The following is a 57,356-nucleotide window of genomic DNA, read 5'->3' as shown; positions in this document are numbered from 1 at the left end:
GAACTGATGAACTCGGGGTGTCTGGAGGAGAAGTCACACAATGGAGAGGGCGAGCAGAGCGTATGATGCTTCAAATGGAATGTGCAGAGGACTGCGTATCGGTAATGATGAGGCCTAGGAGATGACTAAGAAAGCCGCCAGTGGAAGTCGGATGAGGGACAAGTTCACTGGGGAAGTCAAAGACTAAGACACTGGGATTTGAAAAGCTCATCTCCATGGAAACTAAAATCACTAAAACCCATAGCAGAAGCAGGACTGGGGAGTGTGAGGGTGAGCCCAGCGTCATGATCATCAAGGAATGAGCGGGAGTGAGCTGGTGGGGCTGATGACAGCAACGAGGCACAGCAGAGGTGACACAACAGGTCCACGAACACTCACACCTGGATGCTTCAGGAGGGAGGAAAGGAAACGGAAGGGAAGCAGCACAGGTGCCTGGGGCATCAACTCACATTCAGTCCTGGGTCCACAGGGAAGATGGTGGGGCAGCAGCCGGCAGTGGGAGGACCACAGACATGACGGCGACACACACAGGAGGGTGTGCCCATGCTACCTTCCAGAGGACAAAGCGGAAAGGTCTTGAGAGATGCAGTGGGTAAGGAAAATGGTCAGAACGGCAATGTTCAGAGCTGTGTGGGGACCCTATGCAGACAAGAGGATGACCTAGGAATCTACTGTGTGGGAACGGGCTGGGGACAGGAGACATTAATGGCCATAAATGGTACACTGAGCTTGGGCCTAATGGTCTCAAGGCGAATGGTGGTGAAGCCACCACCAGTTGAGTGTGAGAGAGAACAGGGAAATCAGGGGCTGTAGCAACACTCTTGCCAAGCAGGGGTGGGGAGCTGAGGGATCCCCTCCCACAGAGCATTCAAAGATCCTTGGGGAATGTGACTCAAGAAGAGGTAGTCTTACCTAGAACTCACCTAGTGTTGGGATATTCTAGGTGCATTTAAATCTTTTAATCCTCACAACAACCTCAGAAGGTTTTAGACAAGTAATTTTTTCAAGATGTTGCATCCAGGAAGTAGTGGAGACCAGATTTGAATGCAAGCAGTGTGCCTCAATGACCAAATTCTTGACACTGAACTTACTAATATTTGACATTCATTGAACCTGGACTGGATACCATCTATGTACCTACTCCTTTGTAAACTCCCTAAGAATGAGGACTGCTATTCTTGTTTGTTTGTTTACAGTATCCCAGAGCCAGAACCATTTCACTGAGCTGCATCCCTAGCCCTTATTGAGATATGATTTTGCTAAGTTGCTACATTGACCAAACTGGGCTTGAATTTGTGATTTTCCTGCCTCTGGAGTCACAGATGTGTGCTACCACACCCAGCTAATGCTGGGTATCTAGAAACAGTTTAATAAATATTTGAATGAATTGAATGAATCAATAGACTTATGAGACATAAATATTACCTAGGGAAAAAAGAAGTTGGGTTAAAAATTGAATAAACCTGTTCTTTTGCAATACAGGATAATAAAGACTTATAAAGCAATAATTCTTTACAAAAACTCATGAATTGAACAGAAAAGCCAGGAATTACACCTGAATCTACAAAGGAATTTATTGTATAAAAGCAGTATTTTAGCAGTTAGTGTGGGAGTTATCTTATTTCATGAAACGTGGAAAAACTGGTTAACCATTCAGAAAAAAAATACAGTGTGAATCCTTCTCTCACACTGCCACCAGAATGCAGCTCAAAAATTAAAACATAAAACAATTTTAAAAGTCCACGAAACAAACATGGAGTATGTAAAAGATCCTACATCTCAAATTGAAGAAGGCCTTTTTAAACCTAACAAAATACCCATAGAAGTTTTATAACTATAATCAACATAAAAAAGTCAGCCTAGCAGATCCAGTTTACAAAATACATAATATTTAATAAGCTGGGATAAAATATATATAGCACATATAACGGGCTTCTATGAATCAAGATTTTTAAAAAATTCCACTTCTGTAGCATGCTGGAAGGGATAGGAAAAAGTTAAAAAGAAATGTAAATTACTCCTAAGCATATGAAATATTCTTGACCCCACTGATAATGAGATCATAATTAATAGCATACTGCAGTACCATTCTTACTTAACACATCAGGAAAATCTCAAGTTTGATAACACGCCATATGCTAAGTGTGGAGAAATTACACAGGTACTCGAACACGTTCAAAATTACATACATAAAAGGACAAACTGAGTTTAACCATCCTAAGTGGCTTTATTTGCAATTCTAGAATCAGGCAATACTTCAGTCCCTAAGATAGAGGAAGTGTTGGTTTTATGGACAGAGAAAGGCTTCACAAACAGAAAACAAAAAGTGGATTGCTGGCTTCAAAGTTACTTTTCTTGTAAATGGATACAGGAGACAGAAAATAACTGTTAATACCAGATTTTCCCGCTTTTCTTTTTGTGTAAGGATTAGTGCAGGGAGGGAAATTCACTGTCATCCTGATTAAAAGGGAACTACCTGATGAAATCTGGCCCTCTACTCCCAGTTTCACCAAAGGTCAGATAAAGAGCTTTGTTTCAGCTTCGTGAAACATAACTCGGTTTGAATTTTACTTGTTCTGTTGGTACTCAAGGTAAGAGGCTTAGCCCAAAACAATGACCTCCTGTTTATCATGTATGCATAAGGATATTCACTGTAGCTTTCGTAACAGAAAAAAGCAATTTAATTGTATATGAACAAGGATGTGTACCACTCGTACAATGTTATGTTGTACATGTAGGTGCCTGTTAAAAAGAACAGTACGTGAATGATAGGGGACAATCTTCCAGATACATCAAGTGAACAGAAATCAAGGTTCAGAACAACGTGTATCCACTGTGCTGCTGCGGGGATTCAAGATGCACTCAATCAACACACGGCACCTGAGCATACTGATTTTAAGACGAAGGAAACAGAAAATAGCAGAAATAGGAACACTTTTCTGAACCTGCCCTCTTCTTCTTTCTTAAAGGTCAAAAAAACTTATGAAGGATTTTCTGGTCTTCCCTTGAAGCAGGTCCTAAGACCACCAGCATCTGAACAACATCTTTTAGGTACATGGAAAAGATAGACGTCCTTACTGCCAAAAAGCAGGAAAAATCAAGGAGACTATAAATAAATAGACCTAAATTTCCTATTTATTACCACTAGATCGAGCCCCTTTTTTGCCTCCATGATTACGCATTCATTGAGTCCACAATTAAAAAAAAACTTGTTTATTGAATATTTTCTTATGAAGGTTCCCAAAGTTGAATGGAACTTACAATTTGTGAATTTTCTTATTAATTTCATTGTTATTTTCATTGGACCCTAACCATAAGCCTAAAATGGGTAGAAGAAAAGCTATTTTCCTCCTCTGCATTATCGTTTCTGTTTTTTGAAAGACAGAATAAATAGATGGCTGAATGCATGATTGGTGTGGTTCATACCCAGAAAGAGGCTACACTGGTTGGAGAGGAAAGGAACTGAATCCATGAATGTCATGCCTAACTGTGTACTGTGAATTTCATCTACATAAATACAGTGTCTCTCCCAAATAACAGTATGATACAAATTTTTAAAGAGAAAAAAACCCCAAATAAAAAAAAAAAACAAACAACAGAACAAAACAACAAAACAATAGTGATACAAGATTGCAAAACAAGATAGGAACTTAACAAGAGTTGTTATACTGCATATTGTTATGTTACTAATTTTTAAGAGTGTTATTTTTGTTCTCTCAAGTTGAAGAGAAAATATACACATGCTGCACTGTAACATGATGGAAAGTGCTAAGTGCCCAAGGGAGGCAGAGATGGATTGTGTCCTGATCGTGCTAGGAAAGACAGGGCTGGCAGAAAGGCAGAAGGGCGGGATTGTGTTTTAAATATACTTCAGTGGAAATGGAGTAATGTTCTAATCTTCAAGCTCAGGTCATATTCAGCAGCTCTGTGACCTCTGGTGTTCTGGTTAAAAGCAGGTCCTGGAGAATTCCACAAAGGCATCAGTGGCATATCATAAAAGTCAAGGGTCTAATGTGACAAGGTAAAGGCCTGTCAAGCGCTCACCACCCTCCTTTGTGACCTGTTCCAATATTAAATTAGCTGTGTTTAACACCACATGTGACAGCAGCAGACAGATAATGCATGTTGTTTTTAGTGAGCGCTAGTACAAATGGTAGATGCACCTTGGACCTTGGACCTGCACCTTGGCAGATCTGCCTCTCAGCTCCTGGAAGACCAAATTCAAGCTCTCATTCTTACTTGTCATTTTAAATGGTGAAATGGACTTTCCAAGATTCCTCGAACTGTGATGTGGTGAATGAATAAAACCCCAAGCAGCAATCAACTGGGGCTACATGGCAAGTTTTAGTTCAGGTTTGTTTTTTCCTTCCAAAAAGCCAAGTAAGGACATAAAATTTTAGTTCCACAACTGCTGAAGTCATCTGATTCACTGATAAAGCACACAAAACCCTAACACCTTTATTTTCCAAAATGGAAGAAAAATTTCAGGAACCATTAATATTAGCCCTTTCCACATATCAGAAGACAGTCCTGAAGATACTGTAACTTGAGAGAAAAAATATTTTACGAGGTTAGTGCCCGAATCGCCAAAAAAGTCCTCTGCTTCATTGCTCTTACTTTCCGGGAGCAATAACTACTGAATTTTGTGTATTGTAATTCCCAGTTGGTGGCTTGTTAACACTGTTCGTGTGTCTGTCTTTAATGAACAGAATTTCTTTTAAAGTAAACTCTTTTGGTACTATTTTGTGTCTAAAAAATCCACATGACCCAAAAATTACAAGATATTATTCTATGTTTTCCTTAAAAGCTTCCTTTCCACATTTAAACAGAAGGGAATCGATCTTTGCGAATGGGGTGGATAAGGGAACCAGCATCAACCTTCCCCCTTTCACCTCTTTTCCTGGACAATTTCTGAACAGGCCCGCTGTTCTAACCGTCACGTTACACACCATCATTCCGAGCGCAATGTGTAGGTCTTCTGACGGTTAGTCCACCTTTATCATTGTAGGCATCATAGTAACTTGAAGATCAGGTGAAGCAAGTCTCTTCTCCTTTTATTTTTCTTCTGTTGAACCAATCTGGCTGTTTTTCATCTTTACTTATCCTAGAATTAGTACGTGAAGTCTCATAAAAGGCTGACATACTGACAGGAATTGCATCAATATAGGAAGAACTGAAATCTCTCTAAGAGTGGAGCTATAAAATCCAGGAATCTCTAGATCTTTTTCATTTTTCACTAAAATTTTATAATAATTTGCAGGTGGGTTTTATTTTTCTGATACTTGTCTCTTATTCTTCATCCTTTCTATTACAAATGCCATGTTTTCTAAATATTTATTTGCTGGTGTATAGAAATCTATTTGCTATTTTTTCCCCCTTTTTGAGGCAGGGTCTCACTCTGCAGTTCAGGCTGTCCTTGTGTAGCCCAGGCTGGTCTCAAACTTGCAACAATCCTCCTGCCTCAGCCTTCAGAGTTCTGGGATTACAGGCATGCATCACACCTGCCTCTTTTAGCTATATATTATTTTAAAGATAAAATTATAGGTTTATTTGAACTTTTATGGAGATAACTGTGAATAATGTAATGTTATTTTTACTTTCCTAATATGCTTTTATTTTGTTGTGTTCTATTTGCTAGAAACTCTAGTACAATGTGGAGCAGAATCAGCAACAGAAGGCATTTTCTGGTTTCATTCCTGATTTGAAAGGAAACACTTTTAAAGTTCTCCCATGAAAAACAACACTTGCTTTTTGTAGACATCTTTCATCAGGTGAAGGAAGCTCCAAGTCTGTTTCTAGTTCTGCTTATTTTTTTAAATTAGAATGAGTTGAATCCTGTTAAATGCTTCTTTATTCTAATGACATACTTTTTTTCTCTTCAATTACTATGATGAATAACAGTTTTAGACTTTCTAATGCTAAATCAACTGTTGCTTTTCTCAATAAATCCAACTTGGACATGGAATTAATGATTTTTATGCATTGGAATGATTTAGTCCTTGCAAAGTCAATAAAGTCCCCTGCTAATTTGTGTGGTCCTCCCATTTTATTTGCACTTTATTGCTTCAACTTCTCTCTCACAGGAAATATAAGCTTTCTAATTCTTCTTGAGGCACCATTAGTGAACTATATTTTTCCAGGGATTTGCTTCTGGTTCATCTAAATTTTGAAATGTATTGGTATGCAATGTTTATAGTTTTATTTTACCTCTGACCTTTGAGGGTATAAACACATACCTTTTATATTTTAATTTTTTTGTGTCTTTTTGTTTTCATATCACATCTATTTCAACAATCTTTCCATACAGCCAACTTGGGTTCTGCTGAATCTATTATTTTTTTGTTTCAATAATGTTTACTTTATCATCATCCTATTTCTCACAGGTTAATTCTTTGTTCTTTTCTTAACTTAGTTTTTAACTTATTTTTTAAAAATTGGTATCAATATAATTATGATGCATTTATTGAAAAATCATTTCCAAGTCAATCTGCCTCACGTTTAAATATTACAATAACATATAACTGAACTGCAAATAGCCTCATCTGCAAATGTTTATCGTCAGTACTGATACACCGCCTTTCCATTCACACTACTTCCCATGCCTCCAACCACATGCCTTTGTCTCACCACTAACATGCAAGGAACGTGCTTTTTGTTGTTGATTACACATTACTTTAATCTAGTTGCCTTCTATTCGGTGAAATTCACTCTATTTCTCTTCGATTAATGGTTACCCTTGAAAATTTCCCATACCTATTTAATAAGCACTAAATAACATTAAACTCAAATTTTATGAAATATACTAATTTCTATTAACTCCTTTGTTTCACTTTTAAATCCCCCACAAATTAAACAATATACCTCTTCACAATAGAAACATTAGTCTAGATTTACATACGCTTGCCATTTTATATCTCACATCTCAGACTGTCCTAGAATAACTTTCAGAAGACCTTTATTGTAGGTCAACTGGTAACAAATTCTTATCTAATGTGTAAATGCATGTATCTTTTTTTTTTTTGCATGTATCTTTCTTTCAGAAAGAGTTTAGTAGGTGCAAAATTTTAGTTTGATAACACTGTAGCCTGTGTAACAAGCAGAGACCACCAGGCTTGGGGGAAGGCAACATGGCATGGAGTTGATTGTGCCCGGGTTCAGGCAGAAGGCACAAATAACAACAAACAGAAAGTGTGTCCCTTTCATAGGGACAGAGAGAAGTTGGGGGGACCTTAGGTGGGAAGATCCCAATGAACATCTATGGTTAAAGTTCTCTGGCAATCTTGCATCTCAGTGGGCTGGGCCCTTTCAAGTGTCTGGTGTAAATTTTTGGGTGTCTCCAGGACCTGTAAAATTCCTTGTCTTATCTCCTTGCCTGCACTTGTTGATGGTAGTAACAATTTCAGTACTGAGTTGAGTTCCCTGCAGACAGTGGTGCTTCTGCTGGTGAGCAGGCTGGGGCTGGGACAGTCAGATCTAGTTGGAGACTTACAAATGGCTTTCAAAACTTTAGAAGTACTCTTCCACGTGTCTTGGCTTCCTGAGGCTAGAACTTTGCTGTCTGGCCCCTTTATTGGGCGGTTTTATCTAGTTACTTTCCAGGTCTATTCTGGTGTTCAATGTTTTCTCTTTAATATTTCTAAGATAGGTTTACTTATCTTGGAAGATCTGGTTTTATACCTTAAAATTCTCAGCCATTGCTCTTTAAATACTTATCCATTCTATTTGTTCCTCTTCAGGGACTCCATTCAGATATTAGGCCTCATTTTTTTCTCTCTCATCACCTATCTTCCAGTCCGTTCTCTGTCTCTGCTACATTCTAAAGAATTTCTTCTGAACTGTCTTCCAATTCAGTAATGTTTTCTGATACAATTTTTTATTTTTTACTTCAAAAACAATTGTTTACTTCTACGAGTTGTTTCTTGTTCTTCAAATTATGCCTGTTCACTTTAGCTGTTGTCTGCTCCTCTTTACCGATGAGGGTTTTATTTAAACATCACAGCAACAGCTGCTCTGCACACGTCTGAGGGCTCCATTACTGCAGCCCCTGGGTGGGTAAGTCTGGTATTTGCCGGTGTTGATCTCAGGATGGTCCACTTTCCTTCAGGCTTCATATACTTAATGAGCACACTGCTTGATATTAATCTGCAGCAATTTTGGGTAAGCATTCCTTAAGATAAGATAGTTGTCACCAACCCAGAACTATTTTAGCCTGAGAGGTTGAAGTTGCAGACTCAGGTTCTTCTTCGTCACACCTCTCCTTCACAGAGGCAAGGATGTTAGGTTCAGAACATTATTTTTAAAAGCACTTACTTGGAGGTGCACGTTTTCTACAAAGGGCCAGATAGTAAGATTGTACAGACATATGATTGTAATTACACAATTTGGGTTCTATCCCAGTGAGACTTCTGACAACAGAAGAGGCTGGGCCAGCCCTTGTCGGAGGGTCAGACCTGCCAATCTCATGGTTTCACCATTTGCTACACAACACTTCTGTCTGTTTTACTCAACTTCAATTTTCTTACTGAAAAACACTTCCTGGTACTTACACTGTAATAAGAACCTGTAAATGATGAACCTGGATCTATTAAAAATGTTAAACTCATACCACATGGCATTTCAATCAACAGTGGCCTAAGACGTATCACCTAGGGACACCACAGCTGTCTTTGCTTCCGTAAGAATATGACACTCACCGAAAAACAAACATGCCCAAGGACACACTTTTCAGGATGTCCCTGTTGTTAAGCAATGAAAGACTATATTTCACTCCCATGTCTGGATATATTCTATTGTGTCCCACCTTATTGCATTGTTTATACAAAGTAAAAGTTTTGGAGGAGCAGCAAAGATGGCGGATAGATAACAACTTGCTACAGAGGCTCCCTGAGATAGTCAACTTAGAATTCAACACAATACAGAGTGAGGAGCCCCAAACAGAGGGAGATAAATTCTCTCCTCCCAAGAAGAAATTAAGGCAACCTGCTGACCATCCAAGGTCCCACCGCGACTTGCCGAGCAGTCCAAGGTCCCGTCGCTTTGACTCACTGGAAGCGCAGTTACACTGAGTTTGGGGGTTGGCAAGCCGAAAGGAGAGCTGAGTTGGTGGGGAACCTACATCGACCTGTGGTGAGTGATGGGAGTGGAGCCATTCCATAAATAGGGGGGCTCTGGCAGACGACATTCTGGGCCTGGGCAGGACTGGCAAGTACAAGGGGCATCAGTGACTTCAGTCAATTGTGCCCTTCCCAACAGGATTGGTGGAGTGAGCTAGGCCTGGGTCATGTGACCTGGCTGAGACCCAATAGGTTATCTGAGGTCAAGTCCCTGCAGTGGTGGCACACACTAACTACACTAACCCAGTGAAGCCTCAGAAGTTTGACTGATCTGGAGGGGAGGCAGCACAAAGTAATACAGTGCAGACCACAGCAGCTTGACTGATCTGCAATGCTGTCCCTGTCTGCAACTCACTAGCACATGGCACTGAGAAGGGTCATCTAGCCAGTGCGCTTCAGAAGAATTGTAACCAACAAAGAAACTGGGGACTCCTGGAAGAAGCAAAAAAGATGGGAAGAGGAAACAACAACAGAAAGTCCCCAGGTCCCAACCCTGAGAACATTGACTCAGGACTGGTAAATACAAAGGAGAATGAGAACAGCAAACATACAATATCAGACACAGCACCAGTGGACATAAAGAGATATATTCGGGATCTCATAGACAAGTTCAAAAGTAAAATATTTAGCCAAATAAAGCAAAATATAAGAAGACTAATAGATACTAAGCACTCCTCAAGCAGACACAGATGGAAGAAGGGAGGAACTCAAACAAAGGAGAGAACCATTTGATGAATTAAAAAAATATAGGATACATGAAGCAGATTCAAAGAGATCACCAGGAAATTAAAAACTCTATGGAAAGATGGCAAATCAGCTTGAAAGAAACTAAGGATAGATTATCCAAACTGGAGGACAGTTTTGCAATGTGGGATTATGAAAGGAAAAACTTTTAAAAAATAACAAGGAAACAAGCAGTAATAATACAAAGACTAGAAGACGATAAGAGGTTCTATAACTTGAGAATAAAGAATGTGAATGAAGAAGCAAGGGTACAAACAAAGGAACTTACAAAGGTTATTCACGGAAATAATTAAGGAAAACTTCCCAAACATAGGAAAAGGAAATGATATTCTGATATATGAGGCATACAGAACTCCAGCCATCTACAACCAAAACAGAGCTACACCCAGGAATATAATAATCAAGATCCCAAAAATTCAATATAAGAACAGAATATTAAAAGCCGTTGGAGACAAGAAACAGATAACCTATAAAGGAAGGCCCATCAGAGTAATGGCAGACTTCTCGACACAAACCATCAAGTCAAGAAGAGCCTGGAGCAAAACATTCCAAGCCCTGAAAGAAAATAACCTTCAGCCCAGATTGATATACCTTGCAAAACTGTCTCTAGAAATTAATGGAGAAACAAGATGCTTCTAAGACAAAGAGGAACTTGGGAAATTCACAACCCACCAATCCAACTCTACAGAGAATACTGCAGGGCATTCTAGAGAGAGAAAACTAGTGGATTCCAGGAACAGTGGCAGAGAGGCCTCAATGAATGGAGCAGAAAACAGAATAGAGAAGATAAGCAAATAACTGATGGTAAACAAGACCATAACAGAAATGAGGCAGAGATGATTTTATTCAAAACTGATATGATTGATAGTATCAAGTCTGAGAGTATAGGCAACTACACTGAAGATGACAAGACTCTACGATACACATTCTGGTTTGATAACTGCCAGTTTTTGAAGTTCTATACTATATACAAAGTTGTGTTTTTATTAATACTGTTATGTACTGATATATTCAATTATACTATGTCTGATGATATAGCCAATTCTATTGGAGATAACAAGAGGCAGCATAGAAACCATGGTAGAATTCTTTGTACAATGGTCTTATATGTTTATTTTGTTTCATGTGTTTATAGGAATGTTTTGTTTTGTCTTAGTTTTGTTTCTCCAATATAGAAAGGATAGAAATACATGTTAAAATTCATGCATGTGTAGAACCAATAAACAGTTTGAAAACTGATCTTATGACACATGATGAAATGAACAGACACTTCGAAGAAAAAGACACACTAAAATACCCAGTGCTGATCCTGGAGTGTCTTAATTTTTGAAACCCAGAAATAGTATTATTCTTTGTTCACTTGCTTGGGTGTATTCAATCTCAACATAATTGAAGATATGGAAAACTGCATGTATGTTTAAGTGTGTAGGATAACCATATTTCTTAAGTTTTTGTTGGATAGTTGAACAAAACTGGTTGCAATCTCACTGAATCCTCACTTTATATGCTCCACCTTAGTATCTTGAGTAACTATAAGACAATCTGTAATCATCAACTAGTGATTTGGTTTTTTTTCTTTGAAATTATGTATTATTTCTACCCATTTTCCGTTTTATTCTTTCTTTAAATTAAAAAAGACAGTACAGTATCCAGTGCTTATCACGGAGTGTCATGATGTGAAATCCAGCAATAGTATTATTCTATGTTCAGAATGATTTTAACCTGCTTTAGTTTAATCTAAACCTAAATGAAGATATGGATAACTGCATGTATATTTAAGTGTATAGGATTGACAACCATGTTACTAAGTTTTTGTTGGACAGTTGAACAGAACTGTTTGCAGTCTTGCTGTTTGAATTACCACTTTACATGTTCCATTTTTGTACCTTGAACAAGTATTTGTAAAACAACAATATGTAAACATCAACTAGTGATTTTTTACTATTTTTTTCTCTGAACATATTATTTCTACCTATTTTGTTTTGTTTAGTCTTTCTTTAAATAAAATTTAAAAAACAAATTAAAGGTTTTCAGGCTTATGACTTATTGTTTACTAAGCAAACTTACTGGCACAATTTTTCCAAAGGCAAAAATCTCAATGTCTGTGTCACATTCATCCTTGCAATGTTTCAAATATTTTTTCATTACTAATCTGTTATGGTGACATTTAGCCATCTTTGATATTACTGAATTATTTTGCAGTATCATCAATCTTATATAGATGGCAAACTTAATGTTGTGTGTTCTGCTCTATCAATAGTTACCCTCTCTCTCCTCAAGCTTCCGTATTCCCAGATTCAATATTGAAAATAGGCTAATAAATAACCCTACATGGCTTTTTTTTTTTTTTTTTTTGGTACAGGGAATTGAGCACAGGGCCTTTGCTGATGTGTGTTATGGTAAGCATATATATTTTTAAAATTTGTGTTATAGTGAAAGACCTATCACCATTAATCCCCTTCAAAATATTCCCACTGTACACACACACACACACACACACACACACGTACACACTTACCCCACTGTCCTTCCCATTTTCTGAAGCAGTTCAGAAAATCTTTATGTCTTGAGTTGCATTATCATAGTTGCTTTGATGTCGAATCAATTCAAAACGTTTACCTTTTATGGTAGTTTTGACTTCAGAGTAGTCAGAAGTTGAACAGAGCTAGTCAGTGAATAAGGTGCACGAGGGTAACATTTTGGTAAGCTGCCCTTCTGCTGGATGGCACTCAGCAGCAGAGTTCACTGGGTGCTTCACAAAGACCCTCCTGGAAAAGGACTTCCAGAATTGCTGTAGATAGTGGCAAGCATGGTCAAGTGTTCAAAGCACAGGGAAATATTCCGAAGGGGAATAATGGCAGTGTGTCTTTTACTATATTTTCAAAACTTAAACGTTTGCCATGTATTTTGACATCCTTGGTTCATTTCCTTTTCAAAATGTTTGAGAAGGGGTCTTGCTAAATTGCCCAGGCTGGGCTTGAATTTGCCGTCTCCCGTCTTCAGTGTCCCACAGTGCTGTTTTTACAAGCATGCGCTATCATGCCCAGTTTCTCAATTTAAGTCAAATTAAAAGAGAAACACACAACAAAAGCCAAGACAGGCCTGTTGTACCAAACAGTTAAGCTTATAGATGCAAAGTTCTGAAATAAATTAAAAGAACCACTCTAAGGATCATACAAAGGATTAAAAAGCAAAAGAATCTTACTGCTGATGTGGACAACATTTTAGGGTCTGGATTGAGCAAACCAGCCACAACATTCCCTTAAACCAAAGCCTAATCCATATAAGGGCCTCATTCTCTTCAATTTTATGAAGGGTGAGAGAGATTAGGAAGTTTCCAAAGAAAAGCTAGCAGAGGTTAGTTCATGAAGTTTCAGGTAAGCAGCAGTCTGCATAACAAAAATGTAGGATGAAGTAGCTGGTACAAAGCTGCACCAACTTATCCAGGAGACTAGCTATGCTAAACGAATTTTTAAGTAGATGATAGTCATAGACAAGATGCCACCTCAGAATTCCATAGCTAGGGAGGAGAAATCAATGCCTGGCTTTATAGCTCCCAAGACAGACTGAGAGTCCTGTGTTAAGACGTAATGTAGCTGGTGACAAAGTGGAAGCCAACGCTCATTTACCAAGAGCCCTGGCAGAGATGCCTAACAGAATTCATGTTATGTTCATGACTGCTAACACAACATCTATTCTTTAGGACCCGGGAATAATTTTGACATTCATATCTTAAGACACGCCACTGGTAATTATTCCGTTGATGGACATATGGGCAAAGTAAATTGAAAGCCTTCTGTAAAGGATTGTTCTGTCTTTCAGAACATTTTTGATTCACGGGAGGTGGTCAGAATATCAACATTAATGGGGATCTAGAGAAAGGCTATTCCAGCTCTGTTGGATGGCTGGGAGGAAGCAATTTATAATGTGGTGAAAATGGCAAATGGTAAAAGTGGAGCCTAAGGGCTACAATTTCATGATAAAAATTTTTAACATGATAAAAATTTAACAGATGCTTCTTATGAACAAGAAAGAGATTTCTTGAGATGGAATCAATTGATCAAGCTGTTACAAACTGATCAAATGACAAAAAGGAGTGGTAGGACTTGACAGGACCAGCTCCAGTTCTCAAAGGAGCTCTACTGTGTGTGTGCAGTTTTTGATCTTACCTGTCTCCCACCTGTGCTGAAGGCCTGGTGCTACACACAGCAGAGTGTGAAGGGCGTCTGCTTGGGGTGTGTGTGTGTGTGTGTGTGTGTGACTGGATCACAAGAGCTCTTGCATTAATCCACTCATGGATTCACATCTTAATGGGCTACTGGGAAGTGGTAGACACTTTAGCAAGAGAGACCCAGCTGAAGGCCACTGAAGCCACGCCCTTAAAGGGTGCATTTTGTTGCCAGCCCCTTCATTTCTCTTTCTGCTTCCTGCCTGCTATGAGGTGTATGGTTTTGCTCTACAGCGCATGCTTACCACCATCATGTCCTGCTTTATTTACCACAGGCTCAGAAATGACAGAGCCAGGTCTGTGCACTGACACCTCTGAAACCATGAGCTGAGAGAAACCTTTCCTCCTCTGCTTTTCTCAGGTGTTTGTCATCACAGTGCTAGAAAAGTAACACAGGAAAACATGGTTGTCAAATAATATCTCATGCTATAAAGAAATCTTTCATGAATGCAGGAGTCAATTGCTATGGCAAATTTGTTATCTTAAAACATTTCCCCAGCAACCTCATCCTTCAATGGACAGCAATCAGCAACAGGGCATGCCCTTCCACCAGAAAAAACCACAACACCCTGAAGGATCAGATGACCACAGGCCGTTTTTAACAATGACATTTTCTTAAAGATTACACACATTTTAGACAGTATGTAATTGCACATTTAATAGGCTACTGCATAATGGAAGCACAACTTTTACATGGACTGGGAAGTCAGTTCATTATTTTATTGTAATGCTGACTTTACTGTGGTGGCCTGGAACATGAAGTGTCTCCAAGGTTTGTCTGTAAGATTTCTAAATTTCATAAACACTTTAAAGCTGTTACGCATCATCAGCTCACCATCAGTAGTACTGACAAGTCTCAAGTCAATCTGAGCAGCAGTTGTATTTTGTTCAGTTTTTCTGGTCACTAATAATTTCAAGAATCTTAAGATCTTTAGTACAATAAAGCTCCAAATATCTGGTCTTCGGTACAGTTTTTCTCTTATTTATGTCATTTGCCCCCTCCCTCCCGTAGGTCTTCTCTAGCAATACCTCAATTTCCAATTTACTTTGTTTCCTAGTGTGGCCTGCATTGTATTCATAGTGTACTGATTTTCAGTTATTCCTGGGAGCTGAAGTAGGCAAGAGCTTGTAAGACTGTCTTCAAACCTGTCTTTTGCCTTTAAAAGAAATCAACAGAAAAGCAAACTCCTTGGCAAGCATATCTTTTTCACCCCTCCTTCACAGGTTTATCAGGTTTCAATCACAAAAAACTTAAAATGCCTCAAATTATTTCAAATACCTAAGCTTTCCAAAACTGCTGTTCTTTAAAGTCCCTTTCCCGCTTTGTCTATTTTGAAAATTTCTCTTTGTAGCTCAAACATCTCTTCCTATAAAAACATTTCAGATTTCCCCTCTTATCTTGTTCTCTCCACGAAAATGTATTCCCTTTGTCCTGCTATTCTACCCTATGCATACTTAATAGCACCATTTGTGAGAAATAATTCATTTAACACTATTTAGCACTTTGTACCATTAAGTACATAATTTAATGGTTTTCAGAAGTCGGAGTTTTAAAACCATCACCACTAATTCCCAAATATTTTTGCCATATCTAAAATAAACTATACCCAGTCATCCCGTCATGCCTTCCCTCCAGCTGCTGGCAACCACCCATCTCCTGTCTTTTCTGGAAATTCTATTTATACATGGACTCATACAGTATGTGGTCTTTTGTGCCTAGCTTGCTTCATCCAGCATAACGCTTTCAAGCTGCATCTAAGTATCAGCCTCCCCTTCATGGCTGATAAATATTCCACTCAATTAACCACACCACATTTTGTTTACCTGCAAAGAAAATTTTAAAACTTATAAATTTGCTCCTATATTTAAAGACAGGAGAGGCAGGTGCAGCCTGTCCCATAATTAGAGAGTAGCCCTGGCATTCTAACACCTACTGCAGCTTGTAAGGTAACTGTAACTCAGACAAAAGTGCATCTTGTTATGTTAACCCATTGCAAGGTTTGGAGTTACCACTCAAGAAACAGCTTGGCTTAGTTAAAACAGTGATTGGTTCTTTCTGCTCACCCTGTCCCCGACCTTCTGTGATAGAAAACTCCAACTAACTTTGCTTGAAATAAATCTGCCTAACGATGTATGGCAATACATAACCAACCATAGAAAGTCCTGTTTCAGATTTTTTCATACTTCCTGCATGTCTTTGTATTTCCTTGTTAACAACTCATGTGTTTTATTAGACCCAAGATGGGGCTGATGACACAGAACTGAGATTCCCATCAGCCCACCAGAGTAATGAAGCTGTTTGCTTTCCAAGCTCCTCATCGTGGAATATTTTCCATCACTCAGTACTGCGGTTTTCTGCAACATATTACCAGCTGATGGTCACTTGTGTCGTTTCCATTTTGAAGCAAGTGCAAAGAATCATTTATCAGATAAATGGTATTTTCTTCCATTCTGTGAGTTTTTACTTTGATCAAGTCTTTTATTGCAATAAAAGAACACTTTTTTAAGTTGGATAAATTCCAGTGTGGTGGTTAGCTGACTATAAACTTAAGCAGGGAACACCCAAGTGAACTGAATCAGCATTGTTCTGGGTGGGGAAGACCCACTAAAGGAGGCCTGTTGTTGGAATGGTATATAAAGAGAAGGGAAGGACTTCAGCTGATTTTCCTTGAACTTTCCTTCTGGCTGCCTCTCTTTGGAGGCTTAATCAGCTGAGCTCTGACATTTGCCAAGGACAGCAGCTAACCTCTTTAGAGGAGCTCTAGTCTTTGCCTTTACCTAGAGGATCATCTTTTGGCTTTCGGTGCGGATTCTTTAGCTTCCAGCACTGGCCTTTCTGACTGCCAGCACAGACTCCCTAGCCTCCAGCACTGGCCTTTAGTGTACACTCTTCCATCACAGACTCCTCAGCATCCTGATATGGACATGCTTGGGACACTGCCGTGGGCGCCAGGTCTTTGGCTGGATTCTTTGGGCCTCTAACTTGAGGACAGATATCTTGCATACTTCTATATTTATATCTGACTCTATAGGAGTATCAGCTAATCTTGTAAATTTCTGTGTCCTGCATTAAATTTGCTTCTCTTGCAACCATTAAATACAACATCCAGTATTATTTTGTTTTTATTGCTTATGCTTTTGGTGTATTAAGAGACTGTCTCTAAGTTGCCTTCTCACCGCTGAGACACAATATCCAATACTGACAACATAACACATAGGGAGAGAGGTTTATTTTGGCTCATACAGCATAGCTCCATGACGAAACAGAATGGTTTCGTCATTCTGTTTACCATATCCTCTTTACCTCTGGCACAGCAGAGGAAAGCTGCTTGCATCATGGTAGCAAAGCAGTGAGCAAAAGGAAGAGCTGGGAAGACAGATAAACTCTTCCAGCTCATGCCTCCAGTGATACCCTCTTTGAACAGAACCACCTTCTAACAGCACATTACCTCTGAGCACACACTACTTTGGGAAACATTTGCAGTCTAAATTGTAACAGACTTCAGCCTCATCTAAGGACATGAGGATTTACACATTTTTTTCCTAAGAGTATTACAGTGTTGGATCTTACGTTTAGGTCTTTGATCCACCTGACAATTTTTACATGTGGTGTGAGATAAGGGCCTGTCTCAATTCACTTGTGCTGTTAATAACATAGTACCTGAAAGCAGGGTGTGTGTCTCACACCTGTAATCCCAGCACTCGGGAGGCTGAGGCAGGAGGATTGTTACAAGTTTGAGACTAGCCTGGGCTACAAAGTGAGCTCAAGGCCAGCCTGAACTGCACAGTGAGACCCTGTCTCAAAGAGAAAAAAAAAATAACATAGTACCTGAGACTGAATAATTTATGCAAAACAGAAATTTCTTTCTTATAATTCTGGTGACTGTGATGTCCAAGATCAAGGTGCTGGCAGGACTACTCTGCTTCCGAAGGGGAAGGGGAACAATGCTGTGTTTTCATGTGGTAAAACAGAAGGGCAAGAGAACACTCTCTTCCCCCTTGAGCTTTTTTAGAAAAGGTGCTAAACTCATTAAAGATGGCTGTGTCCTAATGACCTCCCTTGGTCATACCTGTTAGTACAACTACTGCACTTGGGGTTCATTTGGGATTGGAGGGAGCACCATCCTTTAAACCATTCCAAGTCCAACATCCCTGTATGGGGTTACCCAATTGTTGCAGCACCATACAGGGAAAGGACCAGTCTTTCCCCCACCGAATGGTATTGGCACATCCTTATAGAAAATTGGTATGAGTTTACTTCTGGATTCTTGATTCTTTTCCACTGATCTCTATATGTCTCTCTTCATGTTTAACAGCTTTTCAAATAATTGCTTATTAATTTTCTTTAAAACTTTATAATTATTTATTATCTCTGTTAAACTGCAAGTTCCTTAAGGTCAGAAGCCCTATCTTGAACTTCCGGGAGAACATGGCAGACAGATAATAGCAGCTATGGAGGCTCTTTGAGTTAGCCAGCTTAGAATTCAGGAATGGTGTGGTGTGAGGAGTCCTAAGCAAGGGGACATATACCCTGCTGACCCAGGAACAAACTAAGCTGAGAGAAACCAACTGGAAATGCAATCCCAGGACTATAACCCTTCAGGAACCCGTGCTTCTGGAAGCGGCGATTTGAATTTGCTGCTGCGTCTGAATCGGCACAGCAGGGACAAAGAGGCGAAACCTCTGAGAGCAGGAATAGGTGAACAGAGTTGAGAGCGGGACTGGCGGGGAGCCCTGCACCGACCTGCGGTGAGTGAGAGGAATGGGGACCCTTCCATAGAGAAGGAGGCTCCAACAGAGGACATTCTGGGACTAGGCAGACTAGCCGGAACAGGACACTGCAGTGACTTTAGTCGCACATTCCCCTCTCAAGAGGGATTGTTGGGGAGCACTTGGCCTGGGTGACGCCAGAGACTAAGACCCAGTAGGCTAGCCCAAACCAGGTCCCAGCACCTGGCGGTGCACCCTAGCAGTGAAGCCTTCAGCAGGTTGACTGACCTGGAGGGGCGGGCCCAGCAGAGGCTGCCCAGGTCTGTGTCTCCCTAGTACAGTGCAGTGGGCGGGAACACCTAGCCGGCACAATTCAAATAAACTGTAACTGACAAAGAAACTGGGTCTCCTATGTACGCTTGTATGGAAGGAACCAAAAGTATTGCAAGAGGGAGCAATAATAAAGGGTCCTTGACCCCCAATCCTGAGAACACTGATCTAGGAAAGGTAAATGCAAAGGAGAATGAGGACAGAAAACACGCAATATCAGACACTGTACCAATAGACATAGAGCGATATCTCCAGAACCTCATAGATGAGATCAAGAGTGAAGTATTTAATGACCTAAAGCAAGATATACGCAGAATAGTTAGAGAAATGCTAAATACCACCCAAGAAAAAACAGATGGTAGAATGGAAGAACAGACAAAAAGGGGAGAATTGTTTGATGGAGAAAAGAGAGAAAACATGGAATATGTGAAGCAGGTTCAGAGATTACCAGGAAACTTAAAAACTCTATTGAAAGCTGGCATAACAGCTTGAAAGAAACTAAGGATAGATTATCTGAACTGGAGGACAGATTTGTAACGTGGGAGCATGAAATGAAAAATTTCTTAAAAATAACAAGAAAACAAATAGCACTAATACAAAGACTTGAAGATGATAAGAGGATCTATAACTTAAGAATTAAGAACATAAAAGAAGAAGTAGGGACACAAACAAATGAACTACAAAGGCTATTCACAGAAATAATCCAGGGGAATTTCTCTAATTTAGCAAAAGGTAAAGATACTCAGGTGTATGAGGCATACAGGACCCCAGCCACCTACAACCCAAACAGAAAAACACCCAGGCATATAATAATGAAAATTCCAGAAATCCAATACAAGAACAGAATATTAAAAGCCATCAGAGACAAGAAACAGATCATTTATAAGGGAACACCCATCAGAATTACAGCAGACTTCTCGGAACAAACCATCAAATCATGAAGAGCGTGGGGGGAAATAATTCAAGCTTTGAAAGATAATAACCTCCAGCAAAGATTGATATATCCTGCACGACTGTCCCTAGAAATTGATGGAAAAACAAGGTGCTTCCAGGATAAAGAGGAACTAGGGGAATTTGCAACCACCAATTCAACTCTACAGAGAATACTGCAGGACATTCTAAAAAGAAAAATACCAAGATTCCAGAAACAGTGGCAGAGAGGCCACAATAAATGGAGCAGAAAGCAAAATGATGAAAACAAACTGACAACTAATGACAGAAAAAGAGCTCAACAGAAATGAGGCAGAGAAGGTTGGATGGTAGGAACAGCTATTTTGGAGAAAACAAGACATCATAATAGCATACGCTAATTTAATATCTTGTTTTGAAGTCCCATCAAGCTTTTGTTCTTCTGTCTCCATCGGTCTTAACATATTGCATCTTATTGGATTTTACTATATGTGATAATATAAAAAAAAACTTTTATAGATGAGATTATACAGAAACCGTTGTTCATTTTCTGTTAGTTGGCTCTAAACACCCTGTAATAATGTCATTCTCTTGAATGGTTTTACATTGTCTTGATGTTTGATGCTACAGTATAGTAAGTTATACTCAAAGATTTCAAGGAAAGAGACACAATGGTAACTACTTTTATGTCGGGATAGCTGATGATGAAACACTATTTTGCTTAAATGGTTATATTTTGACCTGTGCTCTTTTGTTATGTCCTCTTTTATCTCAATCTCCTTTATTACTTTTTTACCTTTTTAATTAAGGGAAAAATAAATAAAGCAGGATATATTATAGTAACCCACTTTGATTTCCTATTAACTTGAATACCTGTATTGCTCTCACCATCTTTTTTTGACTGATTTTACTCTATTCTGTTTTGCTTGATATTACCAAGTTCGAGAGTATAGGCAACAACTGTGAAGACAGTAAGATTCATTATGACGGCCATTCTGGTTTGACTATTATCTTCTTTTGAAGTCTTGTAGTGTCTCCGATGTTTTGGTTTTATTGGTTTTGTTCTTTACTGTTTTGTTCAATTTTATTATAGCTGATGATATAGGCAATTCTTTTTAAGATAGCAAGAGGCTATATGATAACCAATGTTGATCACCTTGTATTCTGTTTTTACAGTATGTATTATGTCCATCCTTTTGATTTGACTATTTTGTTATGTCACATTTGGTTTTATTCTCTTCAAAAAAAGTAGTAAGAACTGTGGGAGTAATAAAACCCAAAATGTGTAACTGTCATTGTACAAAAGAGAGGAAAAGAAAGTGCTCTAAAGAATGTAACTGCATGTATATTTAAGTGCATAAGATAGATAACCATATTACTGAGTTTTGTTGGATCATTGAACAGAACTGTTCAATGATCACTGAACAGAACTGTTTGCAATCTCACTGTTGAAATGTCCACTTTATATAATTAATTTTGTAATTTGAATAACTATTTCTAAGATGACAATACGTAATCTATTAACTAGTGATTTCCTACTGTTTATTTTTTCTGAAATTCTGTATAACTTGTACACTTTTTCTGTTTTTTTTTCTTTCTCCTTAAATAAAATATAAAAAAAGAAGCTCTATCTTTATTCACGTTAGGGTTTTCAACACAGCATTTAACATTTTCAAAAAATATTCACTGAACAAATTAAAATTAACCACTAGCCTTACCTTTTTGAAGAAGAGTGGGAATGGAGTCCATAGGAAAGGCAGTCTCGTTTCCTTTTACAAAATAAAGCTGTTTTGAAATTCTAGTATCCTTTCCCTATTAGTCAAAACAGTGACCATTTATTCTAATAATATGTGCACTTTTAATTTGAGGTGGTAAGTCATAAATCCAAATGTCTATAATTAAGAGCAATAATATAATATTATCTTAGTACACTCCCTGGTTTTGATTATAGCTACTGATGGAGCTAGAGGGACCAGAGATCACTATCACCCAGGTTACCTATGAGTGTCTAATCACACATTTAATCTTCTTGAAGGGCAATTTCAGTTTGCCATGGTAGAAATGTGCAAAGATAGTACCGTCAACAGCGAAGTGGAAAACTAGGCAGGGAAAGTGTCTTCAGTAAAGGCCCCATGATCAGATAGAACCTGATGTCAAAAACACAAAGAAATCCAGGTACAGTGGCACACACTTGTAATCTAAGCTACTCAGGAGGTTGAGGGAGCAAGACTACAAGTTCAAAAGTCCAGCCTGGACAACTTAGTAAGATCCTGCCTCAAGATAAAAAATATATTTAAAAAAACCTAGGGACTAGGGATATAGCTCAGTGTGAAGATCATGGGCTCAATCACCAGGACTACAAAGAGAAAAAAATTGATTTCAATGCCGAAAGAATTTAAACAGGAAACAGGGTTTTAATGTATTAATGTAATCATGGCTTGGGAATTTTTAGTATCTCTGAAGTGGAAGACCAACTATTCTCCTAAAATAAATTCCCATGGCCTGTTTTTCTTAATGTATATTTCTGAAATATAACCAATTATTATTCAGATTTTTAAAATATTAACTTGAACAATTAACACAACTGAATTTAGGTAACACAGAATATGTCATAGGTAACTGAAGGCATGGGTCTGAATTGTAATTTTAGACCTTTGCTCCTCTTCCTAAGCCAACCCAATTATGATGATGCTGATTTTTAAGAAAGATCAAGTGGTTTCAATGTCTGGAAATGAAGTTTTAAAAAAAATCCTATTTGGACTTCCGGGAGAACATGGCGGACAGATAACAGCAACTACTGGCGGCTCTCTGAAAGACTCGGCTCAGAAGCCAGGAATGGTGCGGACTAAGGAGACATAAGTCGGTGGAGATATGCTCTGCTGACTCAGGAACGAACTGGGCTGAGAGAAGCCAACTTGGAATGCAGTCCTGGTGCTAAAACAGGAACAGAAAAGACTCGGTGTGGAGGCTGGAACCGCGCCATTGTAAGCCGCGATTTGGGTTTCCGGCTGCGCGGCGGCTGGCTGCCTCTACAGCGGCTCGGCAAGGAGAGAGACGCGCGGAAGCTCTGAGAATGGCAATCTGCGAACGGCAGGGAGGTGTGCACTGACTTGTGGTGAGGTGAGTGAGAGAAACTGACACTCTACCACAGTTTGACTCCAGCAGAGGACTTTCTGGGCCCGAGCAGTCCTGCGGGAGCAGGGCGCGGTGGCGACTCCAGTCACACATCCCCCTCTCGGGCGAGATTGGTGAAAAGTGCCTGGCCTGCGTGACGCTGCCGGCGGACCTGGTAGACTGTCCCAACCCAGATCCCAGAGCCTGACGGTGGCCGGGAGGGGAGACGCGTAGGCTGCCTGGTCCGTAACTCCCTGGTGCGCAGCGGTGAGCGGGAACAACTAACTGGCGCAATTCGATCAGGCTGTGGCTGACTGGGAGAGAAGCTGGGCCTCTTATATAAGCTTGCATATATGAGGAACAGAGAAGAAGAGGCAGCATGGGAAGAGGCACCAACAAGAAAGGCTCCTTGGGCCCCAATTCTGAGAAACAGGCAATAGCAGACACCACACCAATACACATAAGGCACCATATAGAGAGCCTCATAGACCAATTCAGGAATGAAGTTATCAATGACCTGAAGCTAGAAGTATGCAGAATAGTTAGAGAAATGTTAAGTACCACCCAAGAAAAAACAGGTGGTGGAATGGAAGAACAGAAATAAAGGGGAGAATTGTTTGATGGAGAAAACAGAGAAAGCATAGAATACGTGAAGCAGGTTCAAAGGGACTACCAAGATACTAAGAAGTCTATAGAAGACTGGCATAACAGCTTGAAAGAAACTAAGGACAGACTATCTGAACTGGAGGGCAGACTTGTAATATGGGAGAATGAAATGAAAAACTTCTTAAAAATAACAAAGAAACAAACAGCAATAATACAAAGACAAGAAGATGATAAGAGGAGCCATAACTTAAGGATTCAGAACATAAAAGAAGAAGTAGGGACACAAACAAATGAACTACAAAAGCTACTCACAGAAATAATCCAGGAGAATTTTCCTAATTTAGCAAAAGGTAAAGACATTCAGATGTATGAGGCATACAGGACCCCAGCTACCTACAACCCAAACAGAGCAACACCCAGGCATATAATAATAAAAATTCCAGAAATTCAATACAAGAACAGAATATTAAAAGCTGTAAGAGACAAGAAACAGACCACTTACAAGGGAACACCCATCAGAATTACAGCAGATTTCTCTGCACAAACCATCAAATCACGAAGAGCGTGGGGGGAAATAATTCAAGCATTGAAAGATAATAATCTCCAGCCAAGATTGAGATGTCCTGCACAACTGTCCCTGGAAATTGATGGAAAAACAAGGTGCTTCCAGGATAAAGAGGAACTGGGGGAATTTGCAACCACCAATTCAACTCTACAGAGAGTATTGCAGGATATTCTAAAAAAAGAAAAATACAAAGAATCCAGAAATAATGGCAGAGAGGCCACAACAAATGGAGCAGAGAACAAAATGAAGAAGACAAACTGACCTCTACGGACAGAAAAAGAGCTTAACAGAAATGAGGCAGAGAAGATTGGATGATAGGAACAGCTATTTTGGAGAAAATGACATCTTAATAGGTAATACAGATTTAGTATCATCTTGTTTTGAAGTCTCATCTAGCTTTTGTCCTTCTGTCTCCAATGGTCTAAATAGGCTGTATCTTATTGGATTTTATTATGTACGATAGTATAAGCAAAAACCTTTTAAAGACAAGGAGATTATACAGAAACCATTGTTCATTTTGTTAGTCAATTCTAAATACTCTGTAACGCTGTCATTCTCTTGAATGGTCTCACATTGTTTTGATATACTTAATGCTACAGTATACGAAGTTGTACTCAAGGATTTCAAAGAAAGAAACAATATGGTAACTACTTTTAGGTTAGGATTATCTGGTGGTGAAACACTATTCTGCTTAAATGGTTATGTTTTGATCTGCGCTGTTTCGTTGTTATGCCCTCTTTTATCTCAATCTCCACTCCATTATTTACTTTTTTATCTTTATCCTTTTAATTAAAGGAAAAAAATAGCAGGATATATTATAGTAACCCACTTTGACTTTTCATTACCTTGATTTAAAGCCCTGTATTACTCTCACCATCTGGTTTTTAACTGATGTTCCCCTATTCTGTTTTGCTGGATAGTATCAGGTTCGAAAGTTTAGGCATCAGCTGTGAAGATAATGAGATTCATTATGACGCCCATTCTTGTTGACTTTTATCTACTTTTGAAGACCTACAATGTCTCCAATGTTTTGGTTTTGTCGGTTTTATTCTTTACTATTTTGTTCAATTGTATTATAACTAATGATATAGGCAATTCTATTAGAGATAGTGGGAGGCATTATGGTAACCATTGTTGATCACCTTGTATTATGTTTTTACATTATCTATTATGTCCACCCTTTTGACTTGACCGATTCTGTTCTGTTATGTCACATTTGGTTTTACTCTCTTCCAAAAAAGTAATAAGAACCGTGGGAGCAATGAAACCCAAAATGTGTAATAGTCATGGTACAAAAGAGAGGAAAAGAAAGTGCTCCAAACTATATAACTGCATGTATATTTAAGTGTATAAGATAGAAAATGATATCACAGAGTTTTATTGGATCAATGAACAGAACTGTTTGCAGTATAATTGATGGAATGTCCACTTTACAAGCTTTAATTTTGTGACTTGAACAATTATTTCTAAGATGACAATATGTAATCCATTAACTAGTGATTTCCTACTGTTCATTTTTTTTCTGTAAATCTGTATAACTTGTACCCTTTCCCTGCTTTTTTTCTTTTCTCCTTAAATAAAATTTAAAAAAAAAAAATCCTATTTGCAAAGGTAGTATACAAGTTTATACTCTATCAATTGTTTGTTTGAAGATCTGGTATTGGAAATAGATGAAAGGGAGCTACAGGATGGTGTAATGTGCTACAAACATGGTCTTTGGATTTAGAAAGATATGGCTGAAAATAATTCCTTCACTTAGCAGCTAAGTGACCTAAATTCTTTTTTCCTTGGTCTATAAAATGGAGGTGGTCTCCTCCTTAAGTGTGATAAAGATTTTATAAGGAAGGAAGCAAGGAACAAAGGGAAGGAGCAAGGGGAAAGGGAGAGAGAAAGGGGAGGTAGGTAGGAGGAGAGATTTATTTTGGTTCACATTTTTAGTCCATAGCTCACCAGTTCTAAGGCTGGAAGGTATGGTTGAAAGAACTTGCACAGAAAAGCTGCTCATGTCATGGCAACCAGGGAACAGGGGAGGAACTGTGGGTGATAACACCGTCTAGGGAAGTCTCCCAGTAACCACCTTTAAGCAGACCTCACCCTCCTAAAAAGCACCTTAGCTGAAGTGCTCCTATAATCCTACCACCTTCCAAAAGTTCCATCTATGAGCACATGAGGCTTTTGGGGGACATCTAGATGTAAACTATAACAAGAAAAACACGTACATTAAGACAAAGTTTTCCCTTTGAAGTCACATGACTGACAAAAATTATTCTGATAACCAGAGGGACTAAGGTTTCATGTCAGACAGATCTGAATTAGTATGTTGTCACTGCCATGTGTTGTCTTGGCCGTTGGCTCCAAATAAAAATCTATTTTCTCTCTCTTGGGTTATATATTATTCCAGTACGCTGGCGAAGACTAGTGAGCCAGTTTAGATCAGTCACAGAGTAGACACCTGATTCAGTATGACATCTGCTTGGTATAGGTAAAGAGTCTGTGAGTTGGGATAAATTACGTAATCTTTCTCCTTTTGGCATCTCATCCTTCAAATGACTGCTTTGACAAATAGGCTCAGTTTTAAAAACCTCTTTAAGTATCAAAAACTTTATTTTTGGTAAAGGCTAATTTCCTTAACTATATGCAAACAGCCTGTAGGTTTTTAGTATAAGCTTCCTGTTTTATGATGGAAATAAATAGGCTAACATTATTTTAGAGTCATTTGCAGCAGATATCAATACCTTTATTGCAGGGTAAAGAATTTTCAATTATTTGGAGAATTTGTGGATACTGCTGGAGGAACTGGAGATGCTCTCTAGTAAGCGGGTAATCCCTCTTCCTCGAACACGGCTGTTTGGGCCTGGAATCTTCACCCCAGGTGGGTAATCACCTTGGTATTGAAAATATAATGAAAGTAATATGTAATTTTACAATACTATTATAAAAGATGTCTAAATTAACTGACTTTTATCCTACCATAAGGCTCCTATAAATAGGAGAGATATTCTTAAGTAAAGACAAAAGCTGAGCAGAAATATTTTCTTTGTTTTTAGGGTAGGAAATCCTAGTTGAAGATCTTCAGATACCGCTTGAAATCTGGTATCACTAGCCTTTCTGATTTCCCAAAAGGTATCATCACATCAAAGCTATAAAACTACAGCTACAAGAAAAGAGATTTTTCTTCTAAATGTCTGCAACACAAGTCTAAGGAATAAATTATATTCAGTGACATGAAAACATATATATCCAAGTAAAATCCTCAATTTAATAAGTTTCTGAAGCTAATCTAGAAATATCTGTTTAAGCACCCCATTGTGGGATTTCACCAAGTTTTAAGGGCCTAACTTCTGTAAAGTGTATTCTATAAAATAAGCTGCTTACCACAGGATGTGTTTAACCTTTGTTCCTGATTAGAACAGCTGAAATGAGGGAATCTCGGACTCTCAACCCTTTGATTCTGTAAAGCAACAGAAGACTATCAGGGGAAAAATATTTCTTATCAATTATTAGATGGCCTAAATTAATTTCAGATTACTGTTTTCAAAATACAAACATATACCCAAGTATTTTTCAAACCTCTGATCTTCTTTTGCTGCAAAAGGGATGAGAAAAACAGTAGAGAACCAGGAGAGGGCCTGATTGTTTGTTTTGTTACACAATCTCACGCTTGCGAGGCAGACACTATGTTGCTCAGCTATATCACTGGCCCCCATGAGATGATAGCATGTTTACTAATAAGAATGATTCAGAACAGAATGATTCAAGAAAGTTGAGTCGTAAGTCGGAAAATGGATGTACCTTGAGACCAAAATGTTAAGTGAGATCAACCAGATACACAGCTTACATATTACAATTTCTTATATGTAAAACTCAAAGTTTAAATAAAAGAACAAATAAAGATCATATTAACAGGGAGACTTATTTATTTTGGTACTGGAAATTGAACTCAGGACCTTGTGCTTGGCAAGCTGTATCCCTGGCCCCAGGAAACAGATCTTTTGCAAGTGGGAAGGGAACTGAAAGATGGATGAAGAGAAAGGAGAGGAAGAGAAGTAAAAAGAATTAAGATGTGTTAAGTACATGTACCAACTTCCCACAATGAGTGTGACCATTATGTATTGCAAAGATATCCTAATAAAAATTTAAAAATAGAAAGTAGGGTAATTACTGTAGTCAAGCCCTCAGTAAAACAATGAGGTCTCATATACAGACAGAGTGGTTTTAAATGAAAGTACAGATAATTCAGTCAGAGTAAAAAGAGAGGATACAAGAGATGAAGGTAAGTAAGGCAGGAATGTGTAAACAATCTTTCCTGCCTGCTTCTACTTCCTCAAGAGAAGTAGAAGGCATTTAGTATTAGTGGGAGCAAAAAAGAAAAAAGGTGATAAAAACTAAAGGGGAAAATAGGAGAAATAACTATGAAAGATTAAGATGCTCAAGACAGGGCCTAATCTGTACATTTTGCAGCTAGGTAGCTTGAATCCCTGGTGGTGCATGCATGACTGTCCATTCCATTGGAATTTGGTGGTTCAAGCCAGTGGGAACAAGTTAATCAGACGAGAAACATGGATCACTACCAGGTAACATCGATGGTCCACTTAAATTGGGGTAATGAAAATTCAGTAAGACTAGTTAGCTTCACAAGTGTAGGAGCTGAATAGGTGAGAAGTTAGATTTAATCAGAGGTAGTCTGTCACATCAAGTGTGAGAAGATTAAAAGGACAAGGGTGCAGACAGTGAGTGCAGCACAAAGGGGAATGACAGACTAAGCAATCTAAGCTGGGAAGGAAAGAAGTGACCGAGCAGATGGGAAGAAGGTGGTGAAGAAGACACGAGGCTGCATCTTTGGACTCTAGCAACAATGGAAAACAGGGGCATGAAGTGCGGGTTCCAGGGAGGTCAAAACATTGCTGGCACTGGAGTACGAAGGAACAAAGGGGATGTTTGAGACTATGGACAGTACCACCGGGGTCTAGGATGTAGCCATGGGAGTGGGGACTTTTCTGTGGTGGAAGACAATCAAAGACAGAAGTCAAGGAACTGAGAGTCATCTGAAAGAATCACCCTTGAGGAAAATTAAAGAATTTTGAGGGAAAAACTGTTCTCCTAGATCAGTGAAGTTAAAGAGGAGGATGAGCTTGTGGGTCTACTGACTCCAAACAATGATTGTAAGGTAGAGCAGCCTGGATAGCATGAAATTCAAAGCCTGAGAATTTTAGGAAAGTCATGAAAAAGTTTGGAAACCAAAATCAAGGACAATACTTCCAATATAGGTCTACAGCAAATAAGGAAGAAAAGTGTCATCATTTGAAAGGGAAAACACAGGAGCAATGTACAGCCAAGGTTTAATTAGAAACAAGAAGGTAAAGAGATTTCCCAAAGCAGAAGTTGAAGGTAGACAGTATTTTGCTGATAATCAAGGCTTCTTACCTGGTAACGCCCTGCATCCAACACAACCATTTTGGGGGTCACACTATTGCTCGCCTCATAGTCCTGAAGTGGTACATGAGCTCCTGTGAGCTGGATTCCAAAGAGAGTGGCCAGGGAATTGCTGATGCAGTACCTTTCAAAGGAAATGAGAGAAATTTCACCATTAAGTAACTCATCAGCCCACTCAAAAAGCATTCGTATTTTAAAATTTCTAACAAAGCATCTGCAAAACACTGTTCTAAATTAAGAAAAGAAACACAGAGATTCAGAGAAGAGAGAGACAGCAATTTACAGCATGAGACAAATTATTATTGGTAAGCAATCCTCTGATTCACAGTAAGAATAAAGCTTCCAGGTTACAAAGAAATGGGAATGAAGGTAAGCAGAGGGCAGAGGCACAACTAAAATTACAATTACCATCAATTAATCTTTAGAACCAATAATCACTCGCAGTGCAGAGGCCAACAGAGCACCTACAGATATGGGACTCCAAATACTTTTTATTACAAAATGAGAAGAGAAAGGTGTATGTGTTTTGGGGTCACTTTCACAAGAAAGTGTTGTCCTTAATACAGTCCTGTCGGCTTGAGCCACTGGTGCTGTGTACATGGGACTGTCCTATGCTGCTCTATGGTTCAGAGGCGCCTGGCAGTGAGACATGAATTAGAGCCCTATTGTGAACATGTCAGTGACGGTAGGGAATTTCATTTTCCTACAGGAATCTGAGAAGGAAAAATTTCAGTAAGTGCTTCTGAAGATTCACCCCAACTGTTCGGTAAACAGTAATGTTAAGGGAAGAATAACCTTTGTTTTATAATAGAACGCATAGTAAAGAAGGTGAACAGACATTCACTCCATCTGCCAAAACAGCAAGCAAAACACAGGCAGAGAAGAATTTAACAGAGCACAATAGTAGGAAGAAACCATTTTCCCCAACTTACGCGATCTTCTTGCAAACAGCTAAAGCACAGAAGAGAATATCGTTTTCTTCATGCCACTTGCACCTGCATTTAAAAATAGGTTTTACTATCCTTACTGAAGTGGCACAGCTTAAGGGTTTTTATGTGATATTTCTAACTGGCCTCGCTAAAATCATTTAAGAAAAACTTTAGCCAAGGTTTCTAATTTAACACCCAAAGACTAACAAAAAAAATATTGTTGCTCCCTCCATACAAATTCATGATACCTTACAAACTACACATAGTCACAATAAATTTTACTTTGAAATAAAAAGGGCATTGTAGGGGCACAGCAGTGATTAAGGGTAACAGGCACTCATTCAAGAAAACAAGTCCACACTATTTGCTGGCATTGTTCTAATCCCCCTGGAAAGTATTTCTCTAGTAAAGTACATTCTTCATGTAGAAAATCAGATCTGCTTTGTGTATTTTGTTAAGCTATTAATATTTGCTTTTGCAGCCTCAACCCTAGCTCCAATTGTAACACAACTATAAACTCTGAGATGTGCTTTTATAAGAAAATCCTCTCCAACTTTCTAACCTGAGGCCACAGGTGAAATCTGTAACTTACTCCCAAAGCTTCCAAGACTACATCTCACTCAAATGTGGGCAGAAAGACCTTCACACTCTTCATTTCCACCTCCAGAAGTTGTAAGAGTCTCCTGTCCTACTTCAAGGTTAAAATTTTTTCTTCTTTTCAAGAATAACCCTGCTTTTAGAACCACCATAATTTTATATTGTTCAAACAATTTTATTGGAAAGAGTCCTCTCAACTCCAGTCTCTGCTGACAAATTTTATGTGTCTATCTATAGTTTTTAAACCTTTACACTGAAGTCATTTCTCTCTCATTTCACTTATCATCTTCTGAAAATCTGGGAGTCACTAAGACTGTGCATTTTTCTGGTGTCTTCACATGCCTTTCTGCTTGTGTCAGACAGGCAACTGAAGGTAAGGATGATCATGTCACTCCTCACATTTCCCACAAGACCTAGACTAATGCCTTATACACAAGAGCTGCTCAGACTTTTGTTATATACGAAAAGCTCTTTAAATTAGACTAAGAAAAGTAGAAATACTCTAAAGAAATATAGGAATTCCTCTCTGAGTAACATTTTGGTCATTCTTTTAAGAGTACGATACTTAGCATATCACAGTATTATTAGCTACTGCTATTTTTCTATTTTGTTATGAAATCTTGTTTTTTTATAGAAGAGTACTTTTTTATGTTTTATTAGTATTTGCTTGTATATTAAGAATAAAAACTGCACCTCTTACTAACAGAATTGCTGAGGCATCTGATTCAAAATGTGAAATAAATGCATTCACAGATTTCCGTTCTCTCTTTCCTGAGACCCTATGAAAATGACAAACAATAAAAATGGTGGATTGCTATAATAAAAAAACAGAAAGATGCCTCCATGAAAGAAAAATTTTAAATCTGTGGAACATTTCCTAAAGCTGATCCATGAAGCATCAAAGGGAACAAAAACAAAAGACACACTCGAATTAGTTGAGATGATTATTAAGGGAGAAAACAAAACAGCTCAATAAGGTATTTGGCAAGTTCCCAGAAGACAGTAAGATACTGGGCCAAATAAATGAGATGATCAGCCAGTCTAGTGAAGACACTTAATAAAAAACTAGCTGAACTAAATAAAATGATGTAAAACACTAACTGAAAAAATCAGGAGTCTATAAAAAGGCTCCAAATAGAAATTTGGGAGTTAAAAAATTCTAATACGTGTGTGGACAGCAGAGCGAACAATGTGAGGACAGAGTGTTGGAACTAGAAAACAGGGCTGTTAGTGAATAATGAGAAATACCTTAAAAATAACAAGAGAATATGAAAAATGGATCAAACAACTAGATAAGACACAAAGGAGTAAGATTAACTGAAATTCGTGAAAAACCAGAAGATAGCACAAAAGGCTTAAAAAATCTGTTTACTGATACAACAGAAAGGTTTCCAAATAAAGATAATGTATTTAGCACATAAGTGATGCATATAGAACCCCAAATACACACAATCAGAAAAGAATTTCATAACACATCATAGTCAAAATCCTAGAACTCCAACACAGGAACAGAATCTTAAAAGTGATTAGAAAAATACAATGAATTATTTATAAAGGAAAAGCCATTAGAATTATAGCAGACTTCTCAACACAAACCTTAAAAGCGAAGAGAGCTTGGAGTGAAGTTTTCAAGCCCTAAAAGAAAATAATTTCCAAGCCAGGCTGATACATCCTAAAAAATGATCTTTCAAAAACCATGGTGAAATAAGATTTTTTCATAATAAAGAGCACTCAAAGAAATTCATAACTACCAAACCAGTGCTCCAAAAAATTCTCAAGAATATCCAAAGAGACCAACCTCATTAATCAATATAAATGCAAAAATTCTTTGTAAGATACTGACAAACAGAATGTAATGAATCATCAAAAAGATCATATATCATGACCAAGAAGGCTCCATGCTAGGGATACAAGAATGTTTAAACATACACAAATCAATAAACGTAATACATCATATAAACAGAAGCAGGACAAAAAACACATGTTCACCTCAACAGGTGAAGAAAAAGCTTTTGAAAATACACAACAGCATCCATACAAAAGAAAATAGGTATAGAAGGATCTTATCTCAATCTGATAAGTCATTTACGATAAGCCCACTGTCAACATTGTATTAAATGGGGAGAAACTGAAAGCTTTCCCTCTGAAATGAGAAACAAGACAAAGATGCCTACTATTACCACTTTGGTTCAACACAGTGCTTGAAACATTAGAAGAACAAGTAGGCAAGAAAAAATTAAAAGTTATATATTGGAAAGTATGAAACAATATTATCATAATTTGAAGATGACATGATCCTCTACATAGAAGACCCCAAAATTCCACCAAAAGATTCTTACAATTAGTAACCAAGTTCAGTGATGTAGCAGGATACGAAAATCAATAGCATTCCTGTATCTGAATAATGAACCCACTGATAAAGAAATTAGAGAAAAAACACTATTCACAATAGCATGCAAAAAATTAAATACTTAGTAAATAAACTAAAGGAAGTAAAAGATCTCTATAATGAAAACTACAGAACTCTGAAAAAGGAAATCAAAGTGCACATCATAAATGGAAAGATAGCCCCTAGTCATGTACAGACAGAACTAATATGCTCAAAATGGTCATATTTCCCAAAATGATACACAGCTTTAATCCCTTAATAAAAATATCAACATCACTCTTCACAGAACTAGAGCAAACAATCCAGTTTGCATATGGAAACAGAAGAACCCACAATAGCAAAAAAAAAAATTATGGGTGACAACAGTAAAGTAGGAAGTATCATAATCCAGATTCGTTATATTACAAAGCTAAACAAAACAAAATTAAACAAAATAAAGTAACACACAGCATGGTATTGGCACAAAAAGCTCACATGGATCAACAGAACACAATAGAGGATGCAGAAACAATCCCAAGTACACATGACTATGGGGCCAAAAACATACACTGGAGTAAAGCTAGGCTCTTTAATAAATGCTCTTGGGAAAACTGGCAATCCACAGGCAGAAGATGCATGTAGACCCTTATCTCTCACTATGTACTAAACTAAAGGCAAAATGGATCACAGAACTAAATGTTGCAACAGAAATACTTGCTGGAAGATAAAATAGACAAAAATTTGAAATCACAGGTGAAGGAGAGGACTTTCTGAAAGAGACTATTTGCACAGAAAATAGAACTGAGAATCAACAAATGAGTTCATATCAAATTTAAAAGCTTCTGCACACCAAAAGAAACAGTGAAAAAATAGCCTATAGAATGAGAAAACACTTTTTACCAGTTATTCCTAAGGATTAACATCTAGAATATATTAAGAACTCCAAAAATTAAGACTCCCCAGAAAAAAAAAAACCCAATCAAAAAATGAGCAAGTGGACAGATATTTCACCGAAGTAGTACCATGAAGAAATGAGTAACATCACTGGCCATCAGAGAAACACAAGTTAAAACACACTGAGATCCTCTCTTATCCTGGAAAATATAGCCATCATCAAGATCAAGAAGTAATAGGGGCTGGGGATTTAGCTCAGCGGCATAAGCGCCTGCCTTGCAAGCAGGCAGTCGTGAGTTCGATCCCTGGTACCGATAAAAACGAAAAAGATAAAAAAAAAAAAAAAAAACAAAAAAGAAATTAAGTAATAACAAATGCTGCAGAGAAAAAGGAAACTTTCTTGCATTGTTGTGGGAATGTAAACTAGTGTAGTCATAATGAAAATCACTATGGAGATTCCTCAAAAAACTAAACCTGGAAGTCCAATTTAACTCGGCATTTCCTGTTCTAGGTATCTTACCAAAAGAATTACAGACATCATATTATAGTGATATATGGATACTCATGTTTATAGCAGAACAATTCACAACAGCTGAATCTTGAAAGTAACCTGTATGTTCAACAGATAAATGGATTAAGAAAATGTGGTATTTACATACAGCAGAATACTACTCTACTATAAAGAAAAACAGAGTTGTAAGAAAATGGATGCAGCTTAAAACCATAATGTTAAGTGAAACAAATCAGATATAGATGCTTGAATATCATATGGTTTTTCTTATATGAGAAATGCAAATCAAAATGAGCAGAATAAAAGACAAATAATAGAAAAATAGGGAAACAGTTCTTCCTCAAATAGGAAGGGGATTAAGGGATGGAAGGAGGGACAAGCGGGGAGGGAATAGGAATGAGAAAAGGAATTGAGATTTGTTATGTACATGCACCAATTCCACATAAGGAATGTAAACATTATGTACTAGAAACACATACTAAAACATAAATAAATTTTAAAAATAAAAACTTGTATAACATAAATACAATGAAGGAGTGGTACCTGACAAAACTGGACAAAGAAGTCTCAAGTTCTGGAACTCAAAGATAAAGCTAGCCTACAAAGAGATCTGCCTAGGAGAACTTTAGAAAGGCGTGAACGTGAGGACATGTTCTACGCAGAGAGCAGAGGAAAGACACGACACAGAACTTCTGCACCAATCAGTCAATCTCTGACTCCAAGCGAAGGAGTCAACTGATTGTTTCTGGAATTAGCAGAAGAATGGTTGCTGGTGCTTTAAAGCAAAGCACTCCGTATTTCTGCACTTAGAATTCTGCCTCCACTCAATTTATTGTTAAGTTCCATTACCTATTTTTCCCTTCAGTTACACATTCCCACTGAAAAAAAGATAAAATACTTACTTGGCTTTAATGCCTCATTTCTAAATATGAACATAACCAAGTACAGACATTCAAAGAAATCTGAAAAATGAAAAAAAGACCACAAAAAATACCACCAATCATAACCTCCAAGGAGACAGTCCATCGAACAAAAGCTAATATTAATAACCCTGACATGTCAAGTACCTCAGGAGATTTGCAGTCACTGCATCCAGGGTCTCAGCTTTTCTCCTGTTCTGATCAACTCTCATTAATACGAATGACAGCTATAATAATTTGAATAACATTGTAACAATTATTAGTGACAACTATTAAACCTCAAAAAGTGAGCCTCTGATCCTTTTTATATCTCAGAATTTCTAAGGGGTGTGTGCCGATTCCCCTTCTGCTCCTGCCTTTGGCCTTGGTAACTCCATCTGTACACCGCAGGGCTCACCTCCTAACTTCTCACCACTGTCTCACAACAGTCTACAGTTGTTCCTTTCTCTCCAGCTACCCAGTCAACTTTTTATTCATTCTCTGGGGGTACAGTTGTTGGATCTACTGCTTTTCACCACGTGAAACCTACCTATTCCTCTCCACTTCTGTTCCCACCTTAGACCAAGTCATTCATTGCCTGATTACCTAACAGCCATAGGCACCATACTTCATTTCTTGCCACCTTTCCAAACATCAATTAGGCTGGGCTTTAGCTCAGTGGTGTAGCATCTTGCCTGGTAAGTGTGAAGTCCTGAGTTCAAGTCCCAGTATCCCCTCAAAAAATCCATTAAAAACTCAGGTTTTTTTTGTTGTCTTTTTGATACACAGTCCACTGAACTCACTTTGTAGCCCAGGCTGGTCTTGAACTCACAAGGATTCTCCTGTCTCAGCCTCCTCAGTGCTGGGATTACAGGCCTGTAGCACCACACCCAGACTTTTAAAAACCTAACCTACCACGTTTTCTTAATAGATAAAATTTCTTCCTATGGTTAACAATGCCTTGTGCTTCTGGGCCTCCTCACATCTATCTCCTGCTTCAGTTCTCAGCTTTAAGGTGTATTCCATCCTTAAAAAAAAGTTTCTTTGATAATTTTGGAATCTACCTTTCTATACACTTCTCTGTTAGAGTAGCTTGTTGATTGCCTATACAGCATTTATCACAAGCTAAAATTAGCATTTTAAATTACTTAATACATATCTCTTTCCTACTTAACTAACAGCTTCACAAAGGTAAAGACCACATTAATTGTGCATTAGCAGAAATGCTTGGCACAAAGGAGATGCTCAGTAAATACTTGCTGATTAAAAGCACTGTTTCAGTTATTAGGAAGACACAGTGAATCCAATGACAGTAACAAGCATAAGGGAAACAGGAGATCAATAAAATTTTAAATATCCTAGTCTCCAAAATAACAGGACAGAAAATGAACAATGGTTTCTATATTATCTCTTTGCCTATAAAAATTTTTGTTTATACTATCACATATAATAAAATCCAGTAAGATACAACATGATAAAATCAATGGAGACAGAAGAACAGCTTGATCGGACTTCAAGATGATATTAAATCAGCACTAGCTACTATGGTGTCTTGTTTTCTTCAAAATAGCTGTTCATACCATCACAGACAGTAAAATCAAACAACCCAAAATAAAACTATTCTGATTAATGAGTGAAAACATTATAAGGCTTCAAAGTAATATAATGGGGAATCATGATTACCACATACTTTTATGTAGCGTTATCATTTCTTACACTAGGGAAACTAGTATTTATACCTATGAGTTTGATTTATTTAACTTATGAGTATGGTCTCAAGCTGCGCCCATTTATTTATAAGTATCTCAATGTGATCCTTCTTTATAGCTGAGTAGTACTCCATTGTATAAAAATACCACAACTTTTTTTATCCATTCCTCAGTTGATGGACACTTAGGTTGTTTCCAAGATCTGGCTATTACAAATTGTGCTGCTATAAACATGTGTGCACATATATCACTGTGGTATGATGCTTTCAGTTCTTCTGAGGGTATGCCTAGAAGTGGAATAGCTGCAACAAATGGGACTTCCAATCCCAGCTTTTTGAGAAATATCCAGACTGACCTCCACAATGGTTTCATCGGTCTGCACTCCCACCAACAGTACAGAAGAGTTCCTTTTCCCCCACAGCCTCTCCAGCATTTGTTGTTGGTGGTTTTCTTGATCCTGGCCATTCTTTCAGGAGTGAGATGAAATCTCAGTGTGGTTTTAATTTGCATTTCTCTAATGAGTAATGATAATGAACATTTTTTCATGTATTTATTTGCCATTTGTATTTCTTCATCTGAGAATTGTGTATTCATCTCAGATGCTCATTTTTGGATTCGACCTTTGAATTTTGGGGGTCTGATTTTTTTTTTAATTCTTTATGTTTTAGACAGAAGGCCTTTGTCTAAGGGACAGTTCACTTAGATTTTTTCCCAGTTTGTGGGTTTTCTTTTCACTATGGTATGTTTGATGCTATAGTATACGAAGTTATACACAAAATTTCAAGGAAAGAGACACTATGGTAACTACTATGATGTTAGGTTATCTTGTGATGAAACACTATGTTGCTTAAATTGTTCTGTTCTGACCTGTGTTATGTTGTTAATGTCCTCTTTTATCTCAATCTCCCCTTTTTAAAAATTTTTGTTTTTTAATTAAGAGAAAAAAAATAAACTAAAAAATAGGATATATTACAGTAACTTTTTTGATTTCCTATTAACTTAAATTTGAACCCCTGTATTGCTCTTACCATCTTGTTTTGACTGATTTTACTCTATTCTGTTTTGTTTGATAGTGTCAAGTTTGAGGGTATAGGCAACTACTTTGAAGGCAATAAGATTCATTATGATGCCCATTCTGGTTTGACTATTATCTTTTTTGAAGTCCTGTAAGGTCTCCAATGTTTTGGTTTTATTGGTTTTGTTCTGTACTGTTTTGTTCAATTTTATTATACCTGATGATATAGGCAATTCTTTTTAAGATAGCAAGAGGCATTATGGTAACCATTGTTGATCATCTAGTATTCTGTTTTTACATCATGTACTATGTCCATCCTTTTATTTTATTTATTTTTTTTTTTGTCTTTTTCCTTTTTATCGGTACCAGGGATCGAACTCACAACTGCCTGCTTGCAAGGCAGGCGCTTATGCCGCTGAGCTAAATCCCCAGCCCCCCATCCTTTTATTTTGACTGACTCCACTTTGTTTTGTTACATTTGGTTTCTCTTCAAAAAAAAGTAATTAAGAACTGTGGCAGTAATAAAACCCAAAATGTGTAATTGTTATTGCAAAAAAGAGAGGAAAAGAAAGTGCTCTAAAGGATATAACTGTATATATATTTAAGTGTGTCAGATAGATAACCGTATTACTAAGTTTTTGTTGGATCATTGAACAGAACTGTTTGCAATCTCACTGTTTGAACGTCCACTTTGTATGCTTTAATTTTGTAACTTGAACAACTATTTCTAAGATGAAAATATGTAATCTATTTACTAGTGATTTCTTACTGTTTATTTTCTTGAAATTTTGTACTACTTGTACCCTTTTACTGTTTTTTTCTCTTTAAATAAAATTTTAAAAAATAACATGACAATTACTAAGAGTTGGCCCTCTTAACAGTTTAACTGTATTTGATTTTACCAGTAGAAAATCTGCCTATTTCTTCTATAGCTGAAGACAACATTTATTATAAATTAAGTCTTTTGGAGGATACTGAAGAGCAGTATTTGAGATGAGTCTTAGTGGCATACATTAACAGATTCTAACCAGCTTCTACATTTCACTACAATTTACACTTCTTTGTGTAAAGTATTACGTATTGGAATCTTATTACAGAATGAGATATATCTATCCTATCCAAACTATTTCCTTATTACAGTGCCTAAATACTGAGTGTCAGTTTCGTCTTTAACAAAACCCCATGTCACAGGCTTCAAAGAGTGTTTCAGTAGTACTAGGAATTGAACCCAGGACCTTTTCCTAAGCTACATTCCAGCTCTTTTGTTCATCTGTTGTTTTGAGGCAGAATCTCACTAAGTTTCTAAGTTGCCTAAGCTGGGCTCAAGTCTTCATTCACCTATGTTAGCCTCCCAGACAGCTAGGGTTACAGATACATGGCACCATGACTGATTCAAAAAAATGTCTTACAGCAAAGTTACTGTGGTCTTGTTACAGGATGCACTTACTCTACCAAACTTAACACTGTGTGTCTTCAATTATGAAACACGCTTCCCAAATCTTACTGGAATTGGAATTCATTTTACGATCAGAGATATTCCACTGGAAAGTCTGGATATAGTTGCCAGGACCTAAGCAAACAAACCTGATTACTATTCTTGCTTGTATTCAGACAACTGTATCCCTCTAACCCATTAATTAATGAACCCATTTAAAGATTATTTGAAGACATATGAGTTTTATCTCTAGAAGTTTTCTGTTGACTTCTTCTGATGAGATTAAGAAAAAGCCAGCATGAAAGACTGAAGAAAGGGTGTCAGTGGTGGGGGAAAAAATGCCAGAGATACTAGTGAAGTTCTCTTTAAGAAACGGGCTATCAGCTCTCTTCATGGCACAGAGCACGGCAATGCATAAAAACACTGAAGCCAAATGACTATCAATGTGAAATTTTGAAACTATGTTTAGGTAGTAGTTCAGGTAATAGATTTTATAAATCCAAATATCCTAACACTTTACCCATAAACTATCCACAATTAACAAGAACCAAAAAAACTAAAACAAAGCAGATGAAATCCATACTTACAGCATAACAAGAGAAAAAAACACTATAAAACTCAACTACCTACAAACGAGAAAAAAGATTTTAAGAATTCCAATAGAGTAAATTTTCAATTTCTCACTCTGCCTTTATGGAGGATTATAGAATCCAGGAAAAAAATGTGGGGAAGAGAAAGGAAACAGAGAGCCAAAGACTAAATTAAAATCATCCCCACAGAGAGAAAGTACACTCTACATGAATACTAAAACAGAATCCTGGCAATCTGAGCGATGACCACAGGAAAATGCCTGTGCCAAGGGAAAGAGGAGCGAGGAGAACCCTTTAGAAATTGAGTGGAGGAAAAAAAAGCAAGATGGTGACATTAAGGGTCCTGTAGGACGAAAGAAAACAATGGAAGGGCCTACAAGCCCCCACTAACGAACCTGTGTGTGACTACACTGACAGGAGAGGGAGCTCTTAAACAGACTCCTGAACCTCTTCAAATCACCAGCTTTGCCCAACAAACGCAAAGAAACAGTACATTTTCATCTACAGAAAGCTTCTATGCGAAGAAAACAGAAAATGAGACTCAAAATGTCTTAGATGCTAACTTCCTACCACTATCCCCTCCCAAAATGTGAAGAACAGAATTTTAACATAACATTTCCACACTGAATTAAATGCCCTCAAACAAGAATGTGAGAACACAGAAACACTCTTAATAAGAAACTTCGAAGTTAAAAACATAAAATGCAGAAAAATCATATAAGAAAAATTACTAAGTCATAAACTGCCCAAGAAAGAACAGTTTCATTTGAAAAATTAACAAGAGAAACTGAAAAAAACATAAATTATCATGCAAAAAACAAAGAGTATAAAGTATCAGAGAAGGTAACCACAATAAAAATGGTTATCAAGCACACATACTTGGATACATCTTAACTTTAGAAACAAAATTAAATGGTAAAACAGACTTAACATTAAAAAAAGGAAGCGTGATTCTGTATATCATAATGGCTCACTGAACACCTCAGAGTGGACCTGCAATAAGCTCAGACAAATAGTCTAGCAAAACTATTAAGACTTTAAAGATAAAAGAAATTAAGATCTCTAGGCAAAAAACCAAGTAACTATAGTTAAAAACACAGGCTAAGAGAACCAACTAACCAAATTTCACAGAAGATACAAGCAATATAGGTTATTTTCTAGAAATTCTAGGAAATAAAGTACAACCATTAAAAGGTCTTTAAACATTCAAGAAAATAGGAAATATTATTCCTACAAGCCCCTCATCAACCTACTATACCAAGGTTCAGCAAACATTTTATGTATAGGAACCAAATAACACAGCAATCATCTTAAAACTACCAGGAGATACAAGGAGATACAGAAACAGTAGTAGCAAGATTTTAAAACCTCATTCTCATTACGAGGTAGATCAACAGGACAACATACACCTGAAAGGTAAGAAAACGTAAGCAACGAATTGCTACAGTTTGGACCTGGACAGTCTCTCCCTCAAAAGCCCTGAAGCTAGTTGCTTGGTCCCCACTTAATGCTTATTGGAAAGGGTGAAGCTTTCCTTTTTCTCATTAGCTTCCCAGAGATGAGGTAAGCAGTTCTGTTCCTCTCACACTCCTGCCATGATCTGCTGCCTCCATACAGCCCTAAAGGCCAGCAATATGACCAACTAATCAGACTGGATTCTCCAAAACCATGAGCCGAAATAAACCTTTTCCTTTCATAAACTAATTAACTCACATATGGAGATATAATATCTTGCAAAAACAAAGACCACATATTCTCATGTGTCCACAGAAGCCACAAAAATTGAATATATTCAACACTAAACAAAAAATTCCTAATCCTACTGACTTGCATGAAGCTGTTATTATAGATAATATCCTTTAGTTACACTGCAAAAACCATTACAAAATGAAACAAAACCAAAAAGCCTTTCTACTTGTACATTTAAAAGTCTTGTATTTAACACCTGGTTGAAAATGAAAATGAAAAGAACTTGTTAAAAATAGTGAGTCATGGTGGTGCAGACCTATCATCCAGCTATGTGGGAGACCTCAGTATGAGGCCTGCATAACCCCATGAGTTTGATAGTAGCTAGGCAATACAGAAAGACCTCATCTCAAAAAAATGTTTTAAATGTATACAAAAGACACCAAAACAGATTTAAACAATAGAAAGACATCCCTCGACCTTGGATGCAATTCATCATTATAAAGACTTCAGTATTACCTAAGTTTAATTTATAAATCTATTATATTCACAACTAAACTTTTATGAAGCTAGAATGAAGTAAGTGACACTTTTGAAAATATTTTTTGTCTGAACAACAGTAACACTTCACACATTCAAGACAGTTATATCAATAAACTGGGGACAAAAACAGTATCAGGTAAATGAACTTAAGTATATTTCAACAAGTAACTTATACTGATGGAAGAAAAAACACCTGGATAACTTCTGAACAAATTACTTCACTTTTATACTCTCACACTTAAAAACAAGAGTAAAGAAACCCTGAACTGCCGTGCCTTTTTCATTAAACAGTGGTACTCCTTAATTCTGAGACTACTTTCACTGTATTGTGGAACTGGACAACCAAGTAGAGAAATACTAAAATACAGATTCATCACTGCCAGAGAAAGAAATACAAAACTAAAACTGGAGAAAACTAGAGAACTATATGGTACTGAATTGGAACTGTAGGCCCAGTACCAACTAATGGTGAAACAGAGACAGACACAAAGTGGACCCAGGTATATAAAATGTATACATAGGTCTGTCCATTTCCTAGTCCGCTCCACTAAAGGGTGACAATCAGTGACTTGGAAAGGAAGGAGCACACCTACCACCCAGATCCTATCTGCTAAGTACTACTTTCCTCCACTAGAACCCCAGCGGTCACTGCAGAAACGGCCGATTCAAGGCTGGAGAAGAGAACAGGTGAGTCTACACTATAATGTGCAGAAAGAAAAAAGGGCTCAGAAAATAGATGGAGCAGTGTCAAAAGGACCCAGAAGCCACTGCATGAAGGAACTTCCATAAAAATCAGTTGTTATAATCCATTGAATAAAAGTTATTTGAATCTATACTCATGTAAGTAAATAGAAAAATGGGTGAAAGAGGAAAGCTTTTTTTTTTCATGGAATCCCAACTAACAAAACCAGAAGAAACAATCAAGTTAGGGGAAAAAATCATTATTTCATAACTTAGTACTCATTCTGATTAAATTAGCTATGGCTGCTAGAACTACTATATGAAAATTAGAGGAATAGAGTGGCTACTCTTACAATATTTCCCCACAGGATATTTGTTAGTAAGGTACAAAACAATTACTTTTCAATGGGTAAGCCTGACAGTCACTATCCCAGGCAAGTGACTGAAGTTATCACCACCAGTACTGGGACAAACTGACACCATACAGCCTTTAGGTGTGACACACTGAGAGGACAGCACTGTATTTGTGGCTCCTCTGACCCAAACTTTAATCACAAGGAAACTCAAACTGAGGAACATTCCTTAAAGTACCTAGACTGCACTCTTCAAAAAACAAATGCCAAGAACACAGAAGTCGAAGTCTGACTGGGGTACTGTTCTAGATTATAGCAGTACGAAGAGACATAAAAACCAAGGGCAACATGTGATCCTGGACTGAAGTTTCTATTAAATATTTTTGGTTGTAGAAGACATTAGTAAAATGTGAATATGGTCTTCTGATTATATAGTGTCGTATCTATGGCAATATCCTGATTTTGATGATTATACTACAGTTATATGTAAATGCTCTTTCTTACATAGTGTAGCATTCAGATACAAAGCTGGAGGATAAAGGCAACTTATTCTCAAGTGGCTTAAAAGGTATATATATTTAGAGAAAAAATTATAAAGACAATGTATTAAAATGTTTATTAAGGAATTTGAGAGAATGGTATGCCTTTTACTATTTTTGCAGCTTTCTATAATTCTGAGATTTCAGAATGAAAAATGAATACTTCAGCTAATTTTCTAACATATATTTGCTTATATGTAAATACAAGAGTTTTACATAATAAATGATTTCTGAATAAACCTAAAAACATTCATCAGTACAGAAATTCTAAGTGATAAAGGTAATTTATTTGGCAGTAATTTTTTAGTAGCACACAAGAAACAATGTATCTCGCCTGCCTGGCAAACACAAGGTCCTGAGTTAAATTCCTGGTACCAATGCCCCCCCCAATAAAAAACAATGTATATTACAACCAATAAAATCTTATATTTAAAAAAGTACAATAACTTCCAAGGTTTCACAGAAAAAATATTACATAAAAAGGCAAAAACAACTAGTGCTACCACATTTTCTCACGAAATATAGATTCTAACAAAATCATGTCAGAAAGAACTCAAAGTCTTTGCATTACAAAAGTCATGACCAGTACCTTGTGTTGCTAGAATAATCCCACATGGCCACATCTAGGAGGCTTCGGACCCAGGTCTTAGAGGGTTCCTTGAGAAATTTTTCCTGGTAAATCCCTATTACAAGGTCCTCTACAGTGAGCAGTTCAATATCTTGACTGATTTCTTCCATTAGTAAATAGAAAAATAAAATTAGTGAGTTAGGGTACCTAGAACATGTATATCAAAATGGAAACAAACATAATGCACTTTTCTATGCTGACCAGAGATTTACTTACCTAATTCCCTTGCCATGCGCTTCAAACACCAGTTGACTCTGGCTCTATCATCAGACTGGAAAAGGAAAAAGAAGTTATTTGTATTTTTCTATCTTGATTATTTTTAATTAATTAATGTATGTTCCTTCAAATGAGTATGGGGAGGTACAGGAGGGAGAAGCTGAAGAGTTTGTGACAACTAAATTTAACTATTAAAAAGAGTGGCATATGTTAGAAAAGACTACTGTTATTATTAACTAGTTATATCTATATAGTAATGGCAACACACCTTTTGAAAAGCAAGTGAAACAGAGAAGGCAGATAAAGAAACCAATGTCAAGGAAAAAATTAGGCAAACTGTTCATGGTTATACTACTGTGTAACAAGATTAAAACCTAATAATCTAACTCTAGATGAATTTATGGAAAAGAAAGAATACAGCCTTCTACAAATATTACAAATAACAGGAGCAAGGGATTACTACAAAGACAGCTTTGAATAAAAATAATCATGAAATTATTGCAGAATGGAAAGTACACAGCATGGAGCATCCATTTTTCAGGGTAAGAACATACTACAGATACTTCAGTAGGAGGAACTAAAATATATGTACCTACCCAAACTGAAATATGTTCAGCTTTTGTAGTCTTCAAAACCCTCCAAAATCAGAGGCATTTAGAAGAAAAGGCATGACACTAGTTACAGTGAAAAAATTCAGAATGAATGTTTTAATGCAGGTCAAAACACTTTTCTGTTGGTGTATCTTTTGTAGATCTTCTAGTATCTAAATGGCTATCTTAAAATTCAGAACTATTCAGCTGAAAATTACCTTGCAATAGACTGGTGGCCAGTTCCCAGGGTTTGGATGAATGAATTTATAAAGATTTTGTAACACAGTTGCTTGGTCATGTCCAAATTCAAAGTTTGAAATAGGGATCTTGTGACTAGAATCACCTGAAAGAAAAAAAAGTGCAAAAAAAAAAAAAAAACCTGAGCAAAACAATTATTATGAGGTAGGTATGAAAATCAGGTTATAGAGAGGACAGCTCTCATACTGAAGCACTTGTATGGAACACGGTTACGGTTCTTTATATATACCTGTAACTTTACAACTATTCTCAGAGGTGGGTGGTATAAACAGGATTAAGGAAAAGATCACTGAACGACCCAGAAAGCAGCTATCAGTTAATAGTGGACTCAGGACTCAAACACACTTTAGTGACCAAGGCCGCAGTATTTTCATTATTCCCACTGCCTATCATGAATGTATTAAGGTTGGAGAACATAACAGTAATGACTGCTACTGAAATGTTACATGATTTCCAGGGGAAAAAAAATAGACCAAGTAATTCAGACTAGCACTTTTGCAAAAACAGCATGTGGGGCTCTTTGGAGCACACATGAAATAGTAAGGAATCACTGCATCAGAGGGAAATAAAGCTACAGTTGGGGTAGTTTTCTCAGTGGAGTATTTGGAAATTTCAGAAGAGGAAGCCGAATTGTTGAGCAGAGTATTTTGGGGGCCTGGATTTCTAGGTCTGACATGTTGCAAAGATGCAAACATACATTTTCTCTGGAGAAATGTAACAGTACTATAGGCCTTAACATGCTCTGAAATCTTCTTTCCAGACACTCTGTGAATAACCAGATACACCAAGAAACAAGAACCAAAACAAAGTTGATAGATATCCACAAGTACTTCAGATACTGAGATTATTAGGTCACAGATTAGAATTATGCTTCTGTTTGAAGAGATAAAGTGATGAAATTTCAATGTAAGATTGCAGACTATTAAAAAAGGTGCAGGAGAAGTTCAGCTTCTGATCAGGACAAGGGGAAAATTAAACAAAAGAAAAAGGACTTATGAAGTTCCCCAGTGAGGAATTAGGAATTTGGAAATCTTGAAAAAAATCCAAGAGAACTGAATCTGGCATTTGGTTTGTTTCTTCCAGTCAGTATTTACAATGCTGGAAGATCCAGAGGCTAAAAATTTTCAAGAGATGCACTACTAACAAGAATTTAAAGTACTGCTCCATTATTACCTACATAAATAAAAGATGTAATTGAAAGTATTCTATTGTCTCCTGGCTTCCATTGCTATGAAGTCAACTGTGAATTTAGCAGATGATCCTTTGGAAGTCGTGTCTACCCTCCTTTTATTCTTACAAAAAAGCAACAGAAATAAGACTACCCTTTTAAGGTCCAAAGCCCAACTTAAAATTATGGTAGGTCTTTAAGTTACAAATGAATTCTGTTGCCAGAGCACATTCCTAAGTCAAATTCATTTGTAAGGCTCACAACATGAGTCTTATACATTTTTGCCACAACTATACAAAGTAAAACATAATAATAAACTTCACATATTCCACAATCTTGTACTTGTTCTTTAGGATTCTGGCAGTGGTTGAATGATTCATGTTATAGGAAGGGGCAGCATCTACCATCTTTTCGCCTCACTGCAATCCCTCAATTATTTTCACTTTTGTTTCCACGGTTACTGCTTTGTACTTTCAAACAGTCCTCACTACATCACCACTGCTCTGCCTCTTGCTTCTGGACATCCTGGGCTCAGAGTGAGCACGACACTACCGTATGCTACAGCACTCTTCAGTAAGCGCACAGCAGCATAACTGTGTGTCCAGCAGACACACAAGCCACTTCCATGATCTGTTCACATCTACAGACCTTTGTAATGTGCAGCCCATTCATATTTATGGAAGTTCACGACTCAAAAATTTGTGAGTAGGGACTTACTGAACCTCCATGCCTGAAATTGGATTAATGTATCTGAGATGGCTAGCAGCTCCACCTTTCTGCTGATATAATCATAAATCTTTCTTGAAGAGTAGAGAGACCCCTTCCCAGACCTCGTTGTGGTCTGGGAAATTTATATTTGTAATCCTAAGAGAAAGTTATTCAAACTCTAGTGACTTAATTACAATTTACCACTTCTAGTGCAACCACAGTCAGAATAAAGACACTAAGGCATATTTACAGTCATGGGAAGCCAAGGGGTTAAGTCCAGCCAGGATGAAGGTTCACTGGAATAAGCCTTGACCCAAGGCTGAATCTAGATTTCATTAACTTGTATAAAAATGGAGTGGCTTGAGGATGAGTGACTGTGAGAATGACGGGAAATATGAAAGTACTGTGAGCTGGGCTAAACATGAGGGTTGAAATCACCTCTGCAATATGCGGAGAAGGGCACACAGAAAGAGTAATCTGTGTTAACACAACTGAGGTAGTATCTAATGTTTTGGGGGTCACTGCTTTAGCTCTGATGTGTGCTCCATCCCAGCTGATAGCATGGAGCCTGGCTCACACATGTGTTTTGGGGAGCTATAGGGCCAGGGAAATACTACCCTGTCCCCTTGCTTCAAAGACTACACATCAGCACCCTGGTCAGACCAATTTGCACTGCTTAGAATCAACAGAAGGGATGAGGAAAAGTTCTAGCCAGCTCCATACATATCAACACATGAAAATGGGGCCAAGTTTAGCCAAAATGGAAATAACTGTTCTTCTTTCAAGGACAGACCTTCAGTTAGTCCTCCAGAGAAGAGTACTAAGTTGTCACATAAATTATCAGCACTCAAGTAAAAATAATACACACATGAAGAGCTCTGGTAACTTGAAGGAACATCAAGAACACCAAGAGATTATTAAAATCCACAAGATCCCTGTAATAGGATTATTAGGCATAAGACATTACCTACAGTCTTATATTCAGGAAAATAAAAACAGTATTAATTTCTGTAGAATTATAAAACAGAACCAGATTTTAAAAACTGGAAAAAGAGTCCCAAACTTATTTTATGATAGCAAATTACCCTGATAACCAAATAAGACAAAGTTAGACCTGTCTGAAAATTCACAACTCCTGAAGCAAAATACTAACAAACCAAACTTAGTAATTTATTTAAGATATGTAGGTGGCACACTGGGTTTGTTCTTGGAATACAAGGATGGTTTAACATTAGCAAATTATCATATGAACAAAAAAACACAAGTCATCAGAGATGCAGTATTCATTAAAATGTTCAACTTGTAACTTTCCTAGTCAAATGGGAAAACAAAACTTCTTTATCTTGATAAAGAATGCATACAAAAAATTAGGAGGTAAGAAGGCTTGAGAAAAATTAAAAGTAAAAAAGGAAATTACAGAAAATAGTATTCTCAATGGTAAAGAGGTCCTGGCCAGCATACTAAGGGAACTTTTTAAAAAAATTTTTTGTTTTTGTTTTTGGGGGGAAGGGGGCGGTACTGAAGATCAAACTCACAACCTTGCACTTCCCAGGCAAGTGCTTATGCTGCTGAGCTAAATCCCCAGCCACCCCCTTTTTTAATTTTAAAGACAGATTAGAATGAACAGAAGTGACTTCACAAATATCACTTCATAAGGAACTTACTTAAAACTCCAGGTAGGATAATATCAAAATATAAGCAGTTAGGATAATTTCAAAAGATAATCAATTAAAATATTCAAAAAGGTAAAACATAAATTTAACAAAAGCTATTAAGATCACTATGAAGAAAATTACAAAGCTACTGAAAAGCACTGCAGACATGGAAAATGAGGATGGCCCCATGTTTACAGTAATAATGTAACAGTTTTCTCCAAATTAATTTATTTAAAGCTGATACAAGCTAAATCTCAACAAGGTATTTCTGCAAAATATGAAAAAAATCAATTCTAAATTGCTCATGGAAGACAAAAAGGATCAAAAAGTAGCCACAAAATTCTGGAAGAATAAGGTCTAAAAAAATACTACCAAACTACTCTGCTTAACGTGATAGTCAACTCTCAAAAAAGGTAGGGCACTGAAACAGAATAAAGTGAAGAAAAAAAAACACATAAACAGAAGTGTAATATGATACCGACGGCACCGTGATTAGTGGATAAATGATTCGGATACAACTGATTGTCCATCTGGGGAAAAGAATGAAACCAAATCTCCACATACCATATACAAGTCAACTCAAGGTGGAATAAGGACTTTGATATAAAAAAATTTGTAATTTTTACAAGAAAATAGTATACAACCTTTAGGTGGAGGATAATTATTAAGTAAGGCATAAAAACTCACTTGATAAAACAACGTATTTGTATTTGTAAAACTAAAAGCAAAACCATCCACTCAATAAAAAACCACAGAGAATGAAAAACTCAAAGCATAAAGGGAAAACCGGTATCTGCACATGATTTTTAAAAAAATAGTAAGCCAAGTATAGTGATATATACTTGTAATCCCAGCTATCCAAGAAGCAGAAGGATTCCAAGTTTAAGGTCAATCTGAGCAACTTAGTGAAATTTTGTCTCAAAAACTGATAAACAAAGGACTCAAGATGTAGCTCAATACTTCCTGGGTTCAATGCCCAGTATCCAAAAGGAAACTAAAAGACACAGAAGGTGTAACATAAACAGATAAAAGACAACATGGAGTTTAAAAACACAGGTGTAGCAATATACATACAATATTTGAATTTTATAAGCATTCATAAAGGCAAAACTAAACATCACAAATATATAATAGATACATAGTAAAATAAGAATGATTAACACAAAATTCACAACAGTTGTTTAAGGAGGAAGACAGACCACTAGGGATGGATGCTGGGATGAAATGCCACTGGTACTGGCACAATGCTGTTTTCTCAGTTGACTGGTGGCTGCACTGCTGTTCAATAATATTCTCCACACTTTAAGTAAATGTTACATTCTTTTTTTGTGTGCATAAAGCTTCATTTGAAGAGTTGATGGACCTTTACTAAAGGAAGCTGAAACTAGTCGTCAAAGCTTTGCTTCTCTTAAAGCTGAACTTCTCTAAAATCATCAGCTGGTAAAATGAACAGAAGCACAGTTCCTGCTGTTGTAGTGATAAAGAGCAGCCAGAACCTCCCTGCCCTCCAGTCACAGGAACCTGAAGCCTCTCTTCAGAGAAATGCAGTGAGAAGTACTGGACTCTGTATCAAAATCGCTTCCACTCCTGAATTTCCTGATGATTCTAATGTCCTAACTGTGACACCTAGGAGGCACTCACGTGATGTCTTCATAAAAGGCTAGACAGCGGGGGCTATCTGAGAGTCCCACATGCATGTTCTTCCCCACTATTCACCTGGCACATGACCACAAGTGCATCTGCTCCACTATGTTACTATGTTAAAGTCTTCTCCAAATCAGCGCAGTCCAATGCCATAGGCAGTTTTAGTCATTATGTCGGCACACTGTCACTCTAATAGTCATTTATCTTAATTAATTTGCACATTTCCTGGGTTATCAAATTGACAATTTAAGGTATGCTTAAATTGGTGCACTTCAAACATTTTCACTTTCCCTGAATGAGCAACATGCTCAGTTTCAATTAGGTTGAATGATAAAACACTCCTAGAATCTTTAATGGCTTTTAAAGAATCAAATTTTCAGTTTATAAATGTATAAACTGAAACTTCATTTTATTTGGTTAACCTGAAAATTTTGTAAAGTCAGGTATGGTGGCTCATGCCTATAATCCCAGCACCTGGGAGGCTGAGGCAGGAGGATTGGTGTGAGTTCAAGGCCAGCCTGAACTGCACAGTGAAACCCTAAAAAAAGAGAAAATGTTGTAAAATATAAACCTTAAAAGCTTCCAAAACAAGATTTATCAGATTCAAGATAGCAAAGATACTGTAAACCAGTGACACTCCCACAGTGAAGGTCTGTATACAGTAGAAATTGCAATGTATTCAATAAAGAAACAAACCAGACATAAAGCTTTAAAGTAGAACTGTGAAAATTTATTAGCTATGTTCCTACTTACGTTTTAAAGGTTTTGAAGATCACAGATACCATCTATCACTTCCATGAAGATTATCCAACTACAACATAATATTTGTCTTCCCTTAGCTTAAGTTTTATGTGTTAATGCAGAGGCCTTAACCAGGTACACATATTATATTTAATTCTTACATTTTACTTTTTTTCCTTTATACTTACTTGCAGCCTGACAATGAAATCGAAATCCTCGTGGAATTTCACCTAAAATACAAAAATTTTTAAGAGAAGCATAAATCTGGAGGTTCTCTAGTTGTATTGCCCCACAAGATAACCAAGTCAATACATGGGTAGATATTTTTATTATGTGAATATATGAAATATTAAACTATGGTATTTTTCCCCACCAAGCCAATACTATTAAAGAATTGTGGCATTTTGTATAAACTGTTATGAAAAACAAGTTACTCTTTATAAACAAAGAAATAATAATTAAAGAGAATTTGTGCCAAAGGTATCTTCACTAAAGACCCAGAAGGTGGAGAAGCCATTGCTTCTCTACAGCAAGGTACCTATATTTCTTGAAGGAAAGAAAGCCTCCAGGTTCTATCATTATGGTTACAAAGCAAAAATACTAGTGACCATGGAGAGGAAGGATGAATTGGAGGGGAAAAAAAAGGGCAAAGAATAAAAATATTTAGAAAAATTTCAAGATACAAGCCATAGGTAAGCTATATATTTTCAGGTTTTCTATCCATCCAATCTAATACTTACTTAATATTGTATTAAAAGCCTAAACCAACAACCCTATGTCAATACTTAACTCCTAGTAGTTTTTCAACTAAGTACTACAAAGTCTTGCATTTTAATAATTCAGCTATACTTCAGCTTTTTAAGAAAGCAAATACTATTAATAAATGAATACAAGCATTTACTCTAGTTGGCTACTTACCAGGATTTATAAAACTGTGGAAAACTGCCATAATACCTTCTTGGAGAGAATATCTAACACAGCCAATTTCACAAGGGAGGAAGCGCTGTTCACAGTGGGGAGGTAGCTCGCCATGGCTATAAATGTTCAAAAAATAAAAAACACCTCCAAGGAGAGCTATGAAAAAAAAAGATTTTAAGAAGTCATAAGACAAAAGAAGCAAATGAATGTCTTAATTATCTCTTCCAAAACACCTCAAAGCAAGAGGAGAAATGCTTTAGAACCATTTTCCGTGTTCCTACATTCCTAAGTGAGCTGGGGAAAAAAAAAAAAAAAAACTCAACTACTATACCAGAAAAACAAGTTAAAAGTTTTATAATTATGTTTATCAAGGATTAAAGTTGTAAATACTTTTTGTATAAACTTACTAGTCAGCTCTATAAAACTTCAGCAATAGGTCAGCCTGGAGTATCAAGAAAGATGAAGAAAAGCTCTGACCCATATTCAATAAACAAAGCACTCTGAGAATGAGTGCAGAATTTTGTAACCATAGAAAATTTAATTCTTTCCTTTTATACTTTTTACCAATACATACAAGACCATGTACAAATAAGGAAGGAAAACAATGTGAAAATATGTGACATGTTCTTATTTACCAAGATGGTGTTCCTTTTACCAACGTTAAAAGTGTATTAGTACTGGGCATGGTGGGCACAACTATAATCCCAGCACTCTGGAGGCTGAGGCAGGATTGCAAGCTTGAACTCAGCCTAGGTAACTTAGGAACTCAGTAAGATTTTGTCTCAAAAACAAAGGACTAGGGATGTGGCTCAGTTAAAAAGCCCTGAGCTCAATTGTCCATATTGGCAAGGAAAAAAAAGACCTGTACTAGTGTTAAATGAAGTTGTCACACAATTAGTAAAAATTTCCAGAAGGACTACAACCCTTTAGTAACTATGCTCTGTTCTAGGCTGGCTCAACAGTTCATCTTCACTTTTATTCTTTATACTTTATTTTATTTACCCTTCATTTTTTTTGAAACAAGATCTTGCTTTTCAGCCAGGCCCTGAATTTACTACGTATGCCTCAAACTCAAGGCAGTCCTCCTGCCTCAGTCTCCCAAGTGCTGGGATTATCGATGTGCACCACCACAACCGGCCATCAATAGTAAATTTTTTAAAATTTTATTTTTAACTGACAAATAACCATGTATTTTTACAGCATACAACGTAGCCTTGATATATGTATACACAACAGGATGATCAAATTAAGCTAAGGAACATATGCATCACTTCAATACTTATTTTTCATACTGCAAACATGCAAAATATCCTAGTAATTTTGAAATACAATTACAAAACCTTACTAATGACCATCACTATGCTGTATGACAGATCTCAAGAGATCTCCTTGTATATTATATAATGTAAGTTTATTTGGCTAGCTTTAAACAAGTCTAAGTACCTGTATGTAGTAACACGTAAAGTGGTAGAAACCAAGAGATGAGATCTTTGACACACAGACCTCTCTCAAATGCATGACATTCTTGTTAGCTCTATCATAATTAAACATGTATAGCCAATTATTTTGAAATGATCAAAATAAAATATTCAATGTGTCAACAGTGTTTTAAACATCCAAATTTAAGCAAAATATATTTGGAATACTCTACCTTGATCACTTTTTAGGGACAAACTTGACATATCTGGGGGTAGGACACTCGGCTTTGGTATAAACATGCCTGGCCTCCTTAGTGGTGTGGAAGCGAGTTTCTAAAAAGGAAGAGAATCATTGACCACAAACTTAAAACCTCTTGTAGAATACCTTATCTAAATTTACTAAAATAATTCCAAAATAACCCATAAGTTACCTACAAAACTTGTCAAAGATAATAAAACCAACAAACAAATGCGTATGTCAATAACACCAACATATTCAAAGGCAGACAGCAGCAAAATCTATAATCTGAATCATAAGGCAAGTGTTAATAACCAACTCAACTGTAATTGCAAACCAGTTGTCCACCATTGATTTTCCAAGCTTATATTCCTGAGTCATCTTACCCAGAACACTACTCATCATGAACTCTAATACTGTTTCAACAAAGCAAAAACCAGAACACACTGATTTCTCAAGAGATTTACACACCTTAATTCTGAGGGGAAATTTTGTAGACGAAATTATAAAGAAGGAAACCCAAAGCTCACAAGTATAACTATAGTAAATACAAATTCAATCAGTTAGAGTGTACTCTCAAACATAAATCCATAAAAAAATTTCTCAAGCCTAAAAAATGTCTTCTGAATTTTAACCCAATGTCAACAGTTATAAGAAAAAAATGGAGGAAGAGGGGAAAACCGTCACAATTACCTTGCACTATCCTGACACAAATGTGCAAGAAAACACTTTGCTACTTCAACACTCTACTACACAGAAATGCACTCAGACTTTATTCAACTTTGTAAGTTTGTAAGACATACAAACATTTGCCATTTACAAATCTTGTTATTTCAATACTTAAAAGACAGAAGCTGGTTTGGTACTAAAATGTCACTTAAAAATACAGGTGCAAATGACTTTTAAAAATTGAGAAATTAAAGTACCCCCCCTTCCCCGCGCCGCCTGCACCACCTTACTGGAGATTAAACTTTGGGCCTTTGCACTGAGCTACAATCCCAGGTGTTTCCTAATTTTTTTTTTTTTTTTACTTTAACACAGTCTAACTGAATCACAGAGACCGGGATCAGACTTGTAATATGCCTGTCTCAGCCTTCCAGAGTGATGGACTTTAAAAAACAAAACACCTTTAATCATATGAATTAGGAGACATTTAAAGGTCATCTAGTACAACTCCTAAAGACTGTACTCCATTGCTGATTAAAGTTTAGGACTTTTCCAGGCCTCTTACCATTAAATCATCCTAATGTTAAACATCCCGCGGGGTTAACAAACATCATGACACCAGGGGAATACTCCCATTTCTGATGGAAATTTATTGTCCTCAAATTTTCAAACAGAACTTCTTCAGGTCTACTACCACTAAATTGGCCGAATATTAAGCAGCTCGTGGGTTTAACAGACATTCTGAAACTGGAAATTCTTTCCTGCACTCATCGCCCAGGAGTCCACCGGCGTTTCACACATTCATTCATCAGGCACTTGTTGACTGTACCCAGGCGCCAGGCAGGCAGGCCGCTGCCCTCCACTAACCTTACCTGCATCTCTGAAGACCCAGACTCCTTTCCTTGGGCGGCTCTCCATTCTCGGGCCATTTCTGAGTATTTCTCCTTTTCTTCTTCCCTCAAGAGCTTAGCAAGACAGAAAAAGAGAAGCCGCAGTGAAGACCCCGGGTCTCAGGGGTGAACGCCAAAGTATCACGGGAGGCTGCTCCGACGACGCCCATTCTTCCAGTGCCAGATCCAGTGCCTCCCTTCGAGGGCCCTCGCCCACCCCGCGCCCAACTGCCCAGCCCACTCGTTCCGGCCTCACCGCCCACTCTGCAGAGCAGTGAGGGATGGCATCAGCCACGCGAGTAACAGGCAGGCCTCGTCGACGAAGTTCTGGCATCCTCTCCTGCACGAAGAAGTAGTAGGCATTGCGGCTGGCCCTGCGGTTGGGCATGGCAAGCGCCTTCCACAAGCGCCTGCGACGCCAGGAGCCCCTGCGCCTCCACTGGACTCCCGCCCTTAGTAACCGAGGTTGGCGCCTGCGCGTAGTTTACCAGGTTTTGGCCAATCACTGCGCAGCGCGCAGCCGCATTGGCCCCATTTGGGGGCAAGCCAATCAGAAGCCTCAAAGTTTCACCTTTTGCACCCGCGGTGGGGCGGGACCAGAGGAAGGAGGCACAGGTGTGCAGTATTCTGATTGGCTGCAGTGAGTCATAGGGCAGCGTGTTGTCACGTGGAAAGCTGCACGAGTTTCCTGTAGATTGTTACATAATACTGTGTATGTCGAAGAGCTAGAGCCAAAGAGGGTTTTCACGTGCTTCGGGGCATGCCTCGGGTTCTTCCGTGTTTTATATTTGTAAATAGCCGCCTGTGCTAAGGAGTGGGTGTATTTCGTGAGGATAGAGTGAGGAAAACATCAAACAAGGCCTTACAAGAAGTTTTCAATCAAGTGCCCGGGAAAAAAGAGGATGAAAACAAGTGAACCCGTAAAATAAGTAAAGGGCATTTAAAAACAAGTTTTTAAAAACGTTCAGCAAGAAGCTGAGATTTAAGATAAATTCCTTGAACAAAAGTTTTGTCCCCTCTTAAAAACCTGTTTCATTGTTTGCTAGTTTTATTAGGTGATATTTTGGGAGATTCTATGAAATATGTTTATCATTGCGAATTGTCCAGTTGGTTAGAG

The 57,356-nt window shown here is 37.5% G+C and overlaps 1 protein-coding gene across 1 annotated transcript; it reads right to left on the bottom strand.

Moving 5' to 3' along the window:
* Window positions 1-27,030: 27,030 nt before the first annotated feature.
* On the bottom strand, window positions 27,031-56,744 carry Mael (maelstrom spermatogenic transposon silencer). Its single transcript, XM_003468672.3, has 12 exons — window positions 56,496-56,744; window positions 56,222-56,314; window positions 54,679-54,778; window positions 53,028-53,183; window positions 52,298-52,339; window positions 46,154-46,278; window positions 45,346-45,400; window positions 45,091-45,232; window positions 30,685-30,747; window positions 29,744-29,876; window positions 27,695-27,770; window positions 27,031-27,203 (listed from the first exon to the last, which is right to left on the bottom strand). The coding sequence occupies exons 1-12, from the start codon at window positions 56,625-56,627 to the stop codon at window positions 27,082-27,084; spliced, it is 1,239 nt and encodes a 412-aa protein (XP_003468720.1). The 5' UTR covers window positions 56,628-56,744; the 3' UTR covers window positions 27,031-27,081.
* Between the last annotated feature and the right edge of the window lie 612 nt (window positions 56,745-57,356).

This window comes from Cavia porcellus, unplaced genomic scaffold (genome assembly GCF_034190915.1).
Source record: "Cavia porcellus strain 051 isolate PalLab524CR breed Dunkin Hartley unplaced genomic scaffold, mCavPor4.1 scaffold_7, whole genome shotgun sequence".
Taxonomy (NCBI): domain Eukaryota; kingdom Metazoa; phylum Chordata; class Mammalia; order Rodentia; family Caviidae; genus Cavia; species Cavia porcellus.
Note: the sequence above shows the minus strand (reverse complement) of the source record. Positions and strands in the feature narration are given on the sequence as shown.

Excerpts from the sequence above, each read along its gene's own strand:
- Mael (XM_003468672.3), bottom strand. The coding sequence starts at position 56,627 with ATGCCCAACCGCAGGGCCAGCCGCAATGCCTACTACTTCTTCGTGCAG. Across the intron at positions 45,401-46,153 it reads GGCCACCAGTCTATTGCAAG|TCTGATGATAGAGCCAGAGT; the intron begins GTAATTTTCAGC and ends TTCCTTTTCCAG. Across the intron at positions 45,233-45,345 it reads GCGCATGGCAAGGGAATTAG|AAATCAGTCAAGATATTGAA; the intron begins GTAAGTAAATCT and ends TACTAATGGAAG.